Source organism: Salvia miltiorrhiza, chromosome 7, assembly GCF_028751815.1.
Source record: "Salvia miltiorrhiza cultivar Shanhuang (shh) chromosome 7, IMPLAD_Smil_shh, whole genome shotgun sequence".
Lineage (NCBI taxonomy): Eukaryota > Viridiplantae > Streptophyta > Magnoliopsida > Lamiales > Lamiaceae > Salvia > Salvia miltiorrhiza.
The window spans coordinates 51,829,945-51,902,033 of record NC_080393.1 but is presented as its reverse complement, the minus strand read 5'-3'; the positions used below and the strand labels follow the sequence as shown (position 1 = coordinate 51,902,033).

General features: G+C 35.3%; 4 protein-coding genes and 5 long non-coding RNA genes across 9 annotated transcripts; 2 read left to right on the top strand and 7 right to left on the bottom strand.

Annotated features, from left to right (window-relative positions):
• The first annotated feature begins 1,493 nt into the window (after window positions 1-1,493).
• LOC130994371 (uncharacterized) lies at window positions 1,494-3,077 on the top strand. Its single transcript, XM_057919416.1, has 3 exons — window positions 1,494-2,074; window positions 2,116-2,730; window positions 3,068-3,077. Exons 1-3 carry the CDS (start codon window positions 1,494-1,496, stop codon window positions 3,075-3,077), a joined length of 1,206 nt encoding a protein of 401 aa, XP_057775399.1.
• An 18,061-nt stretch (window positions 3,078-21,138) lies between these two features.
• LOC130994738 (uncharacterized) lies at window positions 21,139-22,120 on the bottom strand. Its single transcript, XR_009091904.1, has 2 exons — window positions 22,053-22,120; window positions 21,139-21,430 (listed from the first exon to the last, which is right to left on the bottom strand). It is a non-coding gene; the product is annotated as an uncharacterized LOC130994738 (long non-coding RNA).
• Window positions 22,121-27,231: 5,111 nt separating this feature from the next.
• On the bottom strand, window positions 27,232-28,213 carry LOC130994737 (uncharacterized). Its single transcript, XR_009091903.1, has 2 exons — window positions 28,146-28,213; window positions 27,232-27,523 (listed from the first exon to the last, which is right to left on the bottom strand). It is a non-coding gene; the product is annotated as an uncharacterized LOC130994737 (long non-coding RNA).
• A 5,115-nt stretch (window positions 28,214-33,328) lies between these two features.
• LOC130994736 (uncharacterized) lies at window positions 33,329-34,310 on the bottom strand. Its single transcript, XR_009091902.1, has 2 exons — window positions 34,243-34,310; window positions 33,329-33,620 (listed from the first exon to the last, which is right to left on the bottom strand). It is a non-coding gene; the product is annotated as an uncharacterized LOC130994736 (long non-coding RNA).
• Window positions 34,311-35,911: 1,601 nt separating this feature from the next.
• LOC130994735 (uncharacterized) lies at window positions 35,912-37,020 on the bottom strand. Its single transcript, XR_009091901.1, has 2 exons — window positions 36,662-37,020; window positions 35,912-36,143 (listed from the first exon to the last, which is right to left on the bottom strand). It is a non-coding gene; the product is annotated as an uncharacterized LOC130994735 (long non-coding RNA).
• A 5,071-nt stretch (window positions 37,021-42,091) lies between these two features.
• LOC130994734 (remorin-like) lies at window positions 42,092-44,568 on the top strand. Its single transcript, XM_057919800.1, has 4 exons — window positions 42,092-42,255; window positions 42,375-42,462; window positions 42,645-42,726; window positions 44,187-44,568. The coding sequence occupies exons 1-4, from the start codon at window positions 42,213-42,215 to the stop codon at window positions 44,385-44,387; spliced, it is 414 nt and encodes a 137-aa protein (XP_057775783.1). The 5' UTR covers window positions 42,092-42,212; the 3' UTR covers window positions 44,388-44,568.
• Window positions 44,569-46,691: 2,123 nt separating this feature from the next.
• Window positions 46,692-48,696, bottom strand: LOC130994733 (uncharacterized). Its single transcript, XR_009091900.1, has 3 exons — window positions 48,342-48,696; window positions 48,176-48,235; window positions 46,692-48,070 (listed from the first exon to the last, which is right to left on the bottom strand). It is a non-coding gene; the product is annotated as an uncharacterized LOC130994733 (long non-coding RNA).
• Window positions 48,697-48,974: 278 nt separating this feature from the next.
• Window positions 48,975-51,486, bottom strand: LOC130994732 (uncharacterized). The gene is made up of 2 exons (XM_057919798.1): window positions 51,350-51,486; window positions 48,975-50,558 (listed from the first exon to the last, which is right to left on the bottom strand). Exon 2 carries the CDS (start codon window positions 50,556-50,558, stop codon window positions 49,200-49,202), a length of 1,359 nt encoding a protein of 452 aa, XP_057775781.1. The 5' UTR covers window positions 51,350-51,486; the 3' UTR covers window positions 48,975-49,199.
• Window positions 51,487-57,499: 6,013 nt separating this feature from the next.
• On the bottom strand, window positions 57,500-57,802 carry LOC130994370 (uncharacterized). Its single transcript, XM_057919415.1, has one exon. The coding sequence runs from the start codon at window positions 57,800-57,802 to the stop codon at window positions 57,500-57,502; it is 303 nt and encodes a 100-aa protein (XP_057775398.1).
• Between the last annotated feature and the right edge of the window lie 14,287 nt (window positions 57,803-72,089).

Below are 72,089 nucleotides of genomic sequence, written 5' to 3'. Positions count from 1 at the left end.
AAACACTACACACTAAAACCTAAAAACTAAACCCTAAACACTAAAACACTAAAATCTAAACATCATTAAACCCTAAATACTAAAATTCAAACCCTAAAATAAATACTAAACACTAAAACCTATGCACTAATACTAAACCCTAAAAACTAAACCCTAACCCTATACCCTAAAATAAAATATTATAAAAGGGTGGGTGGGGGTGGGTGGGTGGGGGTGGGGTAGGTCAGCAATCAGAAAATCAGTTTTTGAAAAAAAAAAAATTTGGGGGGGGGGGGTGGGGGGGGGGTAAGTGGTCAGAAAATCAGTTAAAAAAAAAAATTTGGGTGGGGGGGTGGGGGGTGGGGGTGGGTGGGGTGGGGTGGGGGTGGGGCAGGGGTGGGGTGGCGAAACTACCAGATTTATTAAAATGAAATGCATTTTTTGTATAATTTAATGCATTGTTATGTGAAAACTTTATGCATTTTTGTTTGATTTTATATGCATGTGAAACATGCCTATTTTTGGGGGTGGTAATGGGGAGGGTTGGGGGGTGGTGTGGGCTGGATTGGGGGTGGTATGGGGTGGGGTGGTGAAAATACCAAAACTGGAAAAATTAAATGCATTTTTCTGTTCAAAGTTATGCATTTCATGTGAAAACTTTATGCATCTTTGTGTGAAACTATATGCATCTAAAATATATCTATTTTGAGAAAATTTTAAAAAATATTTTTTTTTAATAATTAAATCCGAAAATTACATTCCAATTTTACCCCTCCAGATTTTGCCTTTGAATGCTTGGAAGTTCCTTGCCACGTGTCACCATCTTGATGCGCCACATGTCATAAATGTGTGGTCAAGATTTGGATCTAGGGATCTATTATAAGCATTGGGATCTATATGATCCCATTCCTATATATATATATATATAATCGGAGCCTAATATTGTTGTGGACTTAGGCGACCGTCTCATGAACAAATCGGCCCTACTCGTGATATCGGCAAAATCATAAATCAATGAAATCATCAGAGTTTGAAGACTTCAACCACTAAAATTACTGGAACCATGTTTGAGGGAATGTTAAAGATGAGGTATTAATGGCTTATCACTTATTACTTGCTCTTCTATGAGTTTCAAGTATAAACATATATTTACACGACTTAGAGCATCTCCACCGGCAGGGTCGAAGGGAGTCTCAATCCGGGGCGCTGGGAGGGCGGTTGCACTAGAGACCCACCCTGATGCGAGGTGGTGTCTTAGCGAAGACCCGGGGCGAAGGAAGGAAATGTTTGGCGCGTCCTTCGGACGCGCCCCATTTAAAAAAAAATCGAAATTCTGTTTTTTTTAAAATTTAATCGTTTGAAATATTTTTTTTCTTTTAAATCGACCATTGGAGCCAACTGTAGTATAGCCAATTTTAATTTTTTTTTGCCCCTTTATCTATATATATCCCAACTTAATTCCATTCATTTTATTATCTAAAAATCATCTCCACATCAAAAATTCTCTACACAAAATGTCTTCCTCCTCATCAAGCCACGAGGACGAGCGACGTGCTCAAGAATTTTCCAATCTTGTGCAAGAATTTAATCAAATTGTTCAAGCTATTGGTGATTCGGATGCGCAACCTCGTCGTTGGCGACGAAGAGTGGCAAAGAAGGCCTACATTTATCGGGACCGTGAAGCCGACGCTCTACATTTGCACGCGGATTACTTTGACGAAAATTCGGTCTACCCCGACAACGTCTTCCGCCGTCGATTTTGCACGCGTCGTGCGTTGTTTTTGCGTATCGTTAATGTCGTGCAATCCGATTCATATTTCCAACAACGCACGGATGCACTTGGGAGACCCGGCTTCACACTGTTGCAGAAATGCACGGTTGCTGTTCGTATGCTAGCTAACTGTGGGGCAGCGGACCAGTACGTTGGAGTGCTTGTGCAGATTCTGTCGAGCCATTATTCAACTCTTCGGCGCAGAATACTTGAGGAGGCCGGCTTCCGCCGAGTGCCAACGGCTTCTAGCAATGCACGAAGCGAAGCACGGCTTCCCGGGAATGCTAGGGAGCCTCGATTGCATGCATTGGCCGTGGAAGAATTGTCCAATGGCATGGCAAGGTGCATACATTTGCGGCGATCAGGGGGAACCGACCATCATCCTCGAAGTCGTCGCATCGCAAGATCTATGGATCTGGCATGCTTTTTTTTGGGACTCCTGGTTCGAACAACGACATCAACGTGTTCAACAACTCGACGTTGTTCAACGATCGGCTGCAAGGAATGGGGGTGCCGGTCACATATCAAGTCAACAACGCCTACTACACAAGTGTGTACTACTTGACTGACGGCATCTATCCCAATTGGCCTGTATTCGTGAAGAGTCCTACACATCCAACGGATCCGAAGGGGAAGAGGTTCAAAGTGATGCAGGAAGCGGCTCGCAAGGATATTGAACGAGCCTTCGGCGTCCTTCAAGCTCGTTGGACAATCGTCAAAGGCCCATCGCGTCTTTGGAGCAAGGAGGAGATGAACGACATCATGTTCACGTGCATCATTTTGCACAACATGATCATCGAAGACGAAGGCGAGCACGCAACACAGTGGGAAGAAGACGCCGACGAAGCTTCGAGTAGCGCCGCATCTCAACCTCATGCCAGTACTCCACCGGATTTTCGTGTATTTGTTGCACGACAAGCATCCATGCGAGACACGGAGATGCATGCTTGCCTCACTTTGGACTTGAAGGAGCACATTTGGTCTCGTTTTGGTCCGATTGAGCCCTAGGAAATTATTGTAATTTTAATTTTTTTTATTGTATTTAAATTATGTCTTTAAATTATTGTAATGTAGATTTTTAATTTTAATAAAATATGAATTTTAAAAATAAAAGTGTAGAAATGTGAATTTTGTAGAAATGAGAATCTAAGCACCCATCTAAGACACAATGCGTTGGAGAGGGGTGTGTCTTAGATGGGGACCACCTTCTAAGACACCCTCTAAACATCAATGCATTGAAGATGCTCTTATTGTTTACTGAATTATATATTTTATGATTCTGTAACATAGATGTGAAATGATGCTTACAATGCTTAGGTGCTTGTAAATGTATCTATAATAAAATAATTAACACAAATGGGTCAGTTTTTCAACTGTGAACATATTTGGTCGGCAAGGCTACTTACCTACCAAACGTTATCCTAATTACTAATAATCTTCAATTAATTATTACCACCGAAAGTTTAGTTTCGGCAATCAATTACATGTCGTTTTCTTTTTATGATTTTGTTGTGCACGTTACATAGTTCATTTTACACACATTAATATGTTTTTAACTATACAAATATTTACGATAAATATTATTTTAAAAATGATAGAATTTGCAATAATTGGCAAGCAAATGATGCGTATCGTTTTCAGAATAAAAATCAGCTAAAAAAATATAAACATCGGTTGCACTTCTACAACAAAAACTATATCATGTTTTCCGGCCAATCGAATCGACTTGAAATGAAGTCAATCAATAATTTACAATATAAAATTATTCATTGTGTCCATCAGGGATAGAAATTCAGGTTATTCGGTACCAAGTAATCCGGATCCGAACCGATATTGAATATCCAATATCCGATATTCTATGGGTTTGAGGCGGTATCGGATAGATAAGACTACTATTTTTCGAGTATCGGGTATACCTGACTATCTATCAGTAAATCCGTTTACCTGCATATTTTTTTAATGATATTATATATTTAGGATTCTATATATTAGGTAAGGGTTATAAATACAATTTCAATTTGAATAAAATAGTAAATAGCCGTTTACTTTTGTGACATTGTATATTGCTTTTTATGTGATAAGTGCCTAGTGCTCATCATTTTTTTTTTTCATTTTGTAAATTTCATCGTTCATGAATCATAATCAATGAAATAAAAATTATTTAGGATAAAAGAAACTCATCAACAAATAAAAAATATCATTTTTGAAATGTTGAAACATCCACAGGTTCATTTATCCTTTTAATTAAACATGCTGCTTGGGCTATACAAATTAGAACTTACAATGAAACATTATTTTGATAGCTAAATCCAATAATTTACTTTTCACTGTATTTACTATTTTTAATGTTGTTGTTAGATTTTTTGTTCATACAATTAATTCAATATTTTCTTACTGACGGGTGCAAGAACTTTTAGTTTACTTATTATAAATAATTTCTATTAAGATATTCATTAGCAAATAAAATCCAGTTTAGTAAGCCGTACTTGCTCAATGCTCCATCCGTCCATAAAATAGTACTATCATATTGTGTGTTGGACACATATTTTAATAAAATTGTTAAAGTTGTTGTAAGTATACAAAAAGTGAAATAAAGGTACATTATTAGGTAAAAATTGGAATAGTATAAACATTGGAGTGAATCTTTTTTATGGACAAATAAACATGATTAAGTAGGATTTTTTTGGTAGATTAGTATTTAGTTTATCACAAATACTTATTGGATTTTAAAATTACTCATACTTATTAAAATCTAGAAATGATTGTTAAAGCCACTCCGTCTATCTCACATCGATTGGGTAAAGATTCTATTGGAATATCTTTCCGCCTTATAAGGTATTTTAAAATAATTAGTGTGTAACCCGTCGAAATTCGACGGGGAGCCACTTTATGTTGTAATTATTATTGTACATTTTTTTTATTACAACATATAAATAATTTTTATATAAATTATTTAAAATTTTAATTTTATTTTATCAAAATAAATTGCTAGTATAGATCAAGCCTTTTGGCTAGTTATAGTTCTTATTGAGAGTTAAAATAGATTGTCTTTTTATACATTATTTGATGAAATTTCATAAAAAGTTGATGTAAGCTTGACGATTTTAAAAAATAATAAGAAAAGATTTAGGTCTATTTGACATAATATATGATGAAGAATTGACACATCGTATTTTTTTGTTAATTATATATAAAAAAATTACTAATTTTCAGGAGTGTAATTTTTATAAATTGATAGACAAAATTTAAGACCATGTCTTATATATGAATATCATCTCATCGGAACCTTACAAAACTTTTGAACATCATCTTATCTGTAGCTTGAAATATCACATTAAACTTTGTACATTGAACTTCTAATCATTATCTTTTTTGAAGCTTGTTATATGAGATTTGGCTTATGGGTATCATCTCATCTTATTCTTGAAAAGATAAAACTTAACTCGTAAGCAACATCTCATTTGGAGCTCATAAGACCATAACTGATTTGTGAGCATCATCTCGTGCGAAGCTTGAAAGACTATAACTAACTTGTGAGCATCTTCGTGTGTGGAACTTGAAAGACTATAACTGATTTGTGAACATCATCTCGTTTATAGTTTGATGGATAGAGCTTAGTTCTAAGCATTACTCACTTGGAGCTTCAAAGGCCGAAATTAAGTTGTGAACATCATTTTGTTTGGAACTTGACAAACTATATCTAATTTGTGAGCATCATATTGTTAGAAGCCAAAATACTTGTAAGACTATAACTGACTTGTAAGCATCATCTCGTGTAGAACTTGAAAGACTATATAATTGACTTGTAAGCATCATCTCATTCATAGTTTGATATAGATTGAAGCTGAGTTCTAAGCATCAGTCATTTGGAGCTTGAAGGACCGCAGATGAGTACTAAGAATTATCTTATTTGAATCTTAAAGGACCAAAATTTAGTTATAAACATCATCTCCTTTGGAGTTTGACAAAACACTTATAACTTATGAGCATTATATTGTTTGGAGTCAAAATTGAGTTTTGAGTACATCTCAAATGAAGCTTGATAGACCATCTCTGATTTTTAACATTATCTTTCAACCGGAGTTTGAAAGATCAAAAGTGAATTTGAAGAATCATCTTGTTTAGAACTATACAAAAACATATACCAAGCGAAATTGCTTATAAATAAATTAATCAATTTGTATTATCACTAATTTAGTACAATTGACAATTTTCTACGTTGAATAAATAAAAAACTTATGCAGACATATCAAGATAAATTAGTTTTAAATATATTAAGCCAAAATTTACTATATTTTAGTTTATTTATATAAATGTTAGTGATTAGAAAATCATCTTATGTTTAATGCACAATTATAATTTTCAGCTTTCTCAATGTTAATATTGTTGTAAACTCGTCATTTTTTAAAATTGAATTAGATAACTAAAAATTTAGAGTTTTCACATCTACGCCAAACTACATTTTCCTTAAACATATATCAAATAATTGAATTTTTCAATCCGATTATTAATTAATCCAATCAAACTAAGTAGCATATTTAGTTTTTAAAAATTCAATAGTAATAATGTACTATAGTTGGTTGATTTAATATTATAGGAAATAGCAAAGCTAAATTATTTGATCTTTTTTAAATATAACTATTTAACAAATATAAATAACATATGAAAAATGCAATGTATTACGTCATTATTTTAATATATCAACTCACATTATTCATTAAATATAATTATAGCCAAAGTAATATTAGATAAATTGAATTAATTTTTAATATGAATATAACTATTTATTTGGCAAACTGAAAGTTAATTGACGAAATTAAATTGGCGTTGCAAATATATAAAAGATGAGATACCACATACAAATATTATATAGGTTGTAGTCAATATGAACTTGCGAATAAATAGGTACCAATGTCATAAGACATGTGGAGTATCTTAATATATACTTTTTCTACAAAGATTCTACATTTTCTAAAATGTAATAAAAAAAGTGTCATGAAAATCATTATGAAATTCAAATTGCATAATTTTATTTTTATAAATATGTTTTTATATAGATTTTACACTTTTTAAAATATCATAACGCTAAATATTGAATTATAGAATTAATAAAAATATAAATAATGTAAGAAAAATCAAATTTATTAATTCATTATTTTAATACGTGGACTCACATTATTGACTAAATTTTATTATTGGTCAAAATAATGCTAGATAAATTAAATTATTTTTTAATAAAAAATATAACTACCTATTTGGTCAACTAAAAGTTAATTGACCAAATTAAATTGATGGGGCAAATATATACATAATGAAATACTACACAAGTATTTATATAGTATGTGATCAAGATGGAGTTTGATTAAAAATCAATGTGGGATAACTTGTGAAAAAAAATGAGAATAAAGATAATAGATAATTTTTGAAATGGTGATATTCTAGATATGCCACATAGTAAACCATTTTCCTATTATAAAGAAGATTCTCACATTAATATTATATTAAACTTTATAATGGAAAATTTTGAATTACTACAAAATATAAATTTTTATATCCACCAAGTTAATTAAAATTGTATGTTTGGTATATAACTATGACTTTCATTAAAATACATCCATAACATAAAATATGAGAAAATAAATTAAATTGTTGCAAGATATGAAATGACACATTTAAAATATAACATAGTAAGAAAATAATTGCAAAAATAGTAATAATGAAAATACATCATAATTAAATTATAATTTTTTTATTTAAACATATCAAAAAATTAGATCCCATGTCAAACTTTGAGTAGACCTAATCATTTAGATAACGTAATCAAAAGAACGATAAGATTAAACTTCCATTTCACAAGAGAATATATAAAGGATGAGATACTACACACAAGTATTTATATAGGCTTTAGTTAAGATGGAGTTTGATTAAAAATCAATGTGGGATGAGAGATGTGACTTGCGAAAAAAATGAGAATAAAGGAGATTAGAAAGTTTTCAAAATGATTGAACTATAGAATACTACATACACATTTTCATAGTTCAATTTTATAGTGTCACACCCCAATTCTTGAATGAATAAAAATAATCGAGGTGCGACTAAAATCATAGAAATAAACAAGGAACAACCTTGTTAAAACACACTGGCTTCTCTCAACTGATCAAACAGGTCGTCTATCCTCGGAAGAGGATATCTATTCTTATGAGCTTGCTTCAACTTCCTATAATCAATACACATCCTTAGTGTATCATCTTTTGTTTTGACATCTTGAATTAGTGCTCCCCATAGTGACATACTATGTTGCATGAAACTAGGTCTGGTGAAAATTTGGTAATTCCTTGGGAAAAATATCTTTGTACTCTCAAATCAGTTGAACTTCTTTAATTGTTTCCTTCGTCCTAAGTCTCCTTCTTAGATTGACTAAGGAATTCTAACATCAAACTTTTCTCATCATCTTGGTAACTTTCACTTCAAAGCTTAATGGCACTCCTTCTGCCATATAAATTCATTTTCTCATTATTGTCCACCATGTGGACCACATATTGACAGCTGGTTGAAAACTTCATCATACTTACTATCTACTCTAGTTCTTCGCTTGGGATTCCAAAAATCGCTTTGATTATCAAATCTATTGTAACAACTATATAGTGCGAGTCTATATATTGGGATGATGCTCCTCCTCGAGATCAAAAATCTTAATTGACAATCACCGAGATCTTAGTCATGTGGGCTGGCCAGACCCAACAAAACGAATCACTCAGTCAAATGGGATCTTCGCCCCCAATCATGTCAACTTCTTATTCATGTAAGGTTCTGGTCAAACTTCGAACTTAACATACTTACTAATAAGTACTTCATCATAAGTCACTGATACCATGAAGGTCCATTCCATGCCGTTCTAGCAAAGCTATCACGACTAACATCATAATCATAAGCAACATAAGTTCTTATGTGAAAAACTTAATCTCACCGCTATTGAAATAGCTCAAGTGAATCCTTAGTCTTAAGGCATTGCCTCTATGTTGTAACATATCTATGTTAAACATTTCTATTTTACCAATCCTTACTTAAATCGATCAAGTGGTGCTATCACGACTAACATTCTCAAGGCATTCTTTGGTGATACTCAAACGGTTTGTAAGAGGACTCATCATTCTAATCGTATAGGCAGCTAGCCTAAAACGACAACATAAAGTTTTCTCATTCATTCATACATACATACTTCTGTTTCTTTTAAAACCTTAACATATATGGACATTTAAAGTCCCTTTCTTGAAAACTTTGCTTGTGCCGGAAAGATTCAAGGAATCTAACTCGACCGTACATACATTGATTCGTTAAGGGCTCGGGTAGTCCCAAACACGAAATAACATTCTTTGAGTCGTTATGGATTCGGGTAGTCCCAAACACGACACTATCGTTAAGGGTTCGGGTAGTCCCTAACACGATATTAACTTGGTTATATGAGTCGAAGACTCAAAATAACAATATGAAAGCGATTAGCAATTCATATAACATCATTCATTGAAAGCGCACACTTTTCCTTGGAAACATTCATAACATCTGAAATATATATATGTATAGTTTTGAAACTATTATCGTACCTTGGTTGCGGCAGTGTGACGGCGAGCTGAGGGCTACTGACATTATTAGAAGTCTAGAGATACTATTCTAGACTCGACATCAAAAAGCTTATGGTTATCAGAGACATGAAAGAAAACTTATGCTCTGATACCACTCTGTCACACCCCAATTCTTGAATGAATAAAAATAATCGAGGTGCGACTAAAATCATAGAAATAAACAAGGAACAACCTTGTTAAAACCCGAATAAAATAACAAGTCAGGCTAGTCCCCTTTGGATCACAAGTTTAATGTCATGCTTCTGATAACCAACATTTAGAGTGAAATACTCGTGAACTAATAGTCTCGGCTTAACAAAAAATATATATATTATAGAAGTTGGGAGTCTAAGCTCGATAAGGAACATAATTCAGAATTTACATGAAAGTCTTATGTTAAAGAAACAAAAGACAAATAAAAGCTAGTGCAACAGCGGAAGTCTTAATAGGAAGTTGAACCATAGCCTCAGCTCCGTCCCGTCAACACCGACCAGCTAACCTGAAAAACATTTGAAGGTATTTTTGGGCTAAGTACTAATGTACTCAGTGGGCAAGCATTTTCATAAACATTTCATTCATTTTCGTAAGAGCAGTTTATCCAATTGTAATTGACATGACTTAGAAGGTTTTAAAGTGAAATAACTTCTAAGCATGTTAAAATAATTTCTTTCATTTGTGCGCACATGTCACACTCCCTTTCTGTTACTCGCTGTGATCCCGGACCTTTTAGCCACCGACGGATCCGTTTCTCCCATTTACTTGAACTGAGGGCGTAACCCAGACAAGTTTACTTTGACCTCGGGACGTTACCCAGACAGGCCCTTACATTACATGCTTCGGAACACATCCAGCAAGCACCCTTATAACGCCTCTTAGTTAGTGCCCGAATGGAGATCAACCCACCGAGTCAGCTAACGGTGTACACAATTCTCAAATAACGTGTTAGGCTATAAGAGAACCTCAATTGATTCGTTGTGGCGAGCCTTAAACAGAGCAGAGTGTACATAAACATTTTATTGGATAAACAGTTTGCATTTCATTAAATAAATAATTTGCATTTCATTGAAACATTTAGAGCTTAATAACTCAATCATACTTTATACATTTGGAAAGTAAGCCCACCTGGATAGGCAAAGCCTGAAGATCATAATCACATAAACTCATCTTTGGAAAGCAGTGCTAATCCCCTTGGTCCACAAAGCCTACAAGAAATTCTATCCTTAATAGGTCTCATGAAACTAATCTTAAGTCACAGTAAAGTGCTTAACATACTATGATTCACTTAGCCGGGTTTTCAAAATTTAAAGAATAAATAATTGAAAATAATTTTCTTGAGTCAAGAACACCAACAATATTCTTACTCATCTTTCTTTTGTAATAGGAATTATAAATAAAACCAATTAAAACATGATGCAATGCATGACTCCAGAAACTGAACACGAATAGCAGCCTTAAGTTTATGCAAACTCTAACATTTAACTCAACTGCTCTGTCGGCGCTGATTTGGCAGTCAGAGCTGACTTGCCCGCCAGAGAAATCGCCTCCCCGCTAGACAGAGGAATCGCTTCCCCGCTGACAGAGGAATCACTTCCCCGCTGGACAGAGGAATCACTTCCCCGCTGACAGAGGAATCACTTCCCCGCTGGACAGAGGAATCACTTCCCCGCTGACCTTCGACTCCGCTGGCTTCGACTCCGCTGGCTTCGACTCCGCTGGCCTCGACTCCGCTAGCCTCGACTCCGCTGGCCTCGACTCCGCTGCCTTCGACTCCGCTGGCCTTCGACTCCGCTGGCCTCGACTCCGCTGGCCTCGATTCCGCTGGCCTCGACTCCGCTGGCCTTGACTCTCTGCCCTCATCTCTCTACTCACCTCTTCATTCCCAACCTCTGAACATACGCCGACTCTCTCCTTCTCAGCCTACCAGTACAGCTCTCGCCGATCACCACCTTGGCAACGGCGGAGTGCCGTCACCTCCCTCGGTTTCCGACGACCGCAGCTTGCCACGGCCGCTACCGTCAACTCTCATCCAAAACTCGACTGAACCACCCAAAACTCCACAAAAATTCTACCTTTCTTTCATTTCTTAACACAGACACCCAAAGTATGCAAGCATGAAAACAAGACTCTATCTTTCCTTATTCTTTTAACAGTTATGAAGCTAGAACACATATAAACACACAAATACATGAACATGCATTTAGAATAATGGACGAAAAGTGAAGTAAAGAAGCAGGGGAGTTTAAAGGTGAAACCTTGGCTTGGATTTGCTGGGTGAATCGTTGGCTGTTGTTCTTGGAGTTAAGTGTTCGAAGCTCAGTCCGGGAGAAAACGAGAGAGAAGTGAGTGAATGAGAAGAGAAAGATCGGAGTGCAGGGAAAGAGATATATATATTGAAGAGAGAGAGAACAGTGAGGCGGTGGTGGTGATCGAAAAATATCAAGGAAAGAGGTGGGTTGGGCCTTGATGGAAGATGATGGGTTGGGCTTTCATTTATGCACTCAATGTGAATAAAACATAAGGCCCAACATGAAATAAGTCTCAACACACCTATAATGCTTGAATGCTTAATTAAATAAATATGCAATGCATATAAATTTAATTACTAAATTTACAAATGCTTTTGTAAATCATTTTTGTTGGAATTAAAATAAATTCATTTTCTCCTTTCGGCGCGAATCATCTTAAATCTAAGTTCAAAAATTTATTCTAAACTTAATATAAATGGGCGGGGTGTTACATATAGAATAATAGTCATCATCTTAATTGATTGAACCCTGATTGAGGATGAATATATTCTCTTGTGAAATCGAAGTTTAATGTTATTGTTCTTTTGATTAAGTTATATCTAAATGGTTAGGTCTACTAAAATTTTGACGCGGGGCCTAATTTTCTTGATGAATAAAAATAAAAATTATAAATTTAATTGTTACGTATTTTCATTATTACTATTTTGTAATTATTTTCTTACTATATAGATTTTAAATGTGTCATTTAGATCCCATGTCAAATTTTGAGTAGACCTAATCATTTAGATAACGTAATCAAAAGAACAATAAGATTAAACTTCCATTTCACAAGAGAATATATAAAGGATGAGATACTAAACACAAGTATTTATATAGGCTTTAGTTAAGATGGAGTTTGATTAAAAATCAATGTGGGATAAGAGATGTGACTTGCGAAAAAAATGAGAATAAAGGAGATTAGAAAGTTTTCAAAATGATTGAACTATAGAATACTACATACACATTTTCATAGTTCAATTTTATAGAATAATAGTCATCATCTTAATTGATTGAACCATGATTGAGGATGAATATATTCTCTTGTAAAATTGAAATTTAATGTTATTGTTCTTTTGATTAAGTTATATTTAAATGATTAGGTCTACTAAAATTTTGAATCGGGGCCTAATTTTCTTGATGAATAAAAATAAAAAATTATAAATTTAATTGTGACGTATTTTCATTATTACTATTTTGTAATTATTTTCTTACTATATAGATTTTAAATGTGTCATTTAGATCCCATGTCAAACTTTGAGTAGACCTAATCATTTAGATAACGTAATCAAAAGAACAATAAGATTAAACTTCCATTTCACAAGAGAATATATAAAGGATGAGATACTACACACAAGTATTTATATAGGCTTTAGTTAAGATGGAGTTTGATTAAAAATCAATGTGGGATAAGAGATGTGACTTGCGAAAAAAATGAGAATAAAGGAGATTAGAAAGTTTTCAAAATGATTGAACTATAGAATACTACATACACATTTTCATAGTTCAATTTTATAGAATAATAGTCATCATCTTAATTGATTGAACCATGATTGAGGATGAATACATTCTCTTGTGAAATCGAAGTTTAATGTTATTGTTCTTTTGATTAAGTTATATCTAAATGATTAGGTCTACTAAAATTTTGACGCGGTGTCTAATTTTCTTGATGAATAAAAATAAAAAATATAAATTTAATTGTGACGTATTTTCATGATTACTATTTTGTAATTATTTTCTTACTATATAGATTTTAAATGTGTCATTTAGATCCCATGTCAAACTTTGAGCAGACCTAATCATTTTGAGAACGTAATCAAAAGAACAATAAGATTAAACTTCCATTTCACAAGAGAATATATAAAGGATGAGATACTAAACACAAGTATTTATATTGGCTTTAGTTAAGATGGAGTTTGATTAAAAATCAATGTGGGATAAGAGATGTGACTTGCGAAAAAATGAGAATAAAGGAGATTAGAAAGTTTTCAAAATGATTGAACTATAGAATACTACATACACATTTTCATAGTTCAATTTTATAGAATAATAGTCATCATCTTAATTGATTGAACCATGATTGAGGATTAATATATTCTCTTGTAAATCGAAATTTAATGTTATTGTTCTTTTGATTAAGTTATATTTAAATGATTAGGTCTACTAAAATTTTGAATCGGGGCCTAATTTTCTTGATGAATAAAAATAAAAAATTATAAATTTAATTGTGACGTATTTTCATTATTACTATTTTTGTAATTATTTTCTTACTATATAGATTTTAAATGTTTCATTTGAAGCCTATTATATTCATATCTTGCAGGAATTTAATTTATTTTCTCATATTTAATTTTATGTTATGGATGTATTATAATGAAAGTCATAGTTATATACCAAGCATACAATTTTAATTCACTTGGTGGATACAAAAATTTATATTTTGTAGTAATTCAAATTTTCCCATGATAAAGTTAAATATAATATCAATGTGGGAATAATGAATGACTACTGTAAGAATGTGAATGACCTTTTATTTAGGTAATGAATTGCTAAAGTTTGATATGTTTTCAATGTGGGATAAATGAATTAAGATAGCAAAGAATAGTGAATGGAGAAGATGCCACCTAGGATTGAGGATGTATGTGATGTGTCTAATATGTATTGCTTTATAGAATTGATAGATGATGAGAGCGCAGATCCAAGTCGACATGGATTTGTTTATGATCCTCGTTGTTATTAACTTACTTGTACTTGGGCGTGTTGATACCAGTATATTTATCTCACATTGACTTGGTAAAAATCATGCCTATGTATGCGGAGGTGTCTTAAAGTCACCCTATTTGGGTTTCATTGATTTGGTAAAAGTTTTGCTATCAACATATAAAGTTGAGTATGTAGTCATGTTTGGACTACATTTATGTATGGTTATGATTTGTTTGATCTCTGTTTTTTCCTGTAGTTTTTGTTGAGTGTTGCTACTTTTGAGTAGCGTCATGTATGAGATACTGGTTGATGTTTATTTTTATGTTTAAAAAAAAACATATAAAGTTGAGTACTTTCATCGATTTAGTAAAGAGCATGTCGTCAACTTATAAAGTTACAATAATCTCTCTCACTTTTTAGTTGGACAATAAACTCAATTCCAATAATAATTTGTTCATGATTGAACAGATACAAGTAATAATTCGAACAGATACACCTTGGGGGTGCTTTTGAATTTAGGATTTCTACTCTTTAGTTGGTAAAATTATCATAGAAAAATAATGAATAATAAAAAGTTCTTTTTTTAGATCTCCTTTTTGTTTTCCTCCATTTTTTACTGAAGAGAATTTCCTCATTTCTCATTCATTATTTTCACTTAAAAGTGTCGGTACAAATTTTTCACTTGAAGGAGATATAATATTATCACACCAAAAATAGATGGATTATATTACCCCTTCTTGAAGTGAAAAGAAGGAAAGTTAAGTGGCGAAATTCTCTTTTGTAGAGAGTGAGTGAAAAGAAAGAGGAAAATTTTTGTTATCACTCATTTTTCCATGATAAATTTATAAACCAAAAATAACATACATTTAGGGTGTGTTCTCTTCGATTAATAAATTTATCACGAGAAAATGAGGGATACCAAAACAATCTCCCTTCAAATACTTCATTTCCCCCCCCCTCATTTCCTACAAAAAGAGAATTTCATCATTTCTCATTTATTTTTTTTAACTCTAAAGAGGGATAATATTTTCCTTCTATTTTTAAGGGTGATAATATTATCGGTTATTGAAATAAAAATAATGAATGAGAAATGTTGAAATTATATTTTGTAGAAAATAAAGAGAAAGAAATGAGGTATTTAAAAAGAATATTTTTTTTATTATGCTTCTTTTTTTATAATAAATTTATCATTATTAGAAGACACACTTATAATAGAAAGTCGTTTTCTGATAATAATAAAAAAAAAATAGAAAGTCGTACTAATAATAATCACCAATATATATGCTGTGTGGGTGGGTTGGGTGGGTGTGTGTGAGAGAGATGGGCAATTACAAATTTTATTCATTATTATGTTTGGGGGTTTGGGTTTCAAACACGAAATAGTAACACTAAAGATTTTTTTTTCTTAAATCAATTTACGTGACATTTCTCATTAGATGATTAATATGTAACAATGTTACAAATTTAAAATTTTAGTTTTGTAAAGGAATTATATATTGTAACATCGGATAATCATATTCTCTTAAAAATTTGCACATATTTTTGGGTTAATTGCACCAAATATCACCAATTTTGTCCGAATTTCATTTTTCCATAATTTTAAAAAATTCTATTTTTTTTAATCACAGATTGAATTAGTCGTTCATTTTTTCTCACGATTTTTTTCCCCGCAAATCGGAGTTGATAGGCACTGATGTGGCTCGCCGGCACACGCCACATACGTTCCACTCTGTGGATTGAAAAAGTTGTGTTTTTTTATTACACCAAATATCACGAACTTTGCTCGAATTCTATTTTTCCCATAATTTTTCATTTTTTTCATTCTTCACCCACGCTGCCCGGAGCTTTGGCGATTTGAATGGTGGCTTGCGATGATTTACGGGGACAATCCAATTCTGTATTCTCGAGCTTGGGGGCGGAGGACGGTGGAGCTTCGGCTGGCTTCGGTGATTTCATCCGATGGAAGACACAGGATTGATGGGTGGTGGTCGGCGAGATGGATGGCGGCGCGATGGAAAACAGGCGAAGTTTCGACTGGCGGCGCGAAGGAAGATAGGCAGAGCTTCGGTTGGCAGGCACGGCGGAGCTTCGGCTGGCGGCGCGATGGAAGACACTAGTCTGGAGGCGTGATGGAAGATAGGCGGCGGTGGGTGCCGATGGCCCACAGCGCCCCGACGACGAGATGGGTGGCGGCGAGATTGGGATGGAGTAGAAGAAGACAATCGATTTTTGTTGAAGAAGAAAACAACCGATTCTTAGGGATTTTTTTTTTCTAATTCAAGTGATATTAGGGTTTTTTTGTGTGATTTTATTATTTGAGTAATTTTAAATTAATATATACTCCACATCAATATTATGTGTAAATTTAAATCCACATCAGCGTCACGCCAACTTTCCAGTCACCTGAGCTAAAAATCGTGGAAAAAATGAATGACTAATTCAATCTGTGATAAAAATGGAATTTTTTTAAATTATGGAAAAAATGAAATTCGGGCAAAGTTGGTGATATTTGGTGCAATTAACCCTGTATTTTTCGTGTATTTTTTATTTTTATAAATTGTTACACCCAAAGAAAAAAAAAACACACTCCCCCGATCTATTGATTGGAGGAGAAGTGTCTTACCAACAGACCGCGCTTCATCGTTCATATATTTTTCATCTATAAATACAATTAGTATTAGCATCCTGTGTAATGCACAAAAAATATTTTTATATTTATTTATTAATATAAAATCGATACAAACGCAATTATCATGTGTAAATATAATAAAAAAATTATTTTAACTGAATATATTTAAACTAAATATTGCAAAAATAAAAAAAAAATAAAAAAAAAATCACAACATTAAAAATAGATATTATGAAAAGGCAAAAATAATAAGTTAAAAAAATTCAGAACATTAAAAACTAATATTATGAAAAGGCAAAATCAATTAATCAAAAAAACAAAAAAATAAAAATAAAAATAGATTTATTCAAAAAAAGATGAGAGAGGAGAGAGGGAAGAGAATTTTTAAAAACTTTAATCATTAAATAAATACTCCATTCGTCCATCATATCGTTTTCACTTTTGCCATTTTGGTTCATCCACAATATCATTTATCGGTTAACCGGAACCGGTTAAGGACAATCTTCCTAATCGAAAATTGAACCGGTTAACCGATTAACCGATTCGGTTAATGTTTCTCAATTTTGTCGAATTAACCGGTTAATCGGTTAACCGAAATTTAACCGATTTTTATTTTAAAAAATTCAACTTTGTAGAATATGTGCAATAAGATTTGAACTCTTGACATTTGAAAGAAAGAATGAGGTCTTATCCATTGCACCAGTTCATAACTTGTGATAATTTAGAACCAAAAAAAAAATTATAGACACATGTAATTTATATTAAAAAAAAAAGAAATGCAAACAATGTTTTTAAAATATACAAATAATATTTTGCTATATTAAATTTGGCTGTAAACAATTGTAAGTCATCCTAAAATTAATCCAAGATTACCTTTGTGTCTTTGAGAAAGTTTCTGCAAACTACAATTGAAAATGTCACATATAGAGAAATACATAAAAATATATATATGTATGTATGTATGTGTGTGTGTGTGAGCGCCAAATTTGTGCCTCGGGAATTCCAAACATTATGGATGGCTAATGACATATTACCTTTTAGGTTATTATAACAAACTCTGAGGCATCTATAAGCTAAATAGTGATAATATCTCATTTGTTCAAATATATTTCACTTACACAATTTATACGTCGGAAAAGAAACTAAGCTAACTAATGTTTTCATTTAATACTATGTCAAAAATTATACATAAGGTAAGATAAGTGCTTACTCAAAAGATGAAGGGAGCCTTGTTAACCCACTGAACGGACACCAATGAAGCACTCCAAATGACTGCAATATATACAGGGCCGGTCCTGACAAAGCTGAGGCCCTGGGCGAAATTAAAAAATGGGGCCCTAATATAATATCATATTACCACTACAAAAAAATGTATAATCATGCGACCAAAATTACCGGCGGCCCACCGACGATGGAGGGGACGACCGTGTTTTTCAAAATAGCGGCGGAAATACCAGTGGCAAGGATGCCTCCGGTGATCACCGACAGCGCTGCCGCCGGTATTGTTAATATTAATTAATTTATATACTTAAATATATTACAGGCGGCGAGGTGCAACTAGCATTTGCATTTTAAATTGAACTTTAACTTTTAAATGCAACTAGCATTTGCATCTCGTGCAATGCACTGAAAATATTTTTTGTTTTTACTATTTGTATAAAATTAATACTAATTTAATTATTATACTTATAAATATAATAAAAAATTAAATTTAATTGAATATATTTGAATTGAATCTTAAAAAAAATAAAAAAAATCACAATTATAAAATTTGATATTAAAACAAAAATAAAAAAATAAGTTAAAAAAATTAAAAATAAAATACTCCTAATTTAAAAGAATTAAAAATATATTTATTTAAAAAGATGAGAGAGGAGAGAGAAATTTATAAAACTTTAATATTTAAACATGCATAAATTTTACATTTTAAATCAAATATTTTCATAAAATATAGTATCATATTAAAGCTCTTATCATGATCTTTAATTTGATATGCATATTAAATATTTTATAATTAATTGAATTTCACAATTTTGGAAAGAAATGTAACAACAAATAAGAAGTTAAAGAAAATAAAAAATGAAAATAAAAAGAAATATATATAGTTTAAACATAAACCTTCAATTTTATTATAACTACAAAATTTGTCACTCAATTTTGAAATTAATTTGAAATTGAAAACTCTCTATTTAATATAGTATAGATATAAATTTGACAATAAATTATGTTGGGCCCAAAATCATTTTGTTAGTATACATAAGATGTATAATTAATAGGATATATTAAAAATTTTGGGCCCTCAAATTTTTGGGGCCCTGGGCCGTCGCCCATGCCCGCCCACCCTCAGGACCGGCCCTGAATATATAGTAATTTTGAAGAAAGTATTCAGAAAAAATTCTCAACATATGTATGAAGCTTATATCTACACATACGATCAGCATGAAGACATAATATTGAAGTTAACCATGATTGGCCTGTAGAGTTAATTCAAAATTTAAGATCCCCAAAAATCAGGTAATTCATATTTAGGGGGGTGTATTCGTTGTGGATTTCCACAGACTTTAAAAAGTCCATGGATTTTAAATTCCATGGAATTCACATAGATTCCAGACGACTTTCAAAAAATTCGTGGTTGGATTTCACCCCGATTTTCACTGATTTTCGAAGAATTTTGGGGATAATTCTGGAATTGAAATCCATGATGCCAACGCCCGCTGAGTCCCAGCACCGCTGGAAACCCAGCGAGCGCTGGGTTCCAGCGAGCACTGGGACCAAATAACCACTATATAAAGGGCCAGCGAGCGCTGGTGCCCTAATTTTTTTCTTTCTTCTCCTCTCCAGCGCCGCTCCAGAATCTCCCCCCAAAAAAAATCCCCTTCAACTACAATTCTTCCATACCACTACCCTCTAAAATCACCTTCAACAATATAATGGTCCGAACGAAGAACGCAAACGTCGGTAGAGGGGAGCTTACTTTGAGCGAAAGGTATGAATGTCCATTTGAATTGCAAAGCGAATTAGAGGGAGAAATTTTTAAGAAATTTAACTCCAACTATATTACTCCTCCGCATTACTTGGATTGGGAGTTGATTACTGATTTGAATCTTGAGCGGCAAGTTGGTTTGTATTTGAAGAATCTAGGAATGAAATGGTATGCTAAAAATATTGAATTTTCTGGGTATGATCCTCTATGCTATGAATTTATGACTACTGTGGAAATGGCTGGTGATATGAAATGGATTAAAGTTAGGATGTATGAGCGAGAGTATCGCATTAGTTTGGCTAGAATGAAAGCTGTTTTTGGTTTCAGTATTGGTGGATTATCTGATAAAACTCGGGGATGGAATGTTAATCAAGCGTGGAATCGATTGACTGACTGTGATAATTGGGATAGTTCGGGTATGCCTAGTGGGTACATTAAGGATCCGGCGTCCATGCTTCATACACTGCCCTTTTTTTGGAATCTTGTGGTTGAGAGTCTCCCATAATAATATTACTAGACACCGAACAGTACTATATGAATGAATAAAAATAAAAAATAAAAAACATCAACAAAAAACTAAAATCAACTCACATGCAATAGAAACACAGCATACAGCTGCTAACAATTTATAAAGGTACAAGATTCATGCTATAGAAAAATTGCATAATTAAAATACTATGAAGATATAAAATTTATGAAAAAATACGTGGCTAAAAGCTAATATAGAACCCTGAACTGAACTTGTCTTCTTTTTTTGAGGGGTGGTAGGTGTCTGGCGAATGTGTGAGGAGAACCCTGAACCTGCAAATCCTCCGGTCCTAGCCCTCTGCAAATCCCAACCCAATTCACCTCTCCTTGCTCCGATTCCCGACGACAGCAACTGAAAACCAACAACTGCCGCCTGACCCAAGCCCCCCTCTCACTTTCTTCAAGGTTACCACCGCTGCCTCTGAAGTCTCCGGCGAAATCACTATGAAACGCTAATCACAGACCGACTCTGTCGCCGCCTCTGTCGCGGCCACCATGGATGCTCCGTCTCGCTCCCCTCGGACGGTCGGCGCCTGTCACGACCGGCCTTAATTAGGGATAATTAAGCCGGGAAACCATGACTGGGGAAGGGAAATTACGAAGCGGGTTTAGAAAGGGGCGCATAAAAGAATACTCAAAGAGCTTGAATACGCGTGAAATATTCCTTAAAAAGGAAAAAGGCATAGTTCGCATAAAAAGGGTACTCAAAGAACTTGTATACGCGTTATATTCCTTAAAAGGAAAAAAAAGGCATCGTTAGGGGCTTGGCTAAAACATTATCAGAGTTTGTAACGGAAGGTGTAACTGAAATAATCAGTGTTTACAGCGGAATGCATAACTGAGATACATGTATGAAGACATGTATCCTTTCTGAGCCTACTTTAAGTTCGACAAAAACTCCACTCAGCAACACTTCATCGCCCATCACAACTCAACCTGCACAAACATAAACATACGAAGGGCTGAGTACAAGAGTACTCAGTGGGCAGTGCCAAGCATATAACATAATATCAACAACAAAACACAACTTCGCATAAGAGGCATAAGTTTCTTTCAAATCCTTTGCTCATTAAACATTTCCATATTCATAAACAGCATGAGCGCATTCTTCATCATTAACAATCATCAACACGCATCGTGTCGTGGAGAAGGCCTTCCCCAACGAACACGGGCATCGCGCCGTGAAGGGGGCCTCCCTCAGCGGTCACGGCATCGTACTATTGAGGGAGGCCTCCCCCAATAGACGCTGTAACACTGGCATACTGGCATCGCGCCGCTAGGGAGGCCTCCCTCAGCGGACACGGGCATCGCGCCGTGAGGAAGGCCCTCCTCAGCGAACACGGCATCGTACTGTTGAGGGAGGCCTCCCCCAACAGACGCAAGCATCAATCACAGGCATAAACTTATCAGCGTAAAGCATTCAAGCGTAAATAAGCGTAATCAAGCGTAAATCATTTAGCGTAAAGCATAATAAAGCATACCATACTTGAAGATCCAATTTGCATTATAAAGCATAACACATGCATAACATTTTATTTACGCGTAAGAAATTGCCCACCTGATAGCAAAGTTTTGCTAAGGTACTCTAACTCCTTGTGTAGTTCTTACTCTCGCGCTTGACCTTAATCACGAGAATATAAAATAAGACATTGCCTCGAGGAAAATTCTTAATTAATGAGAAAGCGTAATTTAGCTATGCATGAATCTGGTATGCATGAACTAATACTCTGAGCGATAATCGGGAATTCTACTATTAATCCTCGTTAATAGATTTAGCTAATTCTCGTCTAGCGCGGTCGAATAAAACTGTGATTCTTCCTTCCTCATCGAAATATTCTAGTCGTGAAATAAACCTCGCATTTGTACTTGATTGAAAAAGGACTAACTCGGCTTTAAACGAGGTGTGACCTTGTAGAAATTATCGGGCTTTTCGATAGAAGCATCATTACTAGCGTAACCTCAAATAATTAATAGGCTCAAAAGAGAGTAGCCAATTAATTAAATAAACCAGTGGCTTAAATGAAATAAACAATAATGGCTTGCTTTAAAGTCGGAAGTCCAAAAACATTAATTAATAAACTGGGCGGCTCATTACTGATAAATAATTGGGCTCCATCAAAAATTGATACTGCTAGGCTTAGCTCAAAGGAGTAACTTCAGCTCAAGCTTTAAAAGAATTAAAGCCCAACTTAAAAAGTCTTCGACCCAAAACAATTAAAATAGGGGTCCAAATAATAATTAATGTGGACTGAAAAGAATTAATCTTAGCCCAAAAAGGCAATTTAATCGGCCAAAATGATGAATTAAACTGGCCCAACGAAATATAAATGGGACTAGAATAATAGCCCATCATAAAATATGCATCAGCCCAACTCCTTAATTAAATCGAGCCCGATAGAATTAATGAGAAGGGCCAATTAAATAAAAGACTGACCCAATTCGAATTTAACTGTGAAAGCCCATGCAATTAAAATCAAGCCCGAACTTAAAAGTCTTTGGCCCACAACAATTAAAAGGTGAGGCCCAATTCACAACTAAAAGAGAAAGGCCCAATTGAAATAATTTATTGGCTCAAGTAATTAAATAAATCTTTGCCCAATGAATAAATAATTGATTAGTTGGGCTCAAATAAATAAATCAATCAAGGCCCAGCTCAGATAATACAACAGCCCAATTAAAATACAGTGTAGTTGGGCTTTAATTATGAAGAAACTCGGCCCAAAGGAATTAAAGTGAAGCAGACCCGAATAAAATAAAACAAGGCCCAATTGACTAAAAATAGTAAAGCCCAACTGAAATTAAAAATGAGGTCCAAAATTAAAAGATCAAGGCCCATTTTCACCTCAAGTCTCGTTTCTTTTTTTTTTTCTAATCTCAAGGACCGCTCATCTCCCTCTTTCTCAAAACTCTCGGTCCTCTCTCTTTTCTCTCTCAAGGCAATCGGCCTCTCCCTCTAATCTCTCAAATCAGACGCCGCTCGCTCTCTCTCTCTCAAACCAGCCGCACGCCTCTTCTCCCTCTCACTCTCGACTCGCCTTCACACGAGGCGTCCGCCGCCGCGACTCCGGCGCCGTTCATCTCCCCTCGTCTCAACCCTGAAAGGAGAAGCACAAGCTCTAATCTTCCTGAATCGAAATCGCCGCCGCTGTAATTGGAAGGCCGGGAGATTCGCCGCGCCGCTGTTTCGATCCGCCACTGCCGCGGAACCGGCGAGCGGCGCTGCTGCTCTGTTATTCCGGCGAGCAGGGGAGTCTCGTTCGTCCTCTCTCTTCGTCTCAACCATTAAATAGTCGGCGCTGGTCGTTCTCTCATCCGGCCGTTCAGCCGTCGCCTGCTATCACCGGCGTCGGCTATTGACGCGTCTAACCCCAACATCACAGAGCCCAACATCGAGCCCTAATTCTCAAGGAATCATCGTTGTTGCTGCTGCTACTCTTTCGCCCGGAATCCGGCGAGCGGTTGCCGTCTGGAAGCGGTTCGGTCTCATTTCCCTTCTCTATATTTCCCCCTCCGACCTCTAGCCTTGGTTTCCAGAAAAGAGGAATTTGCTACTGTCGAGCGGCTGCTGCTTCGGCCCTGGTACCGGTCGGCATCGCCCCCTCTCCAGTTCGGTATCGCCGTGGCTGCCGTCCTCGGTTCTTGATGAGGTTGGGCGAGTTCGCCCCTGTCGTAGCTGTCTCAAACCGATCGAGGCAGTCAGCCATCCCCTCTCTTAAAAGCTAATTCAAACCATTCTCCATAGTCGGTTCTTAACGTGAATTAGGCAAAGATAAGGTGTAATTTTCTTGTTTTGCTTACATCTCAAATTATGCTCGTTTAAAATTTCATATGAACTGTCACTTGTTCACAACAGTGGTTGGTGTTCTACATGATAAAGCCCGCGTCTGTTATGTCTATCATGCTTATGAGAGTCTTATATCATCTGGAACTGATTATGCTATTCACTTCATGCTTGTTGGATGATATGCGTACTGGATTCGAAATAATAGTGCTTAGTATTTACCTGTGGATCCTTGTGCTTGGGTGGCTGCTGTGTGATTGAATCAGTGGATAGAAACTGAAATAAATTGAAGGTGCCTTTGCTTACACGAATGAAGAAAACTCTGGCAGAAATGGTAGAGTTAAAAGATATAAAACTCACCTTGAAGTTATTTGGCTTAGTTGCTGTACTGTTTGCTATAGTAGATTGGTTTTAATAGGAGATTAACTGTAATGAACGATGGTTCTTGTTTTATTTCAGGTGAACTTAATCAAAGAAGAAGAAAGCATTGAAGCCAAGCATTGCATTTGTTGGGTGGAAAGCAAATGATGGTGGAGTGGTGGCTGATAGTTGGTGGAGCAAAGGGTGGTGGAGTTGGAAAAAGTAAGAGTTGGTGGAGAGAGACGTGTACATCATTAGCAAAAGATGAAAAAAAATAACTTATCTAAACTTTGATTTTGCTTTATCTATTAGCACATCAATAATGTAGAGTTATTATATTACACATATACACACATCATCACTATGATTTATGACACTTAATTGTATATATTGAATAGACGTACACATGATTTATCATAGTCAATAATCTTCATGATGTTCATACACATAAATATATCACATAAGTACATACGATATAAAGCACATTAAAACTTGTTGGTGCTATACTAATCACAAACAGCATAAACTGGATTCATTTATAAAAATTGCATTTACTAGTTTTAATCATAATTAAAAGAGCGGGCTACTACATACTACCCCTCTTAACAAAAATTTCGTCCCGAAATTTGCATATCTCTGCTAAAACAATTCGGGTACTTCTCTTTCATTTTGTCTTCAAACTCCCATGTAACTTTTTCTTGTCTGCGGTGTCTCCATAAGATTTTCACTGGTGTGATTGAGGCTGATTTCGCAAGTGTTCGCGTATTGCTGGTAAGGGGGTGTGGGTGTTCCCAATTGCTGAACCTCGTTGTCTGTTGGGGCATTGCGTGGAGTAGTGACCCTTTTGGCCACAATTGTAACAACCGTTAGTCCCAGCTCGACAAACACTTCTATGCATCTTACCACAATTTGGGCAAGGTGAAATTCCTCTCTGACCTTGGCTACCCCCCAGTTGACTCGAGGTTAGTCTGTGCCTCGTGCCTTGGTTGAATAAACTGTTCGGCCCGTTCTTTTTCTTGCCACACTTTCTTACTAGTCTGATTGATATTGTCTTCGTTGTTGTCCCACTTGCGCTTCCCTTTGAGATTATGCGAGACTGCTGGTGGATCGTTTGGCGTTGATATAAATGGTGGGGCTGACTTGTCTGACGGCATTGCAGCTTCAATGTCAAGTGCCCTGTTCAGAGACTCCGTGTATGAGAGTCCTCCGTGGCTTGCTAGAGCCATCTTAATTTCGTACCGCAGTCCAGCACAAAATTTCTCTGCCATCTTCTCCTCTGTGTCCACTTGTTGTGGAGCAAACCTCGACAGGTTGCAGAATTCCTTGTCGTATTCAACCACAGATTTCTTTCCTTGCTTTAACTCGTAGAACTCAGCTTCTTTCTTCTTTCTATAGCTTTTCGGGATATATTTATCATATAATCCTGTCTTAAAATCTTCCCAAGTATAACTTGCCCATTGTTCAGGTGTCAGAATTTTTCGTCGTGCTTCCCACCAGAAGTCCGCTGATCCTGTTAGTTGGAACGAGACGCAAGATAGGCGCTCCTCATCAGTACAACGTAGGAAGTTGAAGATGCGTTCCATTGCACGCACCCAAATTTCAGCTTCAGCCGGTTCACTCGTTCCGTCAAACATAGGTGGGTTTTGCCTTAAAAAGAGTTCTTCGACTCTCCTAGTTGGGGGCGGAGGGGATAGGTTATGTCCTCGAGCATCTTGTGGTTCTTCGGGTACAGCGTTACGGTTTCTGCGATTGTTATTGTTTTTCGCAGGGCGTCCTCTCTTAGGCGGCATTTTGATAGCAAGGATGTGCCAATTAGTACACCCTAGCATAATCTAATACAAACCTCAAAAGAATTCTTGTAAATGTCAACTTAATATAACTTGTAAACAAGTCATGACTCCAATGACATCATTGATCATTGATGTAGTAAGCTTTAAGGGTCCTTAGCATCTCAAATCTATGAGTCATAACAATCCTTAAGCATATAATATCACATCATCTAAACTGGATACTTAAGCATAAGTCATGGAGATTTATAGTGGCTATAATATCATCAGCTTAAGAAAATTTTTCTATACGTATCACTTATCTTGCTTCCTTCACTATAGCCACCAAAAGATACAATCTAATTTTTTTTCTATGTTTGCTTCTATGTTCTGTCGTAGTGGTGATCTCATATCTTAATAGCTCTATGTTCATAGGGATTCATTCCATAGGCATACTTAATCGCGCTTGCGTAAATCATTTCATTCAACAACAACATAACAAAGCTATTGACAGTTTCTCACTTTGTTATTACGATAATTCTCACTTTTCGTAAACATTAACTTAAAACTTGGAAGAGCTTACCATTCTGCTTCGTTGAGTGTGATGCGATGAAGTGCTGAGCTTTGTCGATTGAACTCTAGACACTTTAGTGATCCATTCTAAGTTTGGCTTAAATAAACTCTTAGGCTCAGAGCAAACGAACTGCTCTGATACCACTCTGTCACGACCGGCCTTAATTAGGGATAATTAAGCCGGGAAACCATGACTGGGGAAGGGAAATTACGAAGCGGGTTTAGAAAGGGGCGCATAAAAGAATACTCAAAGAGCTTGAATACGCGTGAAATATTCCTTAAAAAGGAAAAAGGCATAGTTCGCATAAAAAGGGTACTCAAAGAACTTGTATACGCGTTATATTCCTTAAAAGGAAAAAAAAGGCATCGTTAGGGGCTTGGCTAAAACATTATCAGAGTTTGTAACGGAAGGTGTAACTGAAATAATCAGTGTTTACAGCGGAATGCATAACTGAGATACATGTATGAAGACATGTATCCTTTCTGAGCCTACTTTAAGTTCGACAAAAACTCCACTCAGCAACACTTCATCGCCCATCACAACTCAACCTGCACAAACATAAACATACGAAGGGCTGAGTACAAGAGTACTCAGTGGGCAGTGCCAAGCATATAACATAATATCAACAACAAAACACAACTTCGCATAAGAGGCATAAGTTTCTTTCAAATCCTTTGCTCATTAAACATTTCCATATTCATAAACAGCATGAGCGCATTCTTCATCATTAACAATCATCAACACGCATCGTGTCGTGGAGAAGGCCTTCCCCAACGAACACGGGCATCGCGCCGTGAAGGGGGCCTCCCTCAGCGGTCACGGCATCGTACTATTGAGGGAGGCCTCCCCCAATAGACGCTGTAACACTGGCATACTGGCATCGCGCCGCTAGGGAGGCCTCCCTCAGCGGACACGGGCATCGCGCCGTGAGGAAGGCCCTCCTCAGCGAACACGGCATCGTACTGTTGAGGGAGGCCTCCCCCAACAGACGCAAGCATCAATCACAGGCATAAACTTATCAGCGTAAAGCATTCAAGCGTAAATAAGCGTAATCAAGCGTAAATCATTTAGCGTAAAGCATAATAAAGCATACCATACTTGAAGATCCAATTTGCATTATAAAGCATAACACATGCATAACATTTTATTTACGCGTAAGAAATTGCCCACCTGATAGCAAAGTTTTGCTAAGGTACTCTAACTCCTTGTGTAGTTCTTACTCTCGCGCTTGACCTTAATCACGAGAATATAAAATAAGACATTGCCTCGAGGAAAATTCTTAATTAATGAGAAAGCGTAATTTAGCTATGCATGAATCTGGTATGCATGAACTAATACTCTGAGCGATAATCGGGAATTCTACTATTAATCCTCGTTAATAGATTTAGCTAATTCTCGTCTAGCGCGGTCGAATAAAACTGTGATTCTTCCTTCCTCATCGAAATATTCTAGTCGTGAAATAAACCTCGCATTTGTACTTGATTGAAAAAGGACTAACTCGGCTTTAAACGAGGTGTGACCTTGTAGAAATTATCGGGCTTTTCGATAGAAGCATCATTACTAGCGTAACCTCAAATAATTAATAGGCTCAAAAGAGAGTAGCCAATTAATTAAATAAACCAGTGGCTTAAATGAAATAAACAATAATGGCTTGCTTTAAAGTCGGAAGTCCAAAAACATTAATTAATAAACTGGGCGGCTCATTACTGATAAATAATTGGGCTCCATCAAAAATTGATACTGCTAGGCTTAGCTCAAAGGAGTAACTTCAGCTCAAGCTTTAAAAGAATTAAAGCCCAACTTAAAAAGTCTTCGACCCAAAACAATTAAAATAGGGGTCCAAATAATAATTAATGTGGACTGAAAAGAATTAATCTTAGCCCAAAAAGGCAATTTAATCGGCCAAAATGATGAATTAAACTGGCCCAACGAAATATAAATGGGACTAGAATAATAGCCCATCATAAAATATGCATCAGCCCAACTCCTTAATTAAATCGAGCCCGATAGAATTAATGAGAAGGGCCAATTAAATAAAAGACTGACCCAATTCGAATTTAACTGTGAAAGCCCAAGCAATTAAAATCAAGCCCGAACTTAAAAGTCTTTGGCCCACAACAATTAAAAGGTGAGGCCCAATTCACAACTAAAAGAGAAAGGCCCAATTGAAATAATTTATTGGCTCAAGTAATTAAATAAATCTTTGCCCAATGAATAAATAATTGATTAGTTGGGCTCAAATAAATAAATCAATCAAGGCCCAGCTCAGATAATACAACAGCCCAATTAAAATACAGTGTAGTTGGGCTTTAATTATGAAGAAACTCGGCCCAAAGGAATTAAAGTGAAGCAGACCCGAATAAAATAAAACAAGGCCCAATTGACTAAAAATAGTAAAGCCCAACTGAAATTAAAAATGAGGTCCAAAATTAAAAGATCAAGGCCCATTTTCACCTCAAGTCTCGTTTCTTTTTTTTTTTTCTAATCTCAAGGACCGCTCATCTCCCTCTTTCTCAAAACTCTCGGTCCTCTCTCTTTTCTCTCTCAAGGCAATCGGCCTCTCCCTCTAATCTCTCAAATCAGACGCCGCTCGCTCTCTCTCTCTCAAACCAGCCGCACGCCTCTTCTCCCTCTCACTCTCGACTCGCCTTCACACGAGGCGTCCGCCGCCGCGACTCCGGCGCCGTTCATCTCCCCTCGTCTCAACCCTGAAAGGAGAAGCACAAGCTCTAATCTTCCTGAATCGAAATCGCCGCCGCTGTAACTGGAAGGCCGGGAGATTCGCCGCGCCGCTGTTTCGATCCGCCACTGCCGCGGAACCGGCGAGCGGCGCTGCTGCTCTGTTATTCCGGCGAGCAGGGGAGTCTCGTTCGTCCTCTCTCTTCGTCTCAACCATTAAATAGTCGGCGCTGGTCGTTCTCTCATCCGGCCGTTCAGCCGTCGCCTGCTATCACCGGCGTCGGCTATTGACGCGTCTAACCCCAACATCACAGAGCCCAACATCGAGCCCTAATTCTCAAGGAATCATCGTTGTTGCTGCTGCTACTCTTTCGCCCGGAATCCGGCGAGCGGTTGCCGTCTGGAAGCGGTTCGGTCTCATTTCCCTTCTCTATATTTCCCCCTCCGACCTCTAGCCTTGGTTTCCAGAAAAGAGGAATTTGCTACTGTCGAGCGGCTGCTGCTGCTTCGGCCCTGGTACCGGTCGGCATCGCCCCCTCTCCAGTTCGGTATCGCCGTGGCTGCCGTCCTCGGTTCTTGATGAGGTTGGGCGAGTTCGCCCCTGTCGTAGCTGTCTCAAACCGATCGAGGCAGTCAGCCATCCCCTCTCTTAAAAGCTAATTCAAACCATTCTCCATAGTCGGTTCTTAACGTGAATTAGGCAAAGATAAGGTGTAATTTTCTTGTTTTGCTTACATCTCAAATTATGCTCGTTTAAAATTTCATATGAACTGTCACTTGTTCACAACAGTGGTTGGTGTTCTACATGATAAAGCCCGCGTCTGTTATGTCTATCATGCTTATGAGAGTCTTATATCATCTGGAACTGATTATGCTATTCACTTCATGCTTGTTGGATGATATGCGTACTGGATTCGAAATAATAGTGCTTAGTATTTACCTGTGGATCCTTGTGCTTGGGTGGCTGCTGTGTGATTGAATCAGTGGATAGAAACTGAAATAAATTGAAGGTGCCTTTGCTTACACGAATGAAGAAAACTCTGGCAGAAATGGTAGAGTTAAAAGATATAAAACTCACCTTGAAGTTATTTGGCTTAGTTGCTGTACTGTTTGCTATAGTAGATTGGTTTTAATAGGAGATTAACTGTAATGAACGATGGTTCTTGTTTTATTTCAGGTGAACTTAATCAAAGAAGAAGAAAGCATTGAAGCCAAGCATTGCATTTGTTGGGTGGAAAGCAAATGATGGTGGAGTGGTGGCTGATAGTTGGTGGAGCAAAGGGTGGTGGAGTTGGAAAAAGTAAGAGTTGGTGGAGAGAGACGTGTACATCATTAGCAAAAGATGAAAAAAAATAACTTATCTAAACTTTGATTTTGCTTTATCTATTAGCACATCAATAATGTAGAGTTATTATATTACACATATACACACATCATCACTATGATTTATGACACTTAATTGTATATATTGAATAGACGTACACATGATTTATCATAGTCAATAATCTTCATGATGTTCATACACATAAATATATCACATAAGTACATACGATATAAAGCACATTAAAACTTGTTGGTGCTATACTAATCACAAACAGCATAAACTGGATTCATTTATAAAAATTGCATTTACTAGTTTTAATCATAATTAAAAGAGCGGGCTACTACATACTACCCCTCTTAACAAAAATTTCGTCCCGAAATTTGCATATCTCTGCTAAAACAATTCGGGTACTTCTCTTTCATTTTGTCTTCAAACTCCCATGTAACTTTTTCTTGTCTGCGGTGTCTCCATAAGATTTTCACTGGTGTGATTGAGGCTGATTTCGCAAGTGTTCGCGTATTGCTGGTAAGGGGGTGTGGGTGTTCCCAATTGCTGAACCTCGTTGTCTGTTGGGGCATTGCGTGGAGTAGTGACCCTTTTGGCCACAATTGTAACAACCGTTAGTCCCAGCTCGACAAACACTTCTATGCATCTTACCACAATTTGGGCAAGGTGAAATTCCTCTCTGACCTTGGCTACCCCCCAGTTGACTCGAGGTTAGTCTGTGCCTCGTGCCTTGGTTGAATAAACTGTTCGGCCCGTTCTTTTTCTTGCCACACTTTCTTACTAGTCTGATTGATATTGTCTTCGTTGTTGTCCCACTTGCGCTTCCCTTTGAGATTATGCGAGACTGCTGGTGGATCGTTTGGCGTTGATATAAATGGTGGGGCTGACTTGTCTGACGGCATTGCAGCTTCAATGTCAAGTGCCCTGTTCAGAGACTCCGTGTATGAGAGTCCTCCGTGGCTTGCTAGAGCCATCTTAATTTCGTACCGCAGTCCAGCACAAAATTTCTCTGCCATCTTCTCCTCTGTGTCCACTTGTTGTGGAGCAAACCTCGACAGGTTGCAGAATTCCTTGTCGTATTCAACCACAGATTTCTTTCCTTGCTTTAACTCGTAGAACTCAGCTTCTTTCTTCTTTCTATAGCTTTTCGGGATATATTTATCATATAATCCTGTCTTAAAATCTTCCCAAGTATAACTTGCCCATTGTTCCGGTGTCAGAATTTTTCGTCGTGCTTCCCACCAGAAGTCCGCTGATCCTGTTAGTTGGAACGAGATGCAAGATAGGCGCTCCTCATCAGTACAACGTAGGAAGTTGAAGATGCGTTCCATTGCACGCACCCAAATTTCAGCTTCAGCCGGTTCACTCGTTCCGTCAAACATAGGTGGGTTTTGCCTTAAAAAGAGTTCTTCGACTCTCCTAGTTGGGGGCGGAGGGGATAGGTTATGTCCTCGAGCATCTTGTGGTTCTTCGGGTACAGCGTTACGGTTTCTGCGATTGTTATTGTTTTTCGCAGGGCGTCCTCTCTTAGGCGGCATTTTGATAGCAAGGATGTGCCAATTAGTACACCCTAGCATAATCTAATACAAACCTCAAAAGAATTCTTGTAAATGTCAACTTAATATAACTTGTAAACAAGTCATGACTCCAATGACATCATTGATCATTGATGTAGTAAGCTTTAAGGGTCCTTAGCATCTCAAATCTATGAGTCATAACAATCCTTAAGCATATAATATCACATCATCTAAACTGGATACTTAAGCATAAGTCATGGAGATTTATAGTGGCTATAATATCATCAGCTTAAGAAAATTTTTCTATACGTATCACTTATCTTGCTTCCTTCACTATAGCCACCAAAAGATACAATCTAATTTTTTTTCTATGTTTGCTTCTATGTTCTGTCGTAGTGGTGATCTCATATCTTAATAGCTCTATGTTCATAGGGATTCATTCCATAGGCATACTTAATCGCGCTTGCGTAAATCATTTCATTCAACAACAACATAACAAAGCTATTGACAGTTTCTCACTTTGTTATTACGATAATTCTCACTTTTCGTAAACATTAACTTAAAACTTGGAAGAGCTTACCATTCTGCTTCGTTGAGTGTGATGCGATGAAGTGCTGAGCTTTGTCGATTGAACTCTAGACACTTTAGTGATCCATTCTAAGTTTGGCTTAAATAAACTCTTAGGCTCAGAGCAAACGAACTGCTCTGATACCACTCTGTCACGACCGGCCTTAATTAGGGATAATTAAGCCGGGAAACCATGACTGGGGAAGGGAAATTACGAAGCGGGTTTAGAAAGGGGCGCATAAAAGAATACTCAAAGAGCTTGAATACGCGTGAAATATTCCTTAAAAAGGAAAAAGGCATAGTTCGCATAAAAAGGGTACTCAAAGAACTTGTATACGCGTTATATTCCTTAAAAGGAAAAAAAAGGCATCGTTAGGGGCTTGGCTAAAACATTATCAGAGTTTGTAACGGAAGGTGTAACTGAAATAATCAGTGTTTACAGCGGAATGCATAACTGAGATACATGTATGAAGACATGTATCCTTTCTGAGCCTACTTTAAGTTCGACAAAAACTCCACTCAGCAACACTTCATCGCCCATCACAACTCAACCTGCACAAACATAAACATACGAAGGGCTGAGTACAAGAGTACTCAGTGGGCAGTGCCAAGCATATAACATAATATCAACAACAAAACACAACTTCGCATAAGAGGCATAAGTTTCTTTCAAATCCTTTGCTCATTAAACATTTCCATATTCATAAACAGCATGAGCGCATTCTTCATCATTAACAATCATCAACACGCATCGTGTCGTGGAGAAGGCCTTCCCCAACGAACACGGGCATCGCGCCGTGAAGGGGGCCTCCCTCAGCGGTCACGGCATCGTACTATTGAGGGAGGCCTCCCCCAATAGACGCTGTAACACTGGCATACTGGCATCGCGCCGCTAGGGAGGCCTCCCTCAGCGGACACGGGCATCGCGCCGTGAGGAAGGCCCTCCTCAGCGAACACGGCATCGTACTGTTGAGGGAGGCCTCCCCCAACAGACGCAAGCATCAATCACAGGCATAAACTTATCAGCGTAAAGCATTCAAGCGTAAATAAGCGTAATCAAGCGTAAATCATTTAGCGTAAAGCATAATAAAGCATACCATACTTGAAGATCCAATTTGCATTATAAAGCATAACACATGCATAACATTTTATTTACGCGTAAGAAATTGCCCACCTGATAGCAAAGTTTTGCTAAGGTACTCTAACTCCTTGTGTAGTTCTTACTCTCGCGCTTGACCTTAATCACGAGAATATAAAATAAGACATTGCCTCGAGGAAAATTCTTAATTAATGAGAAAGCGTAATTTAGCTATGCATGAATCTGGTATGCATGAACTAATACTCTGAGCGATAATCGGGAATTCTACTATTAATCCTCGTTAATAGATTTAGCTAATTCTCGTCTAGCGCGGTCGAATAAAACTGTGATTCTTCCTTCCTCATCGAAATATTCTAGTCGTGAAATAAACCTCGCATTTGTACTTGATTGAAAAAGGACTAACTCGGCTTTAAACGAGGTGTGACCTTGTAGAAATTATCGGGCTTTTCGATAGAAGCATCATTACTAGCGTAACCTCAAATAATTAATAGGCTCAAAAGAGAGTAGCCAATTAATTAAATAAACCAGTGGCTTAAATGAAATAAACAATAATGGCTTGCTTTAAAGTCGGAAGTCCAAAAACATTAATTAATAAACTGGGCGGCTCATTACTGATAAATAATTGGGCTCCATCAAAAATTGATACTGCTAGGCTTAGCTCAAAGGAGTAACTTCAGCTCAAGCTTTAAAAGAATTAAAGCCCAACTTAAAAAGTCTTCGACCCAAAACAATTAAAATAGGGGTCCAAATAATAATTAATGTGGACTGAAAAGAATTAATCTTAGCCCAAAAAGGCAATTTAATCGGCCAAAATGATGAATTAAACTGGCCCAACGAAATATAAATGGGACTAGAATAATAGCCCATCATAAAATATGCATCAGCCCAACTCCTTAATTAAATCGAGCCCGATAGAATTAATGAGAAGGGCCAATTAAATAAAAGACTGACCCAATTCGAATTTAACTGTGAAAGCCCAAGCAATTAAAATCAAGCCCGAACTTAAAAGTCTTTGGCCCACAACAATTAAAAGGTGAGGCCCAATTCACAACTAAAAGAGAAAGGCCCAATTGAAATAATTTATTGGCTCAAGTAATTAAATAAATCTTTGCCCAATGAATAAATAATTGATTAGTTGGGCTCAAATAAATAAATCAATCAAGGCCCAGCTCAGATAATACAACAGCCCAATTAAAATACAGTGTAGTTGGGCTTTAATTATGAAGAAACTCGGCCCAAAGGAATTAAAGTGAAGCAGACCCGAATAAAATAAAACAAGGCCCAATTGACTAAAAATAGTAAAGCCCAACTGAAATTAAAAATGAGGTCCAAAATTAAAAGATCAAGGCCCATTTTCACCTCAAGTCTCGTTTCTTTTTTTTTTTCTAATCTCAAGGACCGCTCATCTCCCTCTTTCTCAAAACTCTCGGTCCTCTCTCTTTTCTCTCTCAAGGCAATCGGCCTCTCCCTCTAATCTCTCAAATCAGACGCCGCTCGCTCTCTCTCTCTCAAACCAGCTGCACGCCTCTTCTCCCTCTCACTCTCGACTCGCCTTCACACGAGGCGTCCGCCGCCGCGACTCCGGCGCCGTTCATCTCCCCTCGTCTCAACCCTGAAAGGAGAAGCACAATGTCACGACAGGACATAATTAAGGATAATTAAACCGGGGAAACCGTGACTAATGGAGGGAGATTAGAAGCGGGGTAGAAAGGGGAATAATCAAACAAGAAAGGATCGCAGTATCATTGTTAACAACAGGGATATTTATAATATAACGGAGTTTTAGTCGTATAGACTCAAATAACTAGTAAGTTCGGATAACTCCGACTTATCCAAAATAACATAAGACTTCTGAGTACGCAGCGGAATAAGGTTCTGATTACATGTATGAAGACATGTAACCCTAGAGTTCATTAATACATAATAAGATAAAAGAGTCCCGCTCGTCACTTCATCACCATCGGCAGCTGCTCAACCTGCACATTTAGAAATATATGCAGGGCTGAGTACAAAAGTACTCAGTGGGCACATATGCCTACTATGAAATATAACATGCTTCGTAAAGTTGTAAATTGTCATGCCATCATAAACAGTACAGCAAGGGAGTTTTTCGCTAAAAAGGCCCAAGCTTACTAAATTCATTTGTGATTCTTAAAGTTCGTCTGCAGACTAAGTTCTCTTGTAATCTATCATATCTGGAACTGTGTGCCGGAGAGGTGGCCACCTCTCACGGACACTTGACCGGCCAACCCGCTAGATGACTCACGGTCACTGGTGTACACTAGCCCTGGCAGGATAGCTATCAACTGCTCAGGACCCGAATTCGATTTCATAATAACTGGCAAAGCCACATCAGATAGATATCATACCAAACATTGAAACATTTATGGCAAGACAACAGTTAAAAAAAAAAATTTCAGTTCAAAGATTTTGCAATGAAATAACTGTTCAAACATAACATTAAACTCATTTGATATATATGAAAGTAACCCACCTGATAGTGATTTTCTGTGATACGAAAGCTCCTCAACAGATTATCAATCTCGCCCTTGACCTTTATTACGAGAATATATGTACATATATAAGATATTTGCTCGAATAAAAATCCTCAAATGAGAATGTATATTTAACTATGCATGATCCTTATGCATGAATTATTATTCTGAAATAATAATCAGGGAATTTCTATTGTTAATCCAGGCTATCGGATTTAAACAAAAGTAAGTCTCGTCTCATGAAGCCAGATAATTAATAAAAATTAATCCGTTCTCTTAGGTTGTTCTAATCCGCCAATTAAATAAATCCCGCTCCTCGTAGTCGATAGAAAATAATTAAATACTTCAGCTTATTCGCTTTATAAACTCATAATCAACCGGGCTTAATAATGAGAATTTGAAATGTTATGAGTTCGAATAATTAAAAGGCTCAACATAAGGTAGCCCAATAATTAATTAAGTAGAAAATGGGCCTGGATAGCTAAAATGAAAGGTCCAATTGAAATAATTCATTGGGCTTAGTAATTAAATAAATCTTGGCCCAAATGATTAAATAATGAATAGTTGGGCTCAATTAAATAAATCATGTAAGGCCCAACTAAATAAAATTTTAATCCATAATTTAAAATTAGCCCAAGAATAGAATGAATTATTCTGAGCTTAAAATTAAATAAAACTCGGCTCAGTTGATATGATACAGCAGCCCAAAGAATTAAAAGACAAAGCCCAATTCCTTAAATTAATTCATGCTCAATAAAAATAATGAGAAGAGCCAATTAAATAAAAGACTGGCCCAATTCGAATTTAAATATGAAAGCCCAAGCAATTAAAATTGGAAGCCCAATTTCATTAAAAATAAGCTCAAAATTTCGGCCCACATAAATTAGAGGAAAGCCCAAACAATTAAATTTAATCAAGCCCAAAGAATTAAATGAAAAGGCCCAAATCAAGCCCACTCTATTTCTTTTCTCTCACAACTCTCGGTCCTCCCTTTTCTCTCTCCCACACAATCCAATCTCGCCTCTCTCTCTTTCACTCCCAGATCAGTCGAGCTCTCTCTCCCTTCGGTTCTCTCTCTCTCTCGATCCATCTCCAGCCGAGGCGCCCGCCGTCGCCGCTCCACAATCCGGCGAGTCAGCTTCTACCTCGCCAAAGTCCGACACCTCCTCCTCTCTTCAATTCCTTAATTTCAGATCTCTCTCTATCTTTTCCTTGGTTCTCGTCGAGAACTCGTCCCCAGCCCACCAAATCCGGCTTCGTCGATTCAGCGCCGCTGTCTCTGCAAATCCGGCGGCACCCGCTGCTACCTCCGGCGAACAGCCGATTCTCGTTCGTCTTCCTGCGTCGGTCTCTCTCACTCTCTCGATTTCTGGAATCGCAGAACATGAAGGCGAGCTTCTTCGCCTGAAACCGCTGTCGTCGTCTCTGTAATTCCAGCGAACGGCGGTTGAACCTCCTCCCTCACGTCCATCTCCGACAATCAACACTCGACTGATCCTCTCGCTCTCTCTCCTCTCGAAGTTTCACCGCCTCCTTTCTGGAACTCCGGCGAACGACAGCTATAAGCCGCGCGGCCGCGGCTCCTTCCGGCGAGGAACCTCGCACCGCCTCGCACAGGTAAACCCCCAAATCTCCCTTCTCTTCCTTTCAAAATAAAGAATCTGAAAATCTAATTCCTCCTCTCTCTTTCGTTGGTAGGAAGAGGAAAAAGGCAGCGCCTTTGCCGCCGTGTCGTGACTGAGTAACCGGCGAGCAGAACCGCTGAGGTCTGTGCTTGCGCCCCTCCGACGCCGGTGAAAGTTCTGCCGTCGCGTCCTCGATTCACTGAGCAGGGCAGTCAGCCTCATTTCCTAAAGCTAAGTTCGATTCCCAATTGTTGGGTAAAAGAAATTCTTGTGGTATCTAATACTCTATGAATCTCATAAATGTTATTGTTATCTTGAGTACTTGGTTTAGAAGCTAAAATGTTGAAACGTACTTATCTCGCATAAAAATTCTAGTCTGATGTACTGCTATTTATGCCTTTGTCTTGTGAATAAAAACTGATTGAGCTATTCTATATCTGAATTTTTGATTGATCTAAGCATGCTATGTTGGGGTGTGAAATATGCAAACATATAGACTAACTTGAGATGGTAATACCTTGATTGTTTTGTCCTTTTGGCTGTCTGTTGCTCTGTTTGAATTTAATGAGAAGATAGCTGAAAAAAAATCACATATCTTGTTTTTCTTTAACAATGCAGGGAGAACTAAGAAAAGAAAAAAAATGGATAAGGCTAAGCCAATCTTACCTCTTCGAAGTTTTGCAGCAGCTAGACAATTCTCTCAAGCTATTGATGCGTAAAGAGAGAAGGATTTTTGGTGGATGATATAATAAGGAGTGAAGTTGGTGGCTGTAAAGGGAGGAAAGCATGGCTTTTGGTGGTTGAAGAGGTGGGGATCAAAGGATGGTGGCAGCACACTTATTTCTTTCCACTAACCTTAATGATTTTCCTTTATTGCTTTAATGATTTTCCTTTATTGATTCCTTGTCGGCTGATGGTATTAAACAAGGAATGGTGTTGCATTTGATGTGTAGTAATGTGGGATATGGCTGAAGTAAAGCTCTTGCCTCTTGGGAATTATAACTTGTAGTACAGTAATGCACTTAATGAAATACTAATCTTGAATTCTTACTAATGTAGCGTATATATATATACTCGCACGATATTTGATTTCTTGCTTGCTAGCATCGATGGACTGTAAAATAAATCTAAATTAAATCCGTAGATTTAATTCTCCTCACAAGCCAGAAATAATCCACGACTTAAGTAATTATAAATAATAGAATCGATAGTCTCATCTCGCTTAATTAATTAACGTGACTTTGCTAAGTCAGTTATAACTCTGAAATAATATCATTGACTGCTTTAATAATATGAATTCAGGATCATAAGCTGAATTCATATCAGGATAATAACCGTTTTCATTCACTGATGAACAAAAATAAACACTCATTACTGGATTTAAAATATATAAAAGAGCGGGTCACTACACACAAGCTCTAATCTTCCTGAATCGAAATCGCCGCCGCTGTAACTGGAAGGCCGGGAGATTCGCCGCGCCGCTGTTTCGATCCGCCACTGCCGCGGAACCGGCGAGCGGCGCTGCTGCTCTGTTATTCCGGCGAGCAGGGGAGTCTCGTTCGTCCTCTCTCTTCGTCTCAACCATTAAATAGTCGGCGCTGGTCGTTCTCTCATCCGGCCGTTCAGCCGTCGCCTGCTATCACCGGCGTCGGCTATTGACGCGTCTAACCCCAACATCACAGAGCCCAACATCGAGCCCTAATTCTCAAGGAATCATCGTTGTTGCTGCTGCTACTCTTTCGCCCGGAATCCGGCGAGCGGTTGCCGTCTGGAAGCGGTTCGGTCTCATTTCCCTTCTCTATATTTCCCCCTCCGACCTCTAGCCTTGGTTTCCAGAAAAGAGGAATTTGCTACTGTCGAGCGGCTGCTGCTTCGGCCCTGGTACCGGTCGGCATCGCCCCCCCTCCAGTTCGGTATCGCCGTGGCTGCCGTCCTCGGTTCTTGATGAGGTTGGGCGAGTTCGCCCCTGTCGTAGCTGTCTCAAACCGATCGAGGCAGTCAGCCATCCCCTCTCTTAAAAGCTAATTCAAACCATTCTCCATAGTCGGTTCTTAACGTGAATTAGGCAAAGATAAGGTGTAATTTTCTTGTTTTGCTTACATCTCAAATTATGCTCGTTTAAAATTTCATATGAACTGTCACTTGTTCACAACAGTGGTTGGTGTTCTACATGATAAAGCCCGCGTCTGTTATGTCTATCATGCTTATGAGAGTCTTATATCATCTGGAACTGATTATGCTATTCACTTCATGCTTGTTGGATGATATGCGTACTGGATTCGAAATAATAGTGCTTAGTATTTACCTGTGGATCCTTGTGCTTGGGTGGCTGCTGTGTGATTGAATCAGTGGATAGAAACTGAAATAAATTGAAGGTGCCTTTGCTTACACGAATGAAGAAAACTCTGGCAGAAATGGTAGAGTTAAAAGATATAAAACTCACCTTGAAGTTATTTGGCTTAGTTGCTGTACTGTTTGCTATAGTAGATTGGTTTTAATAGGAGATTAACTGTAATGAACGATGGTTCTTGTTTTATTTCAGGTGAACTAATCAAAGAAGAAGAAAGCATTGAAGCCAAGCATTGCATTTGTTGGGTGGAAAGCAAATGATGGTGGAGTGGTGGCTGATAGTTGGTGGAGCAAAGGGTGGTGGAGTTGGAAAAAGTAAGAGTTGGTGGAGAGAGACGTGTACATCATTAGCAAAAGATGAAAAAAAATAACTTATCTAAACTTTGATTTTGCTTTATCTATTAGCACATCAATAATGTAGAGTTATTATATTACACATATACACACATCATCACTATGATTTATGACACTTAATTGTATATATTGAATAGACGTACACATGATTTATCATAGTCAATAATCTTCATGATGTTCATACACATAAATATATCACATAAGTACATACGATATAAAGCACATTAAAACTTGTTGGTGCTATACTAATCACAAACAGCATAAACTGGATTCATTTATAAAAATTGCATTTACTAGTTTTAATCATAATTAAAAGAGCGGGCTACTACAGCGCCTTCACCAGTCCTCGTCCCTCTCAAACGCGTTGCCCCAACTCTTCACCAGATCTGGAAGAAAACCCTCTGGAGAGAAGGCTAGCTAAGGTTTCGAGCTTGAGAGAGGAAACGACGAATGAGAGAATGAAAAGGCGGAGGAGAGAGGAAAAAATTGAGGCAGATTAGATTTTAGTTTAAGGGGTATATCCCCCTTTAATTAAGTATCTTTATGTATTTAGTGGAGCCCTAATTATTTCCAAATTTAGACTGGGCCTATTGGAGTGGGACAGCCAAAAAAGGAAACTGAGCTTATTGGCCTGGGACGGAGGGAGTAATAATTAACATCAATTATTATACTCCCTCCGTCCACGAAATGAGTACCCATATTTCATTTTTCGTCCGTCCACGAAATGAGTACCCATTTCCCTTTTTGACAAGTGTACCCCACACATCTCTTTAATTAATACACTCAAAAAGTGGGACCCTTAAACTATTCACACTACACTCCATACATTTCTTAAAACCCGTGCCGTCCACAAATGGGTACTCATTTCGTGGACGGAGGGAGTAGTAGCTAATTGATAATAGTTTAATTTTTATTTTATTTTTTAATTTTGAGGAAGAGAAACGATGGGGTTTGAACCTTATGCCTCATTGTTCACAGAAAGGAGTTCGCACCGCATAGTATTCCTTGGGGTGATAATAGTTTAATAGATGATCTAAAATTGCGATATCCAAGTTCCAACCGAACTTACCTATACTATGATGTCATCATCATTCTAGCTTGGCATTTTTCAACTGCATATCCCTCTTCCACCTACCCTCCAAACCTTCCTTTTACTCTTTTCATCCCTCTCACATCCCACTCTTTAATCTCACACACACCTCATACACACACAGAAGCAAACATGGGAGAAGAAACAAAAACAGTGAATAAGCAAGATGACAGGGGTGATTAATCTCTTATTTTTAATTATTAATCTTTATTAAATTCTCCTCTTTTTTGTTTTAGTCGTTTTTCCAAGGGGAATTTGACTTGTATAGTTGTATTTATTGTTTTCTATTTTTAGATGCTGTGCTTGCAAAACTGGAGATTGAGAAAAAATTGTCACTAATCAAAGCTTGGGAAGAAAACGAGAAAACAAAAGCTCAAAACAAGTACACTTTCTTCTCTCTCTGTTTTTTTTTTAATCTTTTGGAATTAAAATTCTCTACTCTTTAGGTAATAGAATTTGTATGAAGGGGAGCCTAAAAGAAGTCTTACTCCTATTAATTATTGAAGCAACTTGTTTTTATTAATTTTGATTAGAATTAAGTGAATTAAAATGTTTATGATTCAGGGCACATAAAAAGTTATCAGACATAGATGCTTGGGAAAATACAAAAAGAGCAGCTGTGGAAGCACAACTGAAGCAGATTGAGGTAAGAATTTCTGTGTCCAATTTTGCCATCTAAAAAAACTGCTAATGGTATGCATATACTTAGTTTAATGATAAGATGTTTAGTGATAGGATGGTTAATATTTAAGTTCAGAAAACTGCAAATTCTCTTAATTTTCTAAATTATCTCTTCTTTTTCTGATACAACCTATCTTGGAAGCACTTATATAATTATATTATGTGTTTTAGCATCAACAATGAAATGTTCATGAAAACAGAATCTGTGAAAATTCTCACAAATATATAATCTAGGGAATTAAGAAGAAAAAAATGGTAAAACTTCCTGAAGACATGCTTGACGTAATATTACAACTTTGCAACATTTGAAACAGATTCATATTAGGATGCATACTCTTTAAGATATAGTATTTTTTTTTGTTATAATTTTATCATGAGAAAATTAACAATAACTTCCTAGAAGGGAGGGACACGAATTTTAAAACGAAGTTGTTGAGTGTATTGAGAGTGGTGAAAAGATGTTATAATTAATATTAAAAGCGGCGAAAATATGAAAAGTACGGGTAATGGGATGCTATTAGTGGTCGAGTATAGTCCAAAAATATAAAGGAATGTTTTTTTGGAGGCACACCGAAAGAGAAAGTTAGAAATTTATTCGGGGGTGGAGGGAGTAAAATTTTCGTAACTTATCTTATTTCTCATTTTCTTATGATAAATTTGAAAAAAAAACATGTGCCTTTACTTTTTATCCTCATTATTAGAATTTCTTCAATCATGTCTGTCCTTCCAATGAGATATGAATAAAAAAAAATTAGCTTAAAATGATGAAGTTATCTTTAAGTATCGATCTATCTTAATAAACAATGGACTAACGTATATTACTTTTATCTATCTAGGACTAAAATCAATATATAAACGTTCGCCTATAAGGTGTTTGTTTTGCATAATTGAGTTTATTTTTATCCTTATGACTAGAATTTCTACAATCTCACTCTTTCAGTGACATATGAATCAAGCAAAGCTAGCTCAAATGATAGAAATTAGGACAAAGTGTTAATTCATCTTAGTAAATAAGGGATTAACTTTACTATTTTCATCATTCAAAGTTAATCCTCAAAAGTAAATGCCCCCAAAAAGATTACTTCGTCCGTCCGCCATAAGTATATCATTTTGGCTAGGGCATGAGGTTTAATGAAATAGTAGGTGATGTTTATATAGTGGATAAAAAAAAATCCACCAAATGAAATGAGTGGTTGAGATTAAATAGTGGGTGTGATTTTTTTTTATAAATAATGAGTATTTGTAAGGATAAATGATGGTGTTAATGGGCAAAAATGCCCCATCCCCCATCCCTAAATGATAAGTATATGTGGTATTATGTCCTAAAACGAAAAGTGACATACTTTTCATGGAAGCCAAAAACGACAAAAGTGATATACTTATGGCTGACGGAAGAAGTACTAAAGTTTTCATAATATGAAACAGGAAAAGTTTGAGAAGAAAAAGGCAGAATATGCAGAGAAGGTGAAGAATAAGGAGGCTTTAGTTCACAAGGCAGCTGAGGAAAAGAGAGCAATGATTGAAGAAGATCGCAGCAAAGAGTTTCTCAAGGCAGAGCAAATGGCTGCCAAATATCTCAACTCAGGCAGCAAACCTGAGAAATCATGTGCATGCTTTAGCTGCTGATTCTACTTGTCAATATATGCTGATGAATTTCTCTTTTATTTGTTGTTTTAGGCCAAGTTTTCTCTTCATTTCATTAATTAAGAATTTGGTGGTTTTTTGCTTGTTTAATTGTGTGATGTGATGTGATTTCTTCAAAAAAAAAAAAAATTGTGTGATGTGATATTTTGATCCCTTTGATAAATTCAGTCACTTTGAGAGTATATATGTTTAAATTATTGAACGAAGTGAATTGATTATAAAGCTAGCTTTAGACTATACTCAAATCCTCCTCCATATCCTCCCCAACACACTGCAAATTTTTGAAAATGCAACTAATCTCAGTTATAGCACAATCGTGAAAAATAATCAGCTTCTATACAACTCTTGTTATTTATCACAAACTAAAGTTATAGCACAATCTTTGATCTAGTAGATATAGTCCAAGTAATAAAGAGATCCCAAAATCCATGCTTAATCTAATTAATAAAAACAAGGGTTAAATCATGTTTTGTGCTCTCAACTATTAGCATTTTTCAGAAAATGTCCCGAAGGAACATTTGGAAAAGTTTATGTCATGCTTTTCCAAATCCAGCAACGGAATGATGACTCGCCTCACGGGACTCTTGGATAGATTTTTTTTCCATGTTTCACAATTTTTTTTAAAGAAAATAAAATAAAAAAGTTATCCCTCCCCCTCTCTCTTTGTTCCAAATGATCAACGACATTGTAAAGATGGACATAAATCAATCTTTGCCAAAAGTAGAGGGTTTTTTAATAGATAACATTAGTTGAGGACATTTTCTAGAAGGGTTAATAGCCAAAAAATACATGAACTATCACCAAATTTGCAAATTACACATGACCTTCAAAAATGGCCTCAGAATAAATACACCACCTTTTAATTTTGTTGTGATTTGCACATGCGTTGACCATCCCCTAAATCTTAGATGACGTGTCTCCCGGAATTTGCAGACGTGGACATACCGGCGATCATACAAAACGACGTCGTTTTGTAAAGCTTTTAACAATTAAAAAAAATAAAAATTAAAAAAAGAAAAAAGAAAAAAAAACGATATTGCCTCTCGCCGCCGCCGCCGCTCACCCCTTCTTCTCCAAATCTCGGCTGCCGCCTTCCTCCTGGGCCGGCGAACCGCCCAGATCCAGAAGAGGCGTCGCTTCTCCAAATCTCGGCCGCCGGCTTCCGCCTGAAAATGAGGCTCAAATCTGGAAAAATCGAAAAATAGGCAAAAGGAGAAGTAATTGGTAGTGAGGCTCAGATCTGGAAAAATCGAAAAACAGGCAAGAGGAGTCGCCGCCATGGCTGCAAAACCCGGTTGCATTAGATCTAGAGAGATAGAAATGCCCTCCTGGTTTGCCCCGCCAAGATACAGGTCAGATCCGCCTCCATGCCAGACCCAACTCAGAGAAACTCGTCATCACAGCCTCAAATAAATCGGAATCGTAGCATTACAGACAGACAGAGATCAACAAGGCAATAACAGTATACGCATTAAGCATTAGTTTTGCTTGAAATTGGGGGAAATCATCGGCAAACGGAGAGGGGCAACTACCAGATACCGAGCCTCTCCGCTTCCCTCATTTTCGACTTGGGAATTTAGTGAGAGGTTTTGAAATTGTTGCGTATCCACAAACTCTGGAATTGAAGGTGCAGATGAGAGAGAAGGAGAATTTGGGCTCTCTGGAATTGAAGGTGCAGACGAGAGAGAAGGAGAATTAGGGGTCTCTGGAATTGAAGGTGCAGATGAGATAGAAGGAGAATTAGGGCTCTCTGGAATTGAAGGTGCAGACGAGATAGAAGGAGAATTGGGGCTCTCTAGAATTGAAGGTGCATACGAGAGAGAAGGAGAATTGGGGCTCTCTGGAATTGAAGGTGCAGACGAGAGAGACCGATGAGAGGGGCAACTACCAGATAAATTGTTTCTATGTTCGCCGGAGCAGGTGACGGCGTGACGGGGGGGAGGAAGAGAGCAAGACCGATGAGAGGGAGAGAGAGAGAGATACTTGAGAGGTAGTTGAGAGAGAAAGACGTCCAAAACGACGTCGTTTTGGACGCGTGTATTGACAGCGTGTAAAAAATGCCACGCAATATGCCATATATTGTCCACGTAATCACCGGTCAAACTTATACCTCGCCAGAAATACCGCCATGTGCAAATCACAACAAAATTAAAAGGTGGTGTATTCTGAGGCCATTTTTAAAGGTCATGTGCAATTTGCAAATTTGGTGATAGTTCGTGTATTTTTTGGCCATTAACCCTTTCTAGAAAACGCTAAAAGTTTGAGAAACCATACATGATTAACCTTACAAACAATGAATATGACCAGTCTTTCTACCATCAGCTCAAGATAATAATCTCAATTGATTTGAACTTCTTATAAACAAGTATCCATCTTCTATACATGGGGATATATTTGTAACTTGGGATTCACGTGGAGAATAAGAAAGAATATTCACAAATAAGAATAAACAATTACCTTTGTCAATAGCAAAGCAAACATGATAAGGTACATCTATGAAATCTTGGGGTCATTAATCAAAACATCTTCAAATTTAGACACAGCTTATTGTTATGACTTTTTCTAAAAGAAGATAGGCATTACCTTTTCCCTATCAATATGGACTCATATGCCTCCAACTTTGCTTAGTTTATTTCAACAAAATGAATAAGATCTGTCGTTAATTGCATCGATTGTTGAGCAGTATCAAAAGATATCTTTGAGTAGCACTTCAGAACAAAGTATATTTTCATGATATAATAGCAGCATAAGAACAAAAAAAGCAGCCCAACCTTTGAGCGCGATTTGCTAATATAATAGCAGTATTTGACGTGGAAGTCGCAAATCTGACGTGGATATTCTTATTTATTTTGTAAATTACGTGCAAACATTGTTTTGATGTTCAAGTGGAGAATATATTTCCGTTTTGATGCTCAAGTGGAAAATATATTCTCGGACATCAAAACAACAATGCTCATGTAGAAAATACATTTCCATGCAGTTTACAAAATATAATTCGGCCTAAAAGACATGCCATAGACTATAATTAACCCTATAATAACAGCATAAGAACAAAAAAGAAAAAAAAAACAACTTGATTATATCATGTTGTGGAACAGGTACTACAATCGAGCTCCTAACACAAGGAATACAAAAAAATTGAACATTATACTTAGTGCAAGCATCATGTTCTTATTGTCATGGGACTACTTGAACTATGTGATAAAACATGCCAACAAACTAAAATCAAGTGTTATCTTTCACTAGTGAACCTCCCAAATAATTATCTCTCCCATTTCAATAGATCGCTCTGAGGTTTTCTAGATATTTTCGAAATTCCAGATCACAACCATGTTAACAACAAACAGCCATATTGCTGCAGGCTATTTCAGTTATAAAGAAGTGCAACAAGTAATAGTTTTTGAGATGCTTTTTCATTTTTGAATGACACATGATGGGAGGAACAATAACATGCAACATTGTCGTTAATCGTTATTATTTTGACATAACGAGTTCAGATGAGAAAAATTAACACCTAAGAAAATATAATAAAGGTCATATTTAACTTACAAGATCAAGATCTTCTTTCTGTACAATTCCAAAATCTGCAATTTGGCCCTCATAATGCCTTCTCAACTACGCTTTAATGGCAGAAACTTATATTTTGTCTTAAACATGGAACCATGCTACAACAACAATCCAACAGACACTAAATAAGTGAATAAAAAAAACCGAATTAACACTTCCACACAAACTACTTCAAAGATCCTCTTAAAATTTAAAACTTATACCTGGCAGACAAAATACACATAAGTGTACACCTTACTAGTTTCCTGATCCTCCCAAGACGCCTGTATGGAGAAACAGAAACCACATCAAATTTCAAAAGTTGAAATCAAAATTGATCTGTAAACTATATCAAAATAAGGACAAGTTGAGGAAATAGAGGATGCTCACCAGAGATGAAACAAAGTAACCAGCCCAGGCGCATTATCGCCTTTGGCTTGGACTCAAGCTGCTCCTCTGCATTTAGAATCAGCTCCTTCTTTACAATACAATAATCCCACCAATCTCTCCTCTTATTTCGCTGCCATTCATCTTCTTTACAAGAAACTAATATAACTCAAAAAGAAAATCAATTATGCATATGAAGGCTTGTTTCTTCTACAAAATGAACATGCGATCATTCGGACGGTTCAGTTCCAAACCAAACTGAACTCAGAAAATAAAAAACATTCATAACTGAACCCAAACTGAACTATTTAGTTTGGTTTGGTTCGATAACCAATTTTTTTATTACAAATTCAGACACAAATTAGTACACTGCAGATGTTTGCAGAAATACTATGTTGGCACAATTTCATGATTCACGTGTAAATATCATTTAGCCATCAGCCAAAATTCCAACCATAAACTACTGATTTATATACACACACACACACACACAAAAATCATTCATAAATTACCGTTAAAATATCTTCAAGAAGCAATAAAAACAATAGTCACTTTGCTTAAGGAAAGAATGTAGTAGCCACAAGAATAAAAGCATATATTTTTAGCCACTCTTATTATCAAAATACCCTTTTGTAATTTTAACATTAACATTTACTAAAAAACAAAATAGTAAAAACTAAATATCTGAAAATAACAAATAATAATCAAAGTTGATAATTACCTAACCCAAACACAAAGTTCCACAAGTTTTAAAACGAAGTTCATAATCTAAGAATAATCAAACTAAACCTAGTGAAATGTTTACACCACTCTTTGAGTACATTTACCACGGGTATGACCAACCTCACCACAAATTCCACATCACTTTGGCCTACGCTTCCTAGGCATAGTAAGATGGTTACTACTAACATCTTCATCTTGTGTCAAGGGGACATCTTCAGTACACCTAGCTCGATTATGACCACTTTTATGACATGTAGAACAAACTTGAGCATGTCGAGGATGTGATGAAGATGATTGAAAGCTAGATCGGAAAGACTTGTCTTTATCTCCTTTATCACCGTGTATCATGGTGATTGCTTGATTCCTCCCAGCCAATGCCGTGTGGTAGTCTACATCAACACCAAAGTCTCTCTTCAATTGTGCTTGTATCTCTTTCGGCTTCAATATAGATCCTTCTTTCGACAAAGTCGGTGCAAAGTATGCACCTACGACCTTTGCACAAATTGTTGGGCGACAACGAAGCCTCAAATCCTTTTGGCAAGTATGAGCAACCAACTTAAAAATTCTCCAAATCGCCCCGTATGCCGTAGCACGCAACAAGAAAGAGCATTGATCTTTGAATTTGCAAAGAGCTCCAAATCTTCTCTTAGTTGATCGATCAACAATATATTCCACCCGATTCAACAAGTGATACAATCCCAATTGAATTCTCATATTTTCTTTATCTGTGAATATAGCACCAATCGAAATTGTGTCACTGTTGTAATCATAAGATATTTCTGGTTCAATAAGAAGGGATGCATGATACTTAGCACCAGGAATAACCCACTGCCGCGGTCCTTGTCTGTGTTCTTCTTCATTACAACTAGAACTACCTATTGGTGGCACATTATGAATATCTCTCTCATAACCTCTATCAACATGTTTATTATTAGCTTCAACATCATCATCTCTTCGATCTTCATCACCAACACCTTGCTCGCGAATGCAATCAGTCTGAACACCATCAGCTGATTCTAAATCTCTCACATCCTCCCTCTCATTCATAATGTTCACATTCGGAGGATTAATGGCAGCATCATTACCAACAGGAGGCCTCGAATGTGGAATATTACTCATCTGGTGCACATACGTATGTTGAACTTGATGCATTTGAGCATTCAACAAGTTCATAGAACTGTGCTCTTTAGAAGTATTTATCCTAGGAGAAAGTGTGACATAGAGAGTAGGGACATCAAATAATTCCATTACATACACCAAATCATCGTCGTCCGTTATCTTCATTCTCAATAATTCATCTAACGGGGATGGCACTATTGCATCAATCACATAAGCATGAACATTTGTATCAGCTTGCACGGCACACCCAACTTTTCTCAACAATTCCACATACTTCATCCCATCCGGAGGCACACGAACAAATTCTCGTTGCCCACCCACATACGTAATATCATTCCATTGACCTCCATGTGTTAATATTATACACTTTGGCCTCATCTGCACCAAAAAATCCATATCTATTTAGAACAATTCACACAACATCAAGACTGTGGCACGAATAAGAGAGAGACGTGATAAATCAAGACTGTGTTGCGAAGAAGAGAAGACACGCAAGAGGGCACGCCACATCATATATAGTTCTACACTATGACGCAAAAAAGAGAATCACGTGAAATTGCTCAATTTCGCATCATAGTGTAATTCGCGTCTCGCCTGGCTCGCGCAACTAGCGAACAAGGCAGCAATGACACGCTGTAGCGACAAAGCTTCGCGCCTTCAAAAACAGGTTAAAACCTAAAATCCTAAACTACGAATACTTACTGAAATACAAAAACGAAACGCAATAAGCACTGTAGTATAAAGTCACCATCAAAACACTTAATTCCAACAAGTTCTTCACCCAAACTAATAGATTTCTAAGTTGTAGATAAATGAGAAGAAGCAAGCGCGAACATCTGTTAATATCTTTGAATTTTTTTTATAAGAATGTCTTTGGAAATTAAATGAATAAATCTGCTAATACGTTAGAAACTGAAAGATAATATCAATTTTAAAATTCTTCTTGCAATTTGTTGATCATTTTTGAAAATTAATAAAAACCGTCAAAATTATAACCAAAAGGAAAAATTGTATCTTCGCTATAAATTTATAGGTTTTATGCCAACTTTCTGGAACCCGCATGCCAAGAATCTCAACATATAAACAAACTCATAAAACACCCTCAAAATCCGCACAGAATTACACGAAAATCTCAAACCTTAGATTGCAAAAACTGGCTGTCTTGGAACCGTTTCTTTCCACGGCGTGGGGGTGAGAGGAGATGCAACTAACCGCGCAGCGACGGCGTCGACGGTGGCGCAGAGATTAAGGTTTAAATTTGAGGCAAGTCTGACTACGAGTGAAGCGATTTGGGAAGCGCCAAAGATTTCTATTTCATTTTTATTACTATGAAATAATATACTATAGTTTATATTATTATATTGTGAATAATAAAAATAGGTATTGGGCTGGAAGTATGTTTGGGCTGGGCCGGCTGGCCCAGAGGGTTGCCATATTTATGCAAGTATGCAACTACGAAAAGTGATAAAAGGAAAGGAAATCATTGATTTAAGTATTTTACTAATCTATCTATATCTATATATCTATATCTATATCTATATAATATATAAAAGAGGAGTTTTTTTCCCTCCATTTTTTTCCCTCTCCTTCCACCAAATTTTTCACTATTTTTTCCTTTTTATTTTTTATATTTTAATTCTTTTGTAAATATTGTCAAATTTGATTCATGAAAAAATATTCTATATACATCGTAAATTTAATATAATATAAAAAATCATCAAAAATCAATAATTTATGAAAATTTTAAAATATTTTATTTTCTCTTTTTCATTAAAACTTCACAACTTCTTAATTATATTTGTATATGAAAATATTTATTTATTTATTATGATGTGTAATACTCTATAATAATAATGCATAATGCTAATTTTCATTATCAAATAATTTTTAAACTTATTTAATAGAAATAATTATCATTACGCTTTATACAAAATTAAAAATTTATATTTTAAGTTTGTTTAATATTTATATTTATTTGTTCACTTAAATATATAATTTAGCTTCGATTTTCGTCGTGCATCGCACGAATGGTCATACTAGTATTATATAAAACACCAGTTTAACGCTAAAATTTTAGCGCCAAATTTTATCTCTCCCACGTTCTCTCTAACTATTACTCCATTAATCACGATTCAATTCTTCTTCCAAAAATTCTCATTATCTGAAATCATTTTCCTCAATTCTCTTCTCTCTATAACCGCTCTTCGCTGCTCCATCGCTTACCAAACTCAATCGAACACTAGGCCGCCATTTCTCAGTCACTAACCGCCGCCCTAGCGCCGCCGCCTCAGCCCAATGTCGCCCAAAACGGTAAATGCAAATCAATCAGTTTCTTCATATCTCTCTCTATTTCTATTCTTTATGATTCTTCTCCCACGATTTTAAGGAAAATTTCCCAATATCTGAAACCCTTTTTGTCAACTCTCTTCTCTTTTCCAGATTCCATAACCGCTGCTCGCCGTTCCATCGCTCACCAAACTCAATCGAAGACTCGGCCGCCATTTCTCGGTCCTCAACTGCCGCCGTAGCGCGGTCGCCTCAAACCAACATCACCCGAAACGGTAAAAACAAAAGTAATCAGTTTCTTCCTCTCTCTCGGTTTCTATTCTATCAATCAATACGTTGAGGGCCATTGTATCGAAAATTTTAAAGCAATGTTTCTAAAAGTGCTGGTACTAATTTCAATTTCAATTTTTTATGGGTTAATTAAAATTGGAATTGAAATTTTGGAATTGGGTTTTTGAAACCAAGATTGGATTTGGGTTTGAAAACAACAGTGGAACATGGTGGTTCAATGTTTATCATCTTAAAATACTGCAACGTAGAACTCTTGGGCCAATGCAGCCCTCCACGTGCGGCGGATTCGTCGTTTGGAAGGGTGCCGCATTTTGGTGTATTTCTATGCACCAGCGGCAGCTATGGTTCGAGGGTTATATTATCTCTTTTATTTCAGTGCTCTTTTTAGAAGTGTTTCACTCTTTACACTGAATTGTTGGACTTATGTTTTAATGATTTTTTAGAGCATAAAGTTGAAAAATTGTGCTTTATGTGTGTATTCTACTCCTTGAAATGATTGAGGAAGTGTCCATATGTCCCTCTAATGATTGATTCTTATGTGCTTATAGTTTGTAATTATTGGCAATAAAATTCAACAATTTGAATATAAGCAGTTTTAATATTATTTGATGTGTGGTTTTCACTCTATTGATCTCAATATTATCTGAGTGACTGTTGAGTTATCGTCATCTAACATTCATGTTCTCTGAGTGATTTTTTAGTATACTCCAAATATTTTTTATTTATATTCTCTTTGATGAAATCTTTATGCAATTATCCAAATCATTTTTGATTTATGTCTTTTTTTGCTTAATTTTCTTATAGTTATTGCATTTGCTTCAGATGTGCTTGAATGAGTATGTTCATGGGTTGTCATTAGAGGCATTGAGATTCTGAGAATCACTGTCTGGAAAGGTAGTTATCAATTTACTTTGTCGTCTTCTTTTTACGGGTTGTCATCAGAGGCCTTGAGTTCTTTTCTCATACATTTATGTTGTTGTTTTATTCAACTAGAAATTGCCTAATTCTTGATGAGGCTCCATTTGGATCCATATAATATTGGATGGAAGGTAGATTTATGTTTAATTGTGGATTTCTTTGATTATCAATAAGCTTCTTCACATGTTTCCTTTGCAACTTGAGAAGAGGGCTTATTTTGTAAAGTTAATTACTTTGAATTGGAATTGTGAATTTAACAGGATGTTGTTTCTTTCTAATCTTATTGCAACCTTATTCAAGGATGTTGTTTCTTTCTAATCTTATCGCAACCTTATTCAATTACTAGAAATGAAATAATGTCATAATAGAGCTAAAAAATTGATTTGAGTCATAAGTATTTTTGCTCTTTACTATATTGAATAAACTCTTTTTCAATAGTTTCCAATTTACACATTTTCAGTGTTAAAGAATCAATCTATTGTTGCCCATTGCTGCATATATAGCCACTCTCATTTATTTCCTACTTTTCTCACATACAAACACACACGAAAAACATGATCTATTACACACATATAAGCATAACAATCATCATTTTAGTTGACTATCTTAGGCTGGACAAAAAGTAGGTACAAGCACATATTCTTATGTCGTTGTGTGTGTGTGTGTTGTCAAGAAGCTTCTGCTAATTTCATTTGCCAGTTTTTTTTCTCAGCTCCCTATTAGCAAATCAAATCTGGTCGAGGTATTTGGATAAGATCATATACAAAAGTGAAATAAAATGAGTTTCCACCATTTCTACAAAGTCCTCAGTTCTCCATTCTGTTTCTCCTCAATTCACCTAAAAGTGAGTCAGTATAAATGTTCCTTCACCATCTACAATGTGATCTCACCAGCCAGATCGAGACGCGTCACTACATAATTTGCCTCAATCAAGAGTACGACTCTGACGACCCCACTGCGCGCCTCATTGGTGAACAATATGGTTCTAGTTGTTCATCAGATTTTGTTCTTCCCCAGCTGTAATTTTCTTAATTTTTCGCAACTTCGTTTTGATGAATTAATGCTTAAAATAACATTTACTTTAGATCTTCTGAATTTGCAACACAAGCGCTGCTTTAGTCGATTGTGTATCCTATTTGATCTGTGGGTATGGGTGATTTTAGTTCTGGAGCAAATGAGAATAGATGAAAAGATTTATGGAGCAATTCAAAGATCATGTGAAATTGATTTCTAAGGGCTTTTGAGTAATGAAAAATAGATTACAAAATAAGCTATACAAAGTATACAAAAAAATTCACCCATACATACATATATGTCGGAATATATTAGTACTTGAATTGTGTTCTTTTGGAGTTTTTATGGTTTGGTTTTTCTTAATTTGATGTTATATAAGGTGTCAATGCAAGAAATCTGCATCAGGATGATTGGAAGTAATTAATGGTTGCTTCTATATTTCTTTGATTCTCTAATGAAGTCTCAATTTTTCCAGCTTGATGAAAGTATTGTTGTTTTTATTTTATTTCACGAGAAGTATTAAAAAGAAAATATCTAATTTACATGTAAAGTGTCAATTCAAAGAATTAGAAAATATAGGAATATTATGTTCTCCAGTTCTTGAAGAAACAATTGCAAGAGACTATGAGCTAATATTTTAAGCACCACATATTTGTAGTGACCTTACACCCAACAAGCTGTGATTGCTCAAAAATTCTTATTTGGCATATGAAAGATGTTGTACATTCTTACCTGAAGAATAAATATTGTCAATATGTACCATCTTTACTATATATTCCAATAAAATTATGGTTATGTTTGTCATCAGTTCTGAAAATCATACTATTGAAAGTACAAAGTTAAAATTTATATATTTTAGCTTCATATTATTTATTGTGTAAATGGTGTGGATTATTTTATTTTACAAAAAAAATTCACATTTGCTTATATTTTGTTCCCGTTTAATAATTTTATTTATTTATTTATTTCTAAAAATATTTAATTTCGATGCTCGCCGTACATCGCACGGGCGGATGTACTAATCAGAGGAATTAATTAATTAATGGATATTTGATATCTTAAACACGAGAATTAATTAAGTCTAATGTTAGCCCCGACTCACCTAAAGAATAAAGAGGTAATTCAATATTAATATTCAAGTGAAATAAATTAATACTTGTGTCTAGAGTTATATTCTAGGCTGAATAAGAAAATCGAGCACTGGGATGCCTAAACTTTATTCGAGCTAATAGATCCCCACTTGGCCCAATAAAGGCTTTGTTCCATATGGGGCGTTCGCCCACTCTCTCTCTCATAAAGTCTTTGGGCTTTGTTTGGTTTAATTAAATTATGGACTTATTATTTAGGTATGATTAATACGTAGTACAAATAATAAAAAAACCGTAAACCTAATTACTTGTGACATTACGTAAATCTGTGAGAGCAGAAAGAGTAAAAATCTATGAGAGCAAAGAGAGTAGGAGATCGACGCCTGCTAGAGGGAGAGGACTCGAAGCCGTTGTCATCAAGCTACGAGTCTTGCCGTGAAAAACAAGTTGAAAGAACAACTCTGAAGTCGATCAGAGCCCAATTCGCAAGTAAGTTCCAATTCTTTCTTCATAGAATAATGAGTTTTGTATATATTTGTTTGATATCCGAAATAGATCGTGAGTACACGAATCATACGTAAAATTATACTCCCTCCGTCCCTGAAATAAGTTCCTTTTTTTCCTTTTTGGGATGTCCCCAAATAAGTTCATCTTTCTTCCTTTTCATTTTTGGACAACTACCCCACCACTAATAATACTTTATTTATTCTTACTTTTCATTTTTTCACCACTCTCAATACTAATTATAACACTTTTTCACTACTCTCAATACTAGTATAACATATTTTTCTTCACTATCAATACATTTTACCATTTTTTCTTAAAATTCGTGTCGTCCCCAAAGAGAAATTTATTTTGGGGACGAAGGGAGTAGTTCCTACTACTATATCGTGGATGGAGGAATAATATCCTAGAATTAGTTATCCAGCGCCAGAATCCAAACTCCAATAGAAACAGGCAAAACATACACTCAAATACTCAAGTGATACACAATCTTCGAGGCTAACAAAGGCAATAATTATAAGATAGAGAGACTAGAGTAGTAAACAGAACGCAAAGTTTAGGCTGCGCCTCATCAAAACCCCACAAGTGAAAATACAAAAAAAAAAAAAAAAAAAAACTCATTTTACAAATAAATCAAGAGATGGACTCGAATATTAAAAACACAACGTAAATAGATAAAACAAACAGCTCAATAGACTAATACTATTCCTCCACCATACGTCTGGAAAATACAGTCTTCAATTATAAACAGACTGACTAAGCTTTTTCCTTATCTCCATCAAATAACATCTATGGAACATATTTAAAATTACTCAATCAATTTTGTATTGTATTATTTATATTTGTCTAAACTATCCTCTAAAGAAAGTATCTAAATCAGATGCTCTGTTTAAGACAATATGCACTAACCAAAATCTCATGTTCAGTCTATTAAAACTATATGCAGGATTTGAGGCCAATTAGACAAAAATTAAGAAAACAAAGTCCAATAAACATCATGCTAATCACAACCAATCAACCAATCAGAGAAAAGCTCGAAAATTTAATCACACCAAACACAAAGAATCACCAGACATAATAATCAAGAGAATCCTAATTAGATAGAACTTGCGAAAAAAAAATTCCCAAGTAAGTTGAAAATATTTTACAACGCAAAATGACAGAACAAAAAAAAAAAAGATATGGAACTCATCTCTCAATTAGCCTTCCACAACTAACTCAAAACACCACCCGGAACTGCGGCGCGTCGGAACCACTCGCCGGCAGAATCTCCCAGCGGCAGGGCTCGAGCTCGTCGGAGACGGGGCAGTAGCCGGCCAGCGTCACCTTATCGGCGGAGGCGGCCACCGAACCGAACTCGAAAACCGAGATATCGGCGCCGGGTCGGGGGACCTCCACCGCGCCGTTCATGCCGGGGGCCTCCGCGGGTTCGGGCTTCGGCCCGGGTTTTGAGGCTGGAGCGGGTTGCTCCTTTTTAGATGTGTTGTTGCTCCCTCCGCTGAACCAAGAGAGAATTCCCATGGTTTATTGTTGCAGTAGGGTTTTGCGTTATCTGAATTCAATTCAATTCAATTTCGAAGCACTGCATTTCTGTAGAGTTTTATTGGGAATGAATAGTTTGTATATATTTACTTTTTTGGGCCACGATTGAACAGTTATAAGCCCAATTAAGATTGATATATGAGCGGTCACGTTAGTTATTCAAGCCCATTGAAAGGAGGAGAGATTTTACATACCGCTATCATTTTGTTATTCTATACTAGTTTTGCTCCCGTACCATGCACGGTAATAGTTATTTAATTAAATTATTAAAAAGTATAAGTAATTTATAATTTTGAAGTTGAATGTCTTTTTATATCATACAGCTATAACAAAATGTGTAATATTTTCATAACTTTTTTTTTGAGAATGTAATATTTTCATAACTTAAAAGATAACATTAATAATTTTCTAACTTATACATAAGATAGATCTCACTAATACTATAATTGTTCAAATAAAGATATAAGATAGATCTCACTAATACTATAATTGTTCAAATAAAGATTACTTTTATAGTTGTATGTGTGTCAAATTAATGACCAATATCTCAATTAACAACATATTTTTATCAACGATCATTATTAGCTAGTTAAAATAACCACCAAAATATTCATATATTTTTTATTTTGCTATTATATATGCACAAAATGAATAATTAGTCATTTAAATTAGTACATTAACTACGTATATGCGTTATATGGATATATATATATATATATATATATATATATATTAATTGTGAGTATGAATTTATAAACTCAAACTAATATTATATAATAAAATAAAATACAAACATAAATTTTTTTTAGATATGGAAATCGATTAAAAAAAAGAATGAATAAGAATTGAAAAAAATTAAAATGAACTGATTATACGGTGCCGCGTAGGATATAATTTATTTTGCTATTATCTATATATATAGATGAGTGGTTGGTCGGGAGGTTTAATTGTGATTTTCACTAATTATTATTATTTAGAATATTATTTTTCCTTTTCTCTTTTTTGGCTTTAATTTTCCAAATAGCCTCCTCTACAAGTAAACGGCTTGTGAATTGATTTGGCATCTTTACATATGATGATCATGTGAAATTAAAGATAAAGTTGCCTCATAAAGCAGTCATCTACTCGTGACAAAACCTCATCATTTGATCTTTTCTCAAGATTTGGACATTAATTTTTTTTTTATTTTTTTTTTCTCATCATTAATGTAGCATGACATTATCAACATTTTTTTCCCCCAAAATAGTGAGTTCATTGCAGGAGAAGAAGAGAAAAGTTGCATTGTGATAATTGTGATGACACATACATTTTTCTATTGTAAAAGTTTCTTAAGATATCCGATGATTCGAGGAGAAAGTTTGTATTTATAAACATAAGCATTAGACGAGTTGCTTAAATTCCACCTTTTGACATTGCCTATAGATTTCGAAATTAAGCACATTCACTACAAATAAACTGCTTATTAATGGAGAAAATTAACAACACAATGATATATATGCATTAAAAAAAAGTTAACAATAAATTAAATAACCATTAACGATAAATTTCAACTCATCGTTAAGCCGTCGTAAATTTCCAATTTATTTTTCTGCCATTAACACAATATTTTTTTTATAATGATTCTCATCGAATACGCTAAAAATGAACGATTACTTTTATTCGTGACCATAATTATTTTATTAATATTTATTAATTTTATTTTAAGTAATTGTCTATTTACAATAGTTTTTACTTTTTTTTTGAGAAATAAATAATTTAAAGACCACGTGCCAGTATACTTAAATATGACACCTTTGATCTCAGATTTTAACCACTTTACTGCTAAACTAGCACACACGAACGATTGTCACTTTCATTTATAAGAAATGACGCTTTTCTCTTAACATATAGAGCGGCCATACAAATTTTTTTATCTAGATTTTTTTACGTAGCCAATAATTCTTGCATCCGACGAGTTCGAGCTCGAACTCGTTGCCTGAATTTTGTCATATTCTCATATATATTGTGGTTTTCAAGTAATGGAGTATAATATGACAATTATATTACTATGTTATAAGTTTTATATATATATATATATATATATATATATATATATATATATGGGAGGGCTACAGTAAAAACACTTCTTAAAATATAAATATAAACGTTTTTTAATGTACGAATTTTATCCAACAGGGTTACGAATTCATCCAACATGGTTACGAATTGTGAAAAATAAATTTTTGCTACCTTTGGGATTCGAACCCAGGACCACGAATTCATCCAAAAGGGTTACGAATCAACCGTAGATCTTGATGATCTAAGGGCTGGAAATCATTTATATTTTATACACTTAAGAGTGTTTTTATTCTAGCCCTCCCCTATATATATACCGTAGATATTGATGATCTAAGAGCTGAAAATTGTTCATATTTTATACAAAAAATGTGTTTTTATTCTAACCCTCCCCTATATATATCACCTTGTTGGATGAATTCAGGTCCTGAGTTCAAATACCAAAGATAACGAAAAATTTATTTTTCGCAATTAATACCTTTATGCAGCCAATTCATACGTGTTCTACATAGAAATCATACATGTTAATGCGTTTTTATTTTATACAAAAAAATGTGTTTTTGTTCTAGTCCACCTCTATATATATATATATATATATATATATATATATATATATATATATATATAGGAACCATTTTTAATCCTTATATCATCAAGATCTGCAGTCGATTCATCACCTTGTTGGATGAATTCATGGTTCCGAGTTTGAATCCCATAAGTAGCAAAAAAATTATTTTTCGCAATTCATACAGTTACACAACGAATTCATACGTGTTCTACATAAAATTCATACATTTTACTGAATACACCAACAATTTTACTGAACAGACATTTCTGCCCCGGGTTCAAATCCTGGAGGTGGCATGTTTTATGCGTAAATATCTGTTTCATGCGGTCTCTTGGTTTATTCGGAAAAATTATTGACTTATATGGTGAGATTTTAGATTGATTTGTAAGTGTTGATTTAATGTATCCTAGGGTTGATATTTATCTGAAAGGGGCAAAATTTAACCTGGGTTCGAATCCTGGAGGAGCAAATTTTACTATTTTTTTAAATGTTATTATTCAACAGTATATATTGTCTTATTCATTAGTCTCACAATCTCACAAAAAATAGCAATCCCATCGGAATCTACCCCTATATATATATATAAGAGGAAGTTCAATAGGAAAATAAATGTTTGCAAACAAAGGAGAAACAATCTCAGTCATTGATCATGATCCATCAAACGGTCAATAATTAAGATTAAATTTCGCATCAAGATTTTTGATGAACACATCGGTAATTGTGTTGAACGTGTCAAGGTTTCGAACCCCAAAAACCTCAAACGTTCAATAAAATTATTGGTATGTTCAACCGCATTACTGACATGTTCAATGGTTCTTCTTTTCTTGTGTGTGTATATATATGAGATCATATGAGAATGCTATCTTTCGTGAGAAATAAGAATAGCGAATAAATTAATAAAACTCATAATTAAATTACTTGGAATGCACAAATAACCGTCTTCAGTTAAATGTGATGAAATTTTTGATCCCTCCAGAATTCAAACTCAAGTAAGAATATTGGTTATTCGTGAGTTACAAGCAGCTTATTAATGAATTTTATTAATTTGTTCGTTAAATGAATATCTCACGATTAATTCAAATTAATAAATATCAATCATAGGGTTATAATAACTCACGTTCTAGGTTAATTCTCATTTCTCACAATATTTAGTCATTATAGAGAAAGAATCCAATGAGAATGACCAAATGTAGTGAGAAATGAAAATTAATTTGGAAAATCGGATATTTAAATTCCATGACTGTATTTGCCTAGGGGTGAAAAATTTATCACATCAACTGAATATGGCTATACATGCATTACACGCAGCTTACTCGTAAATTTATATTTACTTATTCGTTATTTTCATTTATCATGAAAATTAGTTATTGTCAATTCGAATATATAAAATACATGCACACTAAAAAGTTAATACAATCTTAATTCCTTTATATTTATTGATAAGTAGGTGGGGTTTACAAATCACCAAACCCTTTATGGCTTTATCCAATTCAACATAGAGATTATGATTTCACACTAAATGCACAAGTTATTAGCTTGTTATGAACTCTTAATCAATAAATCAATGTAGTAGTTATTAGCTTGTTACGAACTCAGTCAATAAAATTAATGTAGAAGAGACTAAATTTAATTAAACAATTTAAATTATGTGAACTATACCGTTCATGTTTGACGCGAATCCCATCAAGAATTGCCATATATGAAAAGTTTATTTCACCAGCATGTACATTGGTGTTGTTCATTACAAAAGATCGAGCTCAACCTCTTTAACTATTTATTTTAAATCACGAAAAATTGTGTTGGGTACTCTCATTGCAAGATTAATTCAGATTCATATCCAAATTTATATTTCAATGACATAGTACTAATTTTATTATATATAACATGGATGAAGATACAAATTCATACTCATAATTTAACAATATTTATCATTTTACTATATATACATATATCAAAATTACAAATACAAGTTTGAATTTTAATATAAATCTTGATCGATTTCACGGTAAGTCGATCTTACATAAGACTAATGGAGATGAAGTTGCCCTAAACTATTTGGCCAAGTTCGCACTTGATCGAACCCATTTATTTATTTATTTCAAATTGAAAGTTATCTTTTTCATGTGTTATATATACTCCCTCCGTCTCATTATAAATATTCCAATTTTCATAATGGAATGTCCCATTAGAAATGTCTGATTCCATTTTTGACAAATAATTAAGGGAATAATTAAATTCACTAACTATGGGCCCACCCACCCTACTCTCTCTATACCTATTTTTTCCAAATCCCAATTAATTTGTTTCTTTCTCTCCTGCTGAAATTAAATTTTATTAAAAGAAAAAAGGAACAAAAAACATAAGCAACCCAACAGATGCACAACGACGAAATCTGAGGGCCTCACCAAAACCTTTCCGGCGAAAACCCAGTGGAAAAAACACTGGTAAGTAAAAAAGAGTAATTGTCTATTACAAATTAAGAAGAAGAACGACAAAGCAAACAGGGGGAGATACACGCGCCTGGTAAAACAGGAAACGTGAAGCAAGAAAACCGACCCAACGGAAAAAGCCTAACTGAGACCAGAGACCAGCGCACCGGAACTCTGAAAAAATTTCATTTAGCCCTCCCACAACTGTAACTAAGTTCAAAGAGAGGTGCCAACAATCCAAGCACGGACAAAGAATCGTAAACTGAGGCCCACAAACCAGATGCCTCAAAGGCATGCAACTGTGCAGCCACATCGCCAGAACAAGAAGACCCCCATAAAACCAAGGAAAAATGATGCCCCAAAACCAGGCGCTGCCAAGACCCAAAAGGAGTCGAAGTAAAACAACATCCCATGCACAGACGAGAAAAAGCTCGACACAGTAGAGAAGCCCCAGCCACAAACCCAGCGATTAAGGAACGACTCGAGCAAATGAAGGAGTAAGGACATCATCCATAACAAGCTGAGTAATCTCATAGATCTCACCATCCCAGAAGTCGTCCATGTCAAATGAGGAAGCAAGAAAGTCTGCAACACAGTTACCCTCCCGATAAATATGAGTACAGTGAGTTTCAAAAGCAGTCATGTGAGCTAGAAGATTCTTCCAACAACCTTTAAATCTCCAAGAAATCATATGAGAACATGAGTTGTAATATATTTGGATGCGCAGACCTTGTTCCACAAGACTGAAGAGAAAGGCCTAGAAGAGGTACACCCAGTCCAAATAAAGGACCGACAACTCTCTCTCCACAAACTCATTTTATCTACTAATTACACATTCTTTAATCTTTGTGCCTAAAAGTAATATAACATTTGTAATGAGACGGAGGGAGTAGTAGATTCTATGATACACTCTAATGTTTGAATTTTTTTTTACAATTGTATCTCAATATTTGTAAAATTATAAATGAATAACTATATTATTATTCCTCTAAAAAGTTATACTATCATCATTGCTAACAATTCTACCCTACTATTAAAAAACAAATCAACTTTCATTTATTATAGCGTCAGTTTTGACTGATCCATTCAGTAGTCGCTCGAGTTGAGATTACGATCAAAATCTATTAAACTTGAGCTACAAAAATTCAAAAAGATTATTCAATCGCGCTATGCATTTGACATCGAAATTCAACCTCAAACAGTAACCGAATATAACATTGCAACATCAATTTTCAAACTCATTACTCCGCTGAAGAACATTCTACGATGAAATGGATTGGATCATGAATTTCAAATTCCCTCAATCAAATTTCATATTTGATGTTGAAATCTTCAAATTAACTTGTGCTAAAAAACCCTTGAGCACAGTTTGCACTGCCCGAATTAACTTTCCCGACCAATTACTTCATCCTTCGGTCTTAATTTGACAATTCGAAAGTACCATTGAAAAGGTCTCAACCACTGGCGGATCCGGGGGGGGAGGGATTTTATATTATATATATATATATATATATATATATATATATATATATATATATATATAAGAAAGATAAGAAATATGAGAAAAATATATAATACATTGTTTATAGTATCCAATTATCTATGCTACTTGTTTAATATTGTACATTAATTTGTTACATTTATGTCATTTTTATTCTATTTTTCTTTCTTATTTAATTTTTAATGTTGAATTTGAGTCAATTCTCAAATTAAAAGTAAAATAACAAATTATTAATAATGAAAATTAGTTTATTTGTTTAGAAGATGAAACATTTCTTTTTAAAAAAATGCATAAAAGTATGTCTTCATATACTTTCAATCTACTTGATGTTGAATTAATTATATTAAGTGATTGTTAAGAAAATGCATGAAAATGAAGAGTACGGAATGGTAAAAAAAAAAAAAAACGGAGGCTCCCATCACCGAATCCCGTGTAAATATTTTCAAACGTCATATTTCAACAAATCCAGCCTCCAACATTAAATCCTGGATTCGCCCCTGTCTCAACAATAATTGAATTTGGTCATGAAAGATGTCCGATAGATATACGTGATGAGATAAACTTTCTAACAATGTATATTAATTTATAATCACATATGTGGTGTATAAATATGAAAAATTATCAAATTTTGTCTTTAGAAATTTAACGTTCACCACTCTCCAACCCCAAACTGAAAATAAATGTACATAGTTTTGGTGTGGAAAGTGACAGAATACCTCATAGGGATAGTGGGCAGAGTTCACGTGGGATTCATATGAAACAATACAATCTTACCATGATGCTCTTTAAAGCCAAGAAAACAAATAAATCTCTCTCTCTCTCTCTCTCACACACACACACCTTTTTCCTTTATCCTCTTACATTTTTCATTTTTTCTTCCAACACCATGCGTCCGATTTTAGCATACCACATAAAATTACTTCTACTATAAAAAGAAATACCATGAAAATCAAAGAAATAATAAATAATTAATTTGTTAACCTGAAATATTTTATTAGGACTCAACATTTATGCTTCTTATAGAGTCAATTAAATAAAAAAAATATAGAATTTACATCAAATTGTAAAGTTAACAGGACTTTCAATATTTTCAAATTTAACATCTTCTTTTGATTTTGGTATCAGATTAAACGTGATCATAATTTATTTTTACTCACGGATCGGTTTTTGACGTTGTCGACTTTTTTTTTCATTAGGATACATATTTTGACGTGGAGCAACACCCTATTCTAGTCAATTGAAAATGATAAATATGTAGATAAAAAAATAAAAATAATAACTAATGACCTTAAAATACAAATTTTGAGTATGTCAAAAGTCGTGTAATAATATTATTTATTTACACTGTCGCACGAATTTACTATTTTATGTAATGATATTGTTTTATATTATTATATGAATTTTGATTATATAAGAAATTTAATTATGTAAATCTCGAAAATGTGTAAGGTTAAAATATGATATTATCTCCTCGAAAATATGGACATGACGTTTTACTTGCTCTATATTCAAAAGGTGGTGTTAAAATTATGTGTACATTAATTAGTTGTAAAACTAAATAGATATATTATATACTAGTATATCGGTCGACAAAAAATTAAGTTAATATAGGGAGAATATTAAAGCTTAAGGTTAGAGTAGAAGTTATGCTATATAAACAAAAGGGGCGGTTTTTAGTCAATTGTAAAATAGTGTATGGATGTGTGGCTCATTTGATAAGGTACCCAGTTTTCAGCTTTAGGTACCATACATCCACCAAATTCTTCTCTTTTTTTTTTAATAAAAAAAAATAAAACAAATGAGCATGTTAGTCAATACATGTCAAGTTAATATGTCACGCATTAGGTGGGCTATATTTGCTCAATTGATTTAATTGGAGACCTTTTGTGTCTAATAATATACTCCCTCCGTCCCAAACAAAATATCTTACTATTTCTTTTCAGCACGGAGATTAAGAAATGTGTATAAAGTAGATAAAGTGAATTGGTGAAAATTATTTAAATATTAAGTATAGAGAGAGAGTGCATTGCCAAAAAAGGAAACAGAACATTTCGTTTGGGACAGCCCAAAAAGGAAAACATGATATTTCGTTTGGGACGGAGGGAGTATATGCAAGGATGGATATTCTTATATCAACCATCTCTAGTGTAGAAATTTACAATAATCATTGATCTTCTCATAATTTAGGATAAGTCGTAATAAAAAGTAAAATTTATACATAAAAAAACTTTAGGAGGAATTAATGGCATGTGTTTTTACATAGCGATAAGATCACTAAATTCTCTATGAATGATTGATAATTAAGAGCAATAGATTCCCGAACTTATCGTATATTGGTCCTCTTGATTTAATATGGTATGTCATCGGATGTAATTTAACTAATACTAACGATTTTATAGGTATGAGTTTTGTTATATCTGATTTTTTTAATTGTGATTTACCTCTCTTGTGTGGTATAGATATATTGCACAAAATGGGACGTTAATGCACACTGAATACAGCGATAACAGGTAGTCATGACATAAAAAAAGAAAATAAAATTACGATAAAATGGTACTTTTATTTCTTTGTTTATTTTTTGGATAAAATGGGATGCTTAAATATATTACTATATATAAGTATTTGATGTCAAGCAAAAATAAATGTATATTTATCTTACTTGGCATAGTGTGACTTAGATGGTATAATGTGACTTAGATGCATATATATATATATATATATATATATATATATATATATATATATATATATATAGGGGTGGGCTACCGTGAGAGTACATCTTAAAATAAGAAATAAGAGCAAATTTTAATGTATGAATTTTATGTAGAACACGTATGAATTCGCTGTATAAAGGTATGAATTGTGAAAAATAATTTTTTGCTACCTTTAGGATTCGAACTCAGGACCATAAATCCATCCAACAGTATTACGAATCAACCGTAGATCTTGATGATCTAAGGGCTGAAAATGATTCTTATTTTATATCTTAAGAAATGCTCTTATTTTAGCCCTTCCCTATATATATATATATATATATATATATATATATATATATATATATGTGTGTGTGTGTGTGTGTGTGTGTGTGGGTTTAAACTAATTTTGATAGTAAGGAGCCCTGCAACTATTATCCGAAGGTGCTCTCTGCTGCTATATACTCCCTCCGTTCGTTCTATTACAAATATTTAATTTTTTATAATGGGATATTTCATTATAAATATCTCATTTCTTTTTTGACAATATATTTTTTTTTCTATATCTAATATATAAACAATTTCCATCAATTCACTTTATCTATGACTTTATCTATTAATTACACATTTCTTAATTTTTATGTTTGAAAGTAATGAGACATTTGTAATAGGACGAAAGGAGTCTATACTCGAATATATAGCAAAATATTACTTCCCCCATCCCGCGAAGCTTCATCAATATTCCTTTTCGAGTTGTCTCATGAAACTTGTTCATTTTCTTTATATGATAATTTTTTTTTCTTTTAATCTTTTAAACTATCACATTTAACACATAAAACACTAACTCCTTAAAATTCATATGGAAAATAAAATGATCAAGATTTGCGGGATGAAGTGGCATGTTCAATTCGAAATAAGTAATTTGAAGTGCTATATGTCAAAAGTAATTATGGCAAAAATACATTTTAAGTTGTTTGATAGTACATTCTAATCTCCACTTACTTTTTTTTTTCCTATTAAATAAAGAATACAAAATGCTTGATTTAATGCAGTTTAGATTTAAACAAGGAACCTCTCACAAGAAGAAAAAAAAAATACAATGAAGACGAATTTGACGTGGTGACATTTTTTTTCCGTATAATCATATGTAGATTTGACAGGGTCAAATTTCTTCCTTATAAATTGACACTTTTATTTAAAATAATTTTTACGTTTTAGTTAGAGGAATAAAATAATAAATGACACTTAATAATTGCCATTTCGATCTCTTAATGAAAATGATCACTTTTATTTCTCAAAGAAAAATAAAATTATCACTTTTATCAGTATTGACTCAGCAGAAGTTGTCATGTGGGTCTTTGCTAACAAGGAATGCACATCCCAAATCAAATCCTTGAATACAAAAAGTAAGAAATCAAATTGTACTATCGCTCTCCTTCTCCATCTTCATTTCTTTAATTAAAGGACTAATTACCTCTAAATGTACCAATTATATCCAAATTTTGATTTATAATCAAATCTATTTTTTTTGTCACAAAAAATATATACTAATTTTTATTTTTTAGAATTTGACATGAATCGAAAGTTCACTAACTAATAACTTGATTGTCTGAATTTTGATGGATAATCCTAAAGTACCGTTAAAAAGTTCTTAACGTTATCTTTCTAATGATATTTATATTGTTGGGTTTTAGTTATAGATGTTCGCTAGTGTACGGGTGCAATTGTATATAGTGGCAAACAAGGTCGAATCCACAGGGACTAATAATTATCAATGCCTATTCTTAACTACTTTACTCTATCTGGAAGAACGAATCTTAAAGGTTTGATTGTTGGAAAACAAGTTTTAAATTAAAATAAAGAAACACTGAAAAGAAATCAAGCTGTAAAAATGCGAAGTAACAGAAGAAAGAGAGTTTCCCAAGGCAAAGGTTTCAACAGATTCTCCTAACTAACATGTTTGATTCAATTAATGAGATAATTCCTAAGGCAATCTCAAAGTTAATTCATACCCACTCCCGTGGCATACAAATCGTTGATTACATGCAAGGTTACCATCCCTGGATCACACTTCTAACATGTAACTCCTAAAAGTTCCTAGGATTAAAGCCTTCACAATTATTAATTCCCTTTAGAATTAGAATAAATGTGTTCTATGTTCTTAGGTCAGGTTATAATTATCATCTCCCGATCTCAAATTAAAACCTATGATAATGCTAAATTGGTGATCAAGCAATAAAGCAAACAATTATAACAAGAACATAGAAAGGAATATAAATCTCAATTAATTAAATCAACAGTCAGAAATTTAAATCATGTTTACTCCCTAAACCCTGGGAAAAAGGGATTTAGCCACACATAGACATATGACTAACAATCACAATCTCAATAAAACTAATGAACATTAAACAATGAAAAACCGTAGAGAAGTCGAGATTCTTCAGTCTTGCTCTTGCTCCGTGTCTCACAGCTCTCAGGAAAAGTCAGAATATGATAAAAGTTGATAAAAGGTGCAGAGAATAAGTTATTGGGGAGTATTTATATGCCCTAGGTCTTGTAGCTCTCAAAAATACCCAAAATCACTAAAATAACGAATTTTTGGCGGAAAACGGCGTCTCGCGCGGCCACGTCGCGCGGCCGCGCCTCCAGCCCCCGCGCGCTGTCCAGAACTTCCTGTTCCGTCGCGCGGCTCGGTCGCGCGGCCGCGCGCCTGGACCGCGCGACCTCGTGCGGCCTTGTGCAGTAATTTTGTTTTGGCTCGTTCTCCCTCGTCCGAATTCCAATTTACGAACCGTTTGCGCTCACGAACTCCTCTCGAGATGAACTACAACTTGTATTTCAGCCAAAACTTCCAAATTCTGCTTCGTTATTTCTGAAAAATACGTTCAAACACAAGCAAGTGACAAGTTCTTGACCAAAAACCAATATAAGCTCAAATAAATCAACAAACACACAAAATCCTCATAACTAAACATCAAAAATGACACACCAAGAGGTAAAAATGCATGTTTGTCAATAGAAAATGGTAAATAAAAATGGCATGAAGATTGAATTCATGAAATTTTATATTTTTTCTTTTTTTTCGACCACTTTCGATGATCAAAACCTAACATTATAAGTATCATTAGAAAGATAACGTCAAAAGCTTTTTACAGTACCTTCAAATAGCCCATTGGAATTCAGACAATTAAGTTATTGACCAACGAACTTTTGGAGTCATGTCAAATTTTAAAAAAAAATTGAATGTTTATGTATTTTTTTGACCAAAAAAATAAATATGATTAAAAAGTAAAATTTGAGTATAGTTTGTATATTTATAGGCAATCTTTAATAAAAGGAAAGTTATGCATGGAGGGAGTACTATTTTTACCCTATTTTTACTAGGGCTAGCAATTTTTGATACGACATGAAAGTACGAAACCGCACGAAATTAATGGGTTAGTGTCAAGCCTTATCAGGTTCGTGTCCTTATCGTGTCGACGTGATAAGGACACGATAATTTCGTGTCGGGTTCGTATAACCTGATAGAGTTTATATTATTATTTTTATTAAATATTTATTTTAAACTTTAATTCTTATTCAACATTTTCGTGTCGACGTGATAAGGATACGATTTTTTTTTAACTTGTTAATTTTGGGGTACCAATTTACCATTCAACATTTCAATTAAACCCTTTTGAAAACCCACCACCCCACCCCACCATCCCTACGTCTCAACTCTCCAATAATATGTTCGTCTCAACCCTTTTTAATTAGGTTTTAATCAAATCGTGTCGTTATCGTATCGTGTTAACACGATTTAAATCATGTTGCTATTGTGTTCGGATTTGTGTAAATCGTATCGAGTTCGTATTCGTGTCGATCACTTTCTTAACAGATCGTGTTCAGGTTTGGTCTTATTAGATCGACGCGATAACGATCCGACACACACAATTTTTCACCCCTAATTTTTACACTGTTTAAGCTTTTCGGTTTTAGCAATCAAACGGTCGCACTGCTCTATACAACTTCTACTTGTTGAAATATGAGGTCCTAACTACATCTTCAGTCATATTACAAAGTAATCACTTGGTTTAGTTTAGCCAAAAACACTTGAATGATATGAAACTGCAAACCTACTAAGAGCATCCACAGTGGGTGACTTGATCGGCGTCACTCGAGTCACCCACTGATCGGGTTCACCACTACAGCAAGGGAAGACTCGAGGGAGACCCGATTTATCGGGTGAGGCACGATGGGCGATATGTATGGCGCGTGTGTGACAAGCGCCTAATTAAAAAAAATAAAAAATAAAATTGAATTTAAAAAAAAAGAGCCGTTGGCCTACTTAATTTTTTTTTAATCGGTCATTCGACTGTTGGCTTCCGTTTTCCTTTTTTTTTTTTTCTCTCTCTCTTCTTTATATACTCATTCCTCCTTCTTCCTCAAACACCACAATCATCTTCTTCTATCTTCTTCCTCATTCTCTCTCAAGAGGGAGATCCATGACGACAGCTCGAATGGCACACGAAACGGGTGGCGGAGATCCTAGCTCGGCGAAGGGGCGGTGGAGACTAGATAGGTTTTTTTATGTCATTTTTAATTATGTCTTTAGTTTTTTTAAGTAATTTTAAATTATGTCTTTAGATTTTTTTTAATGTAATTTTTAGGTTTTTAATATTAATGCAATTTATTTTTTAAGTAAATTGTGTTATTTAAAATTGTGCAATTAAATTTAAATATAAAAAAATACAAAAATCAAAACTAAACAGATCAAATCAGCTATCAAGTCACCCCACTGTGGCCTCTTTACTCATTGTGGTCCCCATTCTATCAAGTCAGCTATTAGGTCACCCCCAGTGGATGCTCTAAAACTAGAATAATTACATTTAATATTGATGGATAAAAATATCCAAATTTTTAGATGATACGAATTTTAATAAAATAGTTGAGTATGTTGTGAGTAGAGAAATAATCTTATTTTATTGTGAATGGAAAGCCGAGCAAAACTAGAATAATTATATTTAATATTGATGGATAA

Bases quoted from the DNA above. Each gene is read 5' to 3' on its own strand.
- LOC130994732 (XM_057919798.1), bottom strand. From the start codon at position 50,558: ATGAGGCCAAAGTGTATAATATTAACACATGGAGGTCAATGGAATGAT.
- LOC130994371 (XM_057919416.1), top strand. From the start codon at position 1,494: ATGTCTTCCTCCTCATCAAGCCACGAGGACGAGCGACGTGCTCAAGAA. The intron at 2,075-2,115 runs GTCCAATGGCAT...TGCGGCGATCAG, and splicing joins GCATTGGCCGTGGAAGAATT to GGGGAACCGACCATCATCCT.
- LOC130994734 (XM_057919800.1), top strand. From the start codon at position 42,213: ATGGGAGAAGAAACAAAAACAGTGAATAAGCAAGATGACAGGG. The intron at 42,256-42,374 runs GTGATTAATCTC...TTCTATTTTTAG, and splicing joins GAATAAGCAAGATGACAGGG to ATGCTGTGCTTGCAAAACTG. The intron at 42,727-44,186 runs GTAAGAATTTCT...AATATGAAACAG, and splicing joins CACAACTGAAGCAGATTGAG to GAAAAGTTTGAGAAGAAAAA.
- LOC130994370 (XM_057919415.1), bottom strand. From the start codon at position 57,802: ATGGGAATTCTCTCTTGGTTCAGCGGAGGGAGCAACAACACATCTAAA.